General features: G+C 37.4%; 2 protein-coding genes across 2 annotated transcripts; both read right to left on the bottom strand.

Annotated features, from left to right (window-relative positions):
* Positions 1-16,775: 16,775 nt before the first annotated feature.
* Positions 16,776-20,714, bottom strand: LOC130989016 (vegetative incompatibility protein HET-E-1-like). The gene is made up of 7 exons (XM_057913012.1): positions 20,103-20,714; positions 18,866-19,946; positions 18,689-18,779; positions 18,435-18,592; positions 18,290-18,341; positions 18,017-18,190; positions 16,776-17,698 (listed from the first exon to the last, which is right to left on the bottom strand). Exons 2-7 carry the CDS (start codon positions 19,778-19,780, stop codon positions 17,157-17,159), a joined length of 1,932 nt encoding a protein of 643 aa, XP_057768995.1. The 5' UTR covers positions 19,781-19,946; positions 20,103-20,714; the 3' UTR covers positions 16,776-17,156.
* Positions 20,715-55,944: 35,230 nt separating this feature from the next.
* Positions 55,945-59,955, bottom strand: LOC130990727 (uncharacterized). The gene is made up of 2 exons (XM_057914956.1): positions 57,914-59,955; positions 55,945-57,757 (listed from the first exon to the last, which is right to left on the bottom strand). The coding sequence occupies exons 1-2, from the start codon at positions 59,953-59,955 to the stop codon at positions 55,945-55,947; spliced, it is 3,855 nt and encodes a 1,284-aa protein (XP_057770939.1).
* Between the last annotated feature and the right edge of the window lie 12,134 nt (positions 59,956-72,089).

The following is a 72,089-nucleotide window of genomic DNA, read 5'->3' as shown; positions in this document are numbered from 1 at the left end:
ATATTTGTTTATTAATTGCGCTTAGACGAGCATGCTAGTAGGTTTGCCGTTTTCTTAAGCATGTTTTTAGAATTCTGCGAGCATGATTTACATGTTGCGTTCTAGAGAAGCATGTTTAGGTTTATGTGCTTGAGCATGTACAAACCTTTTGAAAGAAAAAGACTAAGCTGTTTAATAATTTTTATAGTGATTAAAAATTATTTTAGACCTCCACATGCGGTCTCTAGACAAAGTGATTAGCAATATGAGTAAACGTCCACCCCACGTGGCTTACTTTATATTTGTTTTTCATAAGTTTGTCAGAAGAGGTTTCTATGAAAATATTTAAAACCATTAAAGTAGTGGGAGTTATGCAGTAAACGTCCACCCCACGTGGCTTACTTGTATAATTTTTCACAAGTACTTTGGAGAATGGTATTAAATAAGATAATCAAGGAAATTAAATTGAAAGCGGCATGGTCCGAGTGAGTATGCTAATTTCGAGAATTTAATTTTTAAGGTTAAAATGTGGTCATTGCTTAGATATCATATCAAGTACAATGTACAACTCCCAAAGGAGTCCCTTCTTGATGATGATATGGTCTAGTTAAGGTGCCAACTATTGATTTCTTTTGTGAAAAAGGTTAAGTTGACATGGATAGAAATTAAATGACTAGGTAAATAGTCTGGTTGAGGAGTTCGTGTGTAAACGTCCACCCCACGTGGCTTGCACATGGAATTCTTTGAGCCGTTGGAGGTTTCATTAATATTGTTTTATCAAAAGGTTACAATATTATTGTTACGAACTTTATGTTTTTCATGTTCTTACATGTTTATTTGTTTACTTTCAGATATGTCTATGTCTCCGATTATTAACATTCTAGCAAACAATCCTCTCACCGGTCCAAATTACACCGAATGGAAACGCCATATTATGTATATTCTTGACGCTGATGAGCACAGTTTTGTGCTTACCACTCCACGTCCCGCGGCCTTAACTGATGTGTCAACTGATGCAGAACGTGAGGCGCATAAAAGGTGGCACAAGTCGAATAATATGGCCAAGTGCTATATTATGATGACTATGTCGCAAAATTTGCAACTCCAGCATCAGGTCATGGATGACGCAGCGACCATCATGTTAAACCTCAGCGAGGTTTATGGGGAGTCCGAGAGGTCTGCTCGTTTTAACTTGATGAGAGAAATCTTATCTTGTAAAATGAGCGACGGTAGCTCGGTGCACGATCATGTCATGCATATGACAAATCTGTTTGACAGGCTTGATCTGCTAGGAGGGGGTATCGAAGGCGAAGCCAAGGTCGATATCATCCTCAATACTCTCCCCAAAACTTTTGAGCACTTCCGTCTCAATGTCGTTATGAGCAAGGCCAACTATACTCTCAATGAGTTATTGAATGCTCTAGTTTCGGCGGAGGGAGTCATGGGCACGCGCAATGGGAAAGAGGTCCTTGTTGCTGCCAAGGGATCTGCTTCTTCGTCGAAAGGCGGGAAAAAGAAGTGGAAAGGTCCAAAGGGCAAGCATGACCATGAGGCTAGTGGGAGCGGTAAAGCCAAAGTTGATGGCCCTAGCGGCGGCGTGAACAAGCCGACAGCCAAGGGAAAGTGCTTCAAGTGCGGCAAGGTTGGGCATTGGAAGAAAGATTGTCCAGTGCTCAAGGCAAAGGGACAAGGTACGTCATAAGTTTTAGTAACAGAAACATGTTTAGCTTCGTTTTCTACTCATTCGTGGGTAGTGGATACGGGGGCAACTGACCATGTTTGTTACACCTTGCAGGGGTTCAACCCAACAAGGGAGCTGGCAAGTGATGAGATCACCATCTCCATGGGCAATGCGTCGAAGGTCGCAGCTGTTGCTATTGGAGATTTATCTTTATGTTTTGGTGATGACATTTTAGTTTTGAGAGATATTTTATATGTGCCGGAGTTTCGGCGGAACATAATTTCTGTTTCAAAGTTGTTTTTGAATGGATATTCTGTTACTTTTGATGGGGGTGTCTCTATCATGAGAGATAACAAGATTATTTGTTCTGGAATTTTGAACAACTCTCTCTATACTATTACATGTCCAATGAATAACTCTGTCCATGTTGCATCTACATCACAAATTCTTCCAAATCCAAATAAGAGAAAATATTATTCTCATGAACAATATACACATACTTGGCACCTAAGATTAGGCCACATCAATCTAAATAGGATCCAAAGGCTCGTCTCAAATGGAATCTTGAAAGACTTTCAAGCTGTGCCATTTAGAACCTGCGAATCCTGTATAGAGGGAAAGATGACGGCAAGGCCTTTTAAGGCAAAGGGGAATAGGGCCTCGGATGTGTTAGAATTGATTCACTCTGACTTGTGTGGACCGATGTCCACTAGAGCTCGTGGAGGGTACGAGTACTTCGTCACTTTCATTGACGATTACTCAAGGTATGGGTATATTTACCTACTTCAACGCAAGTCTGAATGCTTTGAGAAATTCAAAGAATTCAAGGCGGAAGTGGAGAAGAATAGGGGTAAATCTATCAAGTCATTGCGGTCTGATCGCGGTGGCGAATACCTCGGGAACGAGTTCAAGCAATACTTGTCAGATTCTGGGATTACATCCCAATTGACTGCACCAGGTACTCCCCAACAGAATGGTGTAGCAGAGAGAAGAAACAGGACTCTTATGGAAATGGTACGATCTATGATGAGCTATGCATCATTGCCTATTTCGTTTTGGGGATATGCCTTGGAAACAGCGGTTTATTTGCTGAATCGGGTACCGTCCAAATCGGTTCCTAAAACTCCTATTGAGTTATGGTCAGGGCGTAAGCCCAGCTTGAATCATATAAAGATATGGGGTTGTCCTGCATACGTGCTAGACAAGGAAGCGAGGAAATTGGAGCCGAGATGCGAACTAATGCTGTTTATAGGATACCCTAAGGAAACGAAAGGTGGTTACTTTTATAATCCGAAGGATCAGAAAGTGGTTGTTAGCACCAACGCACGATTCTTGGAACACGATTATGAAAGTAATCACAAGCCAAGTGTGCAAGTAAATGCACCACAAGACCCTGCACAAACCATTGTCACAACTGTACCACCACCGCTTCGTCGTAGTGGGAGGGTTGTAGTTCAACCCGATCGATTTATGTTCTTGGGAGAATCTTCGGATCTTCTCCCTGTTGATGAACAAAAGGATATCGACCCTGACAACTTTAGACAAGCGATGAAAGATCAAGATGCAGATTCTTGGTACGAGGCCATGGTTTCTGAAATAGAATCCATGGGTGCTATGGATGTATACGAGAAGACCGAACTACCAGATGGCTTTTTAGCTATAGGTAGTAGGTGGGTATACAAGAGAAAGAGAGATTCGGATGGTGAAGTCGCAGCTTTTAAAGCTAGACTGGTGGCGAAAGGTTATACCCAGGAACAGGGTATAGATTATGATGAGACATTTTCGCCGGTTGCCATGCTCAAGTCTATCCGAATACTCCTTGCCATAGCAGCCCACATGAACCTTGAGATTTGGCAAATGGATGTCAAGACCGCTTTCTTAAACGGTTTCCTTGAAGAAGGAAGGGACATCTATATGCAGCAACCTGAAGGGTTTGTGAAGAAGGGCGAAGAGCATCTTGTGTGGAAGCTTAAGAAGTCCATTTATGGACTTAAGCAAGCTTCGAGGTCATGGAACAAACGTTTTGACGAGGTCATTAAATCCTATGGATTTACTCGTTGTGAGAACGAAAGTTGCGTGTACCGTTTAGATGCCAATGGTGACGTGGTTTTCCTTGCACTTTATGTAGATGATATCCTCCTCATTGGCAACAATGTTGAGCTATTATCGGACATAAAGAAGTGGTTATCCGAACAGTTTCAAATGAAAGACTTAGGAGATGCAGCGTACATCCTGGGGATCAAGGTCGTTCGTGATCGCCAGAAAAGGATGTTGAGCTTATCTCAAGCGTCTTACATTGATACTGTGATTGCTCGTTTTAGCATGCAAAATGCCAAGAAAGGCTTGCTACCTTTTAGACATGGCATTCCTCTGTCTAAGGACATGTGTCCTAAGACGCCTAGTGAGGTTGAGGAGATGAGGAAGATACCCTATGCTTCCGCCGTAGGTAGCCTCATGTATGCGATGCTATGCACGAGACCTGATATTTGCTATGTCGTTGGCATGGTTGCAAGATATCAGTCGAACCCTGGATCAGGACACTGGACTGCGGTAAAGCATATTCTCAAGTACCTGAAACGGACTCGAGATTATAGGCTAGTTTACCAGTCAGACAGTCTATTTCCTTTGGGTTACACCGATTCGGATTTCCAGGCTGACCGGGATGAGAAGAGATCTACCTCTGGTTATGTGTTTACCTTGGGAGGTGGAGCCGTATCGTGGCGGAGTGCAAAGCAGAAGTGCATTGCAGACTCCACCATGGAAGCCGAGTATGTAGCTGCTTCGGAAGCTGCTAAAGAGGCTGTATGGTTCCGGAACTACCTCTTGGATCTAGGAGTGGTCCCTAATTTGCCTAAGAGTATCATAATTTATTGTGATAACTCGGGTGCAGTGGCAAATTCTAAGGAACCCAGGAGCCACAAGGCGTCAAAGCACATAGAGAGAAAGTACCACATCATACGAGAAATCGTAAACAGAGGAGATGTGCTAGTAGAAAAGATTGACACATTGGAGAACCTAGCTGATCCTTTCACGAAAAGCTTACCGCAAAAGACCTATGAGAAGCATGCTCGAGGGATGGGATTGCGGTTGATGCCACCCACTTAGAGAAAAACTTTCAGTATAAGTGGGAGAGATGAAGTGAAGTTTTTGTAATAGCTAGTATTTAGACACATTGTATACTAAAAGTTTTGCTTTAGTATAAGTGGGAGATTGTTGGATTTGTATACTGAAAGCAAGAACTTTATGCTTGTATACAATGATTCCTGTTATTCACTATTCTTATCTCCTATCTGATTGTGTTCATGATTGCATATGTATGTTCTTTATCTCTGTATAAGTAGATTATATGGTGTGTTGTAGATCACAGAAGACCATATAATTGGAATAACCTTAAGAGATATAATATGATCACAGCCGAAATAACTCTAGGACAAGTTATTGGTTTAGGCTGCAGTATAGATGGAAGTAGTTTGTCTTGGCTACTTGTCTATACTGGTACGTCTTTACGTATTGATAGGACCACAGTTTGAGATGTATTCTTCTATCTGACTTAAGTGAAGAATCAAGATCTCGGTGACTTATAAATCTTAATACTAATAAGTATTCAGATATATATGTTAATTCGTATATCACTTTGACTTACTATGGGTGAAAGTTATATACTAACTCGAGTACTCTGTATCTTGGGTGATAGTGGTTAATATATGATATTTGATTATCTGTATTAGTACCCGTATCCGGTATAGGATAATGACATCCCCTTAAGGAGCTCAATAAGGTTTATTACGCTAAACCCTGCAGGTTGATTAAGTTCAGGCGTAATAATAAAGATTGAGTGGTACTGCTTAAGGAATTATTAAGAGATTAATTAATTTAAGCTGTCAGAGCTCTAATTAATTAATGGATGTCGGATATTTTAAATACGGAGATTTAATAAGTCTAAATACAAGCCCCGACTCATCACCGGCAATAAAGGGGTAAGTCAGTATCGGTTCTCTAGTGGAATGAACTGATATTTATAAATTAATTATGGTCTGGGCTGACCATGGATAAATTAATTTATTTGAGGCCCATCTTTATTCCTTGTATCTGGTCCCTGGGCTGGCCCAATGTCTCCAAGCCCTAGAAGACAGTAATTTTCGGCCCTCTCACTTTAAGTGGCGCCTCCTCCCTCTTTTCTGTATTATTAAATACAGCTGTCAGCTCTCAGGAAAACACACTGATAAAATTAGGGTTTTGAGAGCAGAGGGAGGCGCAGAACGTGATTTTGGCTTTCTGTCTTGGGAGTTCTCATAGCTCGTTGTCCATCCAACGTTGGGAATTGAGCGGGATACAGTCGAGAAGATCAGAGCTGGAGTCTGAATCATTCGACGCGATTATCAATCATCTGTGCATCCGATTCTCAAGTAAGTATTTCCTAACACCTATGTGCAGCTGTTAAATTCATAGGAGCATGTTAGGAATTAATCGTTGTATGATGAATTAATAATAATCCAAGAAACGATCATCGGGCAATCGAGTATTAATTCAACTTAATATTCCTTCAGGAAGTTGCCATGCAAAGTAGAATTCTAAAAGTAATAGAATCGTGTGAAATAAGGCAACTCTCCAGCTAGATGCGCGCTCTGGAAAAACTCTCCCACTCGCGCCGAATTCGCAGCTCTCGCCAGAGGAATGGATGTCACCCGGGAAACGGGTCGCGCCAGAGAAATGACGATTTCTCTGGTATCGCCAGAGGAATGGTATCACCAGCGGAATGATGATTTCTCTGCTATCGCCAGAGGATTCATGATTTCTCTGGCGCTTCGATTCCGCTGTAATGGAGATATCGGTTCCGCTTCTCTGTATTCCACAAATTTCTCTGGACTGGCCTTTTATTCCTCTGACACTTCCGCGCTCGCTTCGATTCCTCTGACTCCAAAGGAACGGTGATTTCTCTGGCATGTTGATTTCTCTGGCGATTTGTTCCTCTGCACTGATGACTTGATTCCTCTGACTCCAGTGCAATGGTGATTTCTCTGCTCTGGAGATGTCAGTTTCTCTGGAAAACGCTAGATTCATCCAAATTCATTCAAAACTGCATTTTTTCATCTCGAAAACCTAGATCTCCTGCAAAGCATAAAATACACCATAAACGCACCTAATTCCAGAAGATTATCTTAAAATATGCACATTCAAACCCTTAAAAATAGTGTAAATTAAGCATAAATCAACTCCCCCACACTTAGTCTTTTGCTTGTCCTCAAGCAAAATCTATATGAATCCTAGGAAGAGATTGATTTCAACAATGTTCATTTCCATTCAAACATTCACAAAGTCAATTCAAAACTTTACCATCAACACACATCTCTCGATCATGCAAGTAACTCAAAGTTTAAGAAGCAACAGAAGAGTAATGCAAGTAATTCGATCAGACCCAATTCTCCGCTAGAAGTGAATTCCCTAATGTGATCACCTTATAATCAATATCACCAATTTTTACACTTTGTGTGCTTTGAGATTTCGACAGTTGAGCCATAATTCATAAAATAAAACCATTTGGATGTAATCCAAAGTCTTTTCACGTGGTTTCCCATGCTCATAGTTAGACTAGAGGAGCAGAGACTCAGAGCTATCACATTTCAGAACAGGCCAGATGTTTCAGAGCTGGCAAAATTTTAGAGTTGGCAATTCGTCCAACATTTTCACAGATAAGATACGATCGTAGGCAATCACAATGACAACACTCCTTCTAGCATCTACCGGACAAATCACGTTTTACTAACTTACAAAAGTGTTGCAACAAAACTCATAATTCTTTGCACAAACAAGAAACATACATCAAAAGTAAAACAAGAATATCCTCCATTCATTCACAAGCCCAAAGTGCACATTGAAAACCATCTTCTCTTCCACAAATTCATAAAAATTAGCCAGATTCGAGACCAAAAACTAAGCATAGAAAAATCAATTTCGCCCAATTTTTGCAAAAATTAGAAAAATTAGAAGCTCCAAAACACCCCCCCACACTTAAAACATGCCATGTCCTCAGGGCGTAAAAGAAATAAGAAGAGTGTAGAAAACGTCCCTGATTATCGGCAATAAAAAGCTGAACCATCGTGAGAGGTGGTGAAAAGAGGGTTTGCGGTCTGTTGCAGAGAAAAGAGTGGCTGCGCTGGACAGGTGCAGCGTGGAAAAGTGCAGCGAGGAAAATGGCCGCGCTGGACAGGTGCAGCGAGGAAAATGGCCACGCTGGACATTGAAGACCTTCCGAAATCTGGCAGAGAAACACCTGCCCCAAACTAAACAAAGAAACAAAAAGAAACAAAACTACACTAAAAGAAAGAAAAACAAAACAAAGAAAAACAGTTGGGTTACCTCCCAACAAGTGCTTAATTTAACGTCTAGAGCTCGACGATACCTCAAAAACTCATGGAGGTCGGAAACAGCACTCTAACCATTGGAAAGTTTTTCTACTCTTGGGTGCCCTCTCCACTAAAACACTTCTCTTGGCTCGAACATCCTCCACAAGCATTGCCCCCTTCTCATTCTTGTTCCGAAAAATCCGGAATTTCACTTTCTTCTTCTTGGGGGTATGGGTTTTCAAAGACCCCTCATCATGCTCCAAAAACAAACACTTCTCAAAATTCAAAACTTCTTTTGGATTTGGAGTTTTTTTCTTGGCTTCATACTTGGGCAGCTCATTCTTCTCAACCTCTTCATCCTCCAAATTTGCTAGAAAACTATCAGCCAAATTAATCACTTCATTCTGGGGAACTTCCTTCGGTGGAGGTTTCTTAAAAATCACAGTTTCCCCATAGGCTCCCAATGTCATCGTCCCCCTTTGCATATCTAGCTTTGCTCCACATGTGGCAAGGAAAGGTCTCCCTAACAGCAAGGGCATCTTTGGATCCTCCGGAATATCCAATACTACAAAGTCGACTGGGAAGAAAACATTACTCACCTTCACAAGCACATCTTCCGCAACTCCTAGAGGTTTAGAGCAAGACTTGTCAATAAGCTGAATTGTCTTGTTAGTTGGCTTCAAATCCCCCAGCTGCAACTTCCTATATACTTTGAGAGGCATGACATTTATGCTTGCTCCGGTGTCACACATCACTTTCTCAAATAATGACTTTCCAATCTTCACAGGAATATTGAAGCTGCTCGGATCTTCCCTCTTTGGAGCCAACTGATACTCCTTCACTGCGAGCACCTCCTCAAATTCATTGAATGCACTCTACTTTTCCATGACAGCCTTCACAATTTGCACCTCATTTAGCTTGTTTCTCAAGATCTCCACGGAAGGAATATTCACAGCCAACTTCTTAAATGTCTCCAAAAATTTGGAGCTTTGCTCATCTAATCTTGGCCTTGAGAATTGAAGAGGGAAAGGTGCTGCGAGCTTGTACTCTGGCCTGGGAAACGTAGGAGTAGGAATAGGCTTCTTAACAGCAGAGGTATTCGACGATACCTTAGAAGTAGGCGGCGAATCGCACACAATCGTCTCCAGGTCATCCTCCTCCATAATCTCTACATTATTCTCCTTTCCATTCTTGCCGTCCCGCTGCTCTGTATGATCCCGCTGCTCTGCAGAGGAATGGTGATTCCTCTGCTCTGTATGATTCCGCTGCTCTTCATCCTCAGCTGAATTATCAACCACCCGTATGGAATGACATTGCTGATTTTTCTGAGGCTGTTGATGTTGGCTCTTCGGATTGAACTGAGTGTTGCTAGGAAATTGGCCTGGCGTGTGCTGCGCAGCTGCTTGGTTGGCCATCTGACCAACTTGAGTCTCCAACATCTGCACTTGCTTAGACAGTGCTGAAAAATTTTGCTCCATGTTGGAAATTTTGGTCCCTAGGTTTGCCGAGTTTGCCTCCATCCCGGTCACCTTCAGCAACACTTGCTTCATCATCTCCTCTAGTGAATCCTTCTTCGGCTCATTGATGACTCCTCCACTAGACACAGAAAATCCCGGTGGAGGTTGCAAAGCATTGTTGGGATTGCTATAGGCTAGATTTGGGTGTGGGCGCCCTCCTGGCTGATATTGCTGCTGAAACTGCTGCCCTCTGTTGTACATTCCTGGCTGTACCTTCTGAAAATTTCCATAGTTTTGGCCATTGACAAAATTTACGTCTTCTATGCATATGGAATCTCTCACAGCTTGCTCCTGATTTCCAATGGTTAAAGCATTGATCTTTGAATTCATCTCTGCCAACTGTGTAACCACTGCTGCCATAGGATCTAAGCTGGAAGCAGCTGACACCTTCTTCAATTGTACTCTTTCTACTGGCCATTGATAGCTTGTAGCAGCCATACTCTCTGATGTTCCAAGCCTCTGAACTGCCTTTCTGAAGCAGAGAACCTCCTGTCGCTGTGTCCAAATGCATTCTTGTACGCTCTCCACAAGCATTGTAGAACATGATAATGAGCGTGCCTTCATCAAATCCGTGGCTCGGACACTTTCTCAACTTCTCTTGATACCTCTCCCATGTATCTGCCAGCTTTTCTCCCTCAAATTGCTGGAACTGCACAATGTCCATCTTTAATTTCAGGGTCAGGCCAGGAGGGTGGAACTTGCGTAGGAAAGCTTGAGCTACATCTTCCCACGTAGTAGTTGCACTCAAATTCAATGTATGATACCACGACTTCGCTTTATCCCGCAGTGAGAAAGGAAAAAGACGAAGACGAATAATGTCATCGGGAACACCATTCATCTTCACCGTGCTACACAGCTCCAGAAAATGCGCCAGGTGCGCATTAGGGTCCTCTATCGCGTGCCCTCCATACTGGTTCTGTTGGACCATTGTGATCAAACCAGTCTTCAGCTCAAAATTATTGACATTGACTCGTGGAGGTTCCTGGTACATATACTGAGGAACGAACATCTTTGCAGTCGGAGGCTGATTCTGAGCTTCTTTAGCAGCTTGAGCGTCCAACAGCTGTTGCAGCTGCTCCTGTAGAGCACGAATCTGTTCATTAGTAGCCATCATATGCAGTGCCTGAAACAAAAAACGAGAATTAGAAAAATAAAAAATAAAAAGAAAAAGTAACCGCCTGAAGTACTACTAAGTCCTATCGGAAATATTAAAGCAATCTCTTATCAATCCCCGGCAACGGCGCCAAAAAGTTGATCACTAAATTATTAGCACAAAATACCGCAACTAACACGGTGCAGTTGTAGCAAAAATAATAAGTAACCGAATATCGTATCCACAGGGATTGACACAACGAAACGACTTTATCTATCTCCTAAACAAACTTAAGTAGTAGACAGGCAACAGAACGTAGAGATTGGTTGGCTTAAATTAAAATACAAAAAATAATAAATCAAAACACGTAGAAAAATCAAATATTAAAGACAACTGATCCTAGGGATGTACTTTTACTAATCAACTACATGCATTTAATCTATTGATTCAATTACCAATTTTAATCCAACCCTGATGAGAGATCACAGAACTATTCACAAGCTTCTCTAACGAACACCTATGAAAGTAGATTAATTTACCCCCCTTCACATTCAAGACTCCAAGGAATAAATTAACTCCCAAGCGTACACAAAGAATAGCTCCCTATAGTTTCACCTATCCCATTCAAGTGTCAAGGCTACTACTATAACATGCATTCCTGAATCGGCTGAACAATTATCGCATTCAAGTCTTCAAATCGAACAACTAGACATGTAAATTATTGGCCAAATAATTCACAAGAAATTAAGCACCAGGAATCATGAATCACAAGTTGGAGGGCAAATTGATATCAATAAATCATACACACATAATTAATCAGCTATGTACAAACCCTAGGTTCAGATGAAAGAATTAGCTGGACATCATAAAATAAAACGTAAACATAATAAAGAAGAAAGCGATTGGAAAAACTGAATTGAATAAAAACTAAATAAAAATGATTGTAGCGACTTGAATCTTCAATCTTGATCCAAGCCTTGAAAACTAGAAAGCTAAAAATAAAGATAAAACTATAAAACTGAAAATATAAGTCTGAGTGTCGGGGGCTCTCTCGAATAGGTCAAAGGATGACCTATTTATAAGCTTCAGATTTCCTTCGGATCACCATGGAAGTTGCCATGCAAAGTAGAATTCTAAAAGTAATAGAATCGTGTGAAATAAGGCAACTCTCCAGCTAGATGCACGCTCCGGAAAAACTCTCCCACTCGCGCTGAATTCGCAGCTCTCGCCAGAGGAATGGATGTCACCCGGGAAACGGGTCGCGCCAGAGAAATGACGATTTCTCTGGTATCGCCAGAGGAATGGTATCACCAGCGGAATGATGATTTCTCTGCTATCGCCAGAGGATTCATGATTTCTCTGGCGCTTCGATTCCGCTGTAATGGAGATATCGGTTCCGCTTCTCTGTATTCCGCGGATTTCTCTGGACTGGCCTTTTATTCCTCTGACACTTTCGCGCTCGCTTCGATTCCTCTGACTCCAGAGGAACGGTGATTTCTCTGACTCCAGAGAAATGGTGATTTCTCTGGCATGTTGATTTCTCTGGCGATTTGTTCCTCTGCACTGATGACTTGATTCCTCTGACTCCAGTGCAATGGTGATTTCTCTGCTTTGGAGATGTCGGTTTCTCTGGAAAACGCTAGGTTCATCCAAATTCATTCAAAACTGCATTTTTTCATCTCGAAAACCTAGATCTCCTGCAAAGCATAAAATACACCATAAACGCACCTAATTCCAGAAGATTATCTTAAAATATGCACATTCAAACCCTTAAAAATAGTGTAAATTAAGCATAAATCACTAACGTCTGCAATGATCTCTTCATCCACAGAGCTGTCAAAAAACTCCATAACAATAGTGTCCTCATTGCTAGCTTGATCATTCGAGCCCTCAATAATGGGCCGGTCGAAAACAGAATTCTGAACCGGTCTCATTAATGCCTCCTCCTCAGGCACATATAACGCTCTCTCTTCAGAGTCATGATCATCAATCTTGTGGAGATCCAGAACCGGGTTACTGTCAGGCATCTCACGGGCTTCATTCTGGAAATCATGCTGCTACACCTCCGTCGCTAAATGGCCAAAAGAATTCTTAGAAGAGTTCTGTTGTGCCCCTGTGGTCTGCACCATTTGGACAGTAGCCTTCTTGCCCTGCTCCACAATATGCCATTGTTTGTCATTCACCACTCTGAGGTGTTGGTTAGGAGCAGCCATCAGCTTTTCCTTAATAGTTACTGTCTCTACACGTCGATTTTTCCGACATGTTTCTTGAGAATGCCCAGTTATTTTGCAACGACCACAGTAAAGAGACAAATTTTCAAAGACAAATTCAACATAGAATGAGGTATCCTCACCCTCAATTAAAAGAGTATAAGAAAGATTTTGAGACATATCGATTTCCACAAGGATTCTAGCGAATTGTCCGAAGTCACGTCCTGCCGACGCTCCATCGATCTTTAAAGGGTGACCCAAAAATTTGCCAATTTCGGTAATAACCTGTGGATTCCAATATTCTATCGGCAGATAGTGTATGCGAACCCAAACGTCCGCCAAAGGGGAATTTTCTTTAAAAGGATCGAAATTTCGAGTCCACTCACGGATTCGGATGTGCCCTTTTGAGAGCTCCCAAACGGCCTTCCCTTTTGCTGTAGCCTTGTCTTTAGCCGTAGTAAATCGGAGCGTGAAGTAACCTTTACCCAGGGGAATTAGTTGCCAATCAGAGGCTATACACCATAATCTCTGAAGTTCCAACTTAAGTTCCATGGTTAATCTCGATTTGTCTCCTTTCTGAAGTAACAAGCGACCTGTCAAAGCAAATTCAAAGGCCTTAACCTCCTCAAGATATAGATCCTTTGGAATTTTGAGGGAGAACCGATCGCCCTCCTTACTAGGCTGCAGATCATGAAAAAAATGAGCGGCCACATCCGGTCTTTTCACCGGCCTCTTGACAGTAGCCATTGCATAAGAAACTCTAGCTTCATGCGTAGTGTTCGTTGAATCGAAATTAGTGAGTATCTGGGTAGGTTGCTTAGCTATCAGACTCAGCGAATGTCCAGTAGAGTGCAGTCCAACGACAACCGCGCCGGAATCAGTACCCGCCCCCATGGGGGCAGGCGCAAACCATGGAAGACATGATGAGACTCAGTTTGAACATCAAAATTGGAAGAAACCGGAGGAAGGTTGAGGCCCCCCTTGTCTTGACCGATTATCGGCGAACTGAAAGCCATCCACCCGCCGGCAACGAACCAAGGAACAGCTCCAATATGAACACACAAGAAAGCAAATTCAAGTTACCTTCACAGATTCGATCTATCCGCCCAAGAAAGCTGTTGATCTACCCATCGGTGGCCCGCGGCTGAGACATCTGCTGCGTCGGAGATCTGCTGCAGCTACTGCTACAGTAGCTGCGCAGCTGGGTTCTTTTTTCAATTTGCTACAGTCGTCCATATAAGTAGATCCAACAGCTAAAGAATCTCGAGAATACAACTCAACATCAATAGCTCCATCGACAGGCAACGAAGCTTGATACATTGCACCTGGAATAATCCATTGCCGCCTACTACCAGTATCAACATTAATGCTCTGATCATCCAAACCATCATTAACAAAAGAAGAAGATGGCAAAGGTGGAACTATATGTCGACTTCTAACAACAGTGGGAACATCTTGCTGTAAATCATCATCCAAGTCATCAAGACTATCCTGATCATCAGAAACCTCATCACCATCATCTAAGTAAAAATCAATATCGTCAATGTTTTCATACATATTATCATTGACAAAGCCATCTCCAACAACAGGTCCAGCCAACAAACGAGGTGAAACAGTCACAAACACTTTGGGAACCTCAGAAGTATCAATAACATATACTGCAAATCCAAATCATTCATAACATTCATTACAATGTTATCTCCATCAGGTGCCACAACAACAGAATTTAATAGATAACACACAGAGCTCGTATCAGCTGCAACTAGCAAATGAATATGACTAATCAAGCTCGAATACTTCAATCCATAAGGAGGAATTAAGTGGAACCTTCTTTGTCCTCCAAGATACTTGTCATTCACCAATTCACCACCATAATGTATAATAATCCCAGGTCGTCTCATTTGTATAATAAAAAATTGTAAATTAAAACATAAAATTCGGAAATTAGCAACTGAAACAGGGAATTCACAACCAAAGATACTAATGCACAACAGAATACATCAAAGTGTTGTCAATTCACAACCGAAGACACTAATTCACAACAGAATACATCAAAATATTGTAAATTAAAGATCTAAAACTATAATTCAGAACTGAAACACGAAATTCACAACTAAAATTAATATGGTTGTGAATTATAGGTTTATACCTATAATTCACAACCAGCACAACCAGCCCTAGTTTTCAGTTCATGTAAACGAATCTAAGGCACAAAGAAGTTGTGAATTTAAATAACTAGTCGTGAATTCAACGAATTAGTTGAGAATTGAAGAACATTCATAACAACTACAGAAACCAAAGCTCTAACCTTTAACCTAGAAACTCCACGGTGATAAAATCGACAGCAATGAACCTCACAACCACACCTTTAACCGCCGGCGAACCGCGACAAACTATCAAAAACAACAAAACAACAACAAATTAAAGATTGAAGATTATCGAGCAAAAATAATTGAATATTTAAAATCACGCACATCGATGACAAATTCAAGTGGCGCAACACCGGAGATGACAATTGGAGCGTCGCACGACGCCGAAAGACGATGAAGATTTGCAGTTGGAGGCTTGAAGATTTGAAAGATTGAAGGAGAAAAGAAGCAAAATTCACGCTTCAGCCTTCAAAATGCCACAATTCACAATTTATACAAGGGCATTTCCGACATTTCACGAAAAAACTGGCTAAATTTTTAAATTTTTATCCTATATGCTAAATTTTAAGTTTACTATATGAAATAGGCAAGATTCATATATTGACACTTATTTATTTAGCGAACCCTGAAGAAATATTACAGTCCCGATAATTCAAGTCTCAGGGATTTTATTTGTCATATCACTCCCTCGCCTCAACACTCTCCCACCTCAACGTTTCAGCCACATCCCATCTGCCACTTTATACGATGCCCTTTCTCCCCATCAACAGCAACAAAGCCATACTTCCAAGTACAAGCAATAATGCCTACTCCATGCTTTTACACAATACATGTATGCCAATCTATATTCCATTTTCACAATTTTTCAAACAATTCATAAGTTTTCTCTCGCAAGAAAGAACCCCAAGAATTTCATCAGCTGGGTTGATCCGAGCTTCCATCATCCATCAGACTAACAACAACAGGATCTTTCCTAAAAGGTTTCATCTTCAACTCATTTAGTATGCCAATTTCCTTAAAGCCTGAACCGAGCTAGGACAGAGAAACATACTCATAAATTCACCCCATCATTTACAAAAGCGCATACATGATACATATATATATATATATATATATATATATATATATATACATGATGGCAGATCATAAAGTTCATGTTTTTTTAAACGAGTTATTTCGATTTCAAGAAAACTGATTTTGTTGCAAAGAAGATAGAAGAAGTAGAATTTTTGAAGTTGATTCATTTTTGTTTCCATTCTTGCTTATTGAGTTGGGTGGTGCCTCTACGCTCTGTGTGGTGTGTATGTATCGGGGGAGCAGAGAGGCGGCGGCGAGGTTTTGTTGCTGTCGGCGACGGTGGCAGAATTTCTGCTGCTCGCCAGAGTTCAGAGAATAGTGTCAATTATAGGTAGTATCATTTGTATAACCGAATTATGTCAATTATACACAGTGTCATTTATAATGTTGTAGTGTCATTTGTATAATCGAATAGTATTAATTACAAGCAGTGTCATTTGTATAATTGAATAGTATCATTTACATGATTTAGATCAAGATGCGAATTTGAGTCAGGATGCGGATTAGGGTGCAACCAATTGCACCCAACACCACCTTAATGTTATTTTTGTGAATGTATTTAGAATAGTAGATACTTTTGGAGATTTTAAAGGGTTTCAACCAATTAATTACGCAATTTGGATTTTTCTTTTTCTGATTATTTTTTGGTTTTGGAGAGGGTAACTTGTATCGAATGCGAAAGTCACTGATGATATTAACGAGTAAGTAGATATCACAAATGAGGGATCACATAATAGTATGTAAATAATCAAAGAAATAAACTCCAATCATTTTTAGCAAATGATGTTTATCTACATTTAAAACTTGTGATGATAGGTGAAAAGAATGAATAGCAACAAAAACTGCACATCTTCTAGCTCCCTAAGTAACCTCACCCTAAAAGAATTCATTGCATCCACACCTTTATTTGTGTTTCCGCAGCTTGGCTGTATAGCCTCCGGCAGTTGTTCAAGTTTCGAATTAAAGAAAAAAATAGAGAACCAACAATGGTTACTTTCCTTTTATGGTGATTCGAACCCTCGACTTAGTGGTTGGAGATGAAGCATCTTACCAACTGATCATCTGCGTCTCGTTGCCAGCTCACTCAACTAGCCAGTTGACAACTCTAGATTCTAACCGGCAATCCGTAGTTATGGAACGTCCTGATCGTGCCGTCCCAGTTGGCAGTCACAAACGTGAGACCCCAAGGCGCAGACAAGATCTGGCCGTTGCCCTTTTGTTGACGTTGCTGCTGATAATGGAAATGATCGCCGCATGGCTGCCAGTCGCCTCCTGTCGATGGAAGCTTCTCCTCGGGCCACGTCGCAGAGCGCCTATCCATGGAGAACCAGTTTGCAAGGGAGAAACGCTCCGGCTCCCATACCCTAGGTGAGGGCTCGAGGTGGTCGTGTGCTAGCACACTAGTTGGAGACGCGCAAGCGAAACTATTCTCTTCCACGACCGGATCTGACCAGTTCAGCACGACAGATGCGCCTTCACAGACGAAACTCTCACAAGAACGCGTTGATTTTGCTTGTTTATATGCTTGGATGCACGACAGATCATCATAGTTCCAAATGTAGACACGAGAGTCCTCCCCAATCGACACTATGTACCTTCCGCTTGAGGTAAACGAGGCAGCCATCTGACTCCCCGACTTCGCCATACCTGTTATATGAATGGAAAGCCGCTCATTAGAAAACCTATAGGCGAATACAACAAACAGTAATCGCCATATACATGTTTGTGTATATATACGGGTGTAGTCCAAATAAAAACTTGTTATTGTGAGAAAAGATATAAAATAACTGCATTGAACCTATAAGTAATTCGCGATATTTGCTGAGTTTAAAGTTCAGTGCAGTTACTTTATAGGTTCATAGTTCTCACTATAAAAAGTTTGTATTTGAACCGCTCATATATATATACATAGATTCTAGTACGTAAAGGGAAACGATTCTCATAATTTTTGACGATCTTCAATACCTTTGTACTTGTGAACAACCTCGAGCCCATCAAGAATCCGAATCTTGGAGTCCTCCGACGTTATCATCACTCGTTGAGAGTCGTTATTGAGGAACTGAATCCCAGTAATTTTGTTACCAGATGATTTCTTTCTCCCATGGATGCTTATCTCCGCATTTAGGATGAGCTCGTCACCTGTAAATCAAAACAAACATGTTCAGATTCTCCAAGTAATAACACCTCGTGACCATATGAAGTTGTTAGCATGAAAGCACAAACGAGCTAGGTGTGCACCTGATGATTCATAGAAGCGGCAGTTACCAGAAAGAGAACCAACGACAAAACCCTGTAAACACGAAGCAATGGGCAAAAAGGTTAGTAAACATATATATGGTCTGTGAAATCCACCATTTTTGCAGCACTGGGATCGTGTCCTTACCCTTCCGTTTGGTTGGTAGCATACTGCTGTTACCAAGTCTTGCACATTAGCCCATTCCTCAACTCTTTTACTAGGAATGCCCCAAATTCGAACTTTTCCATCAATGCAGCCGCTGATAAAGTGGCTCTCATCCGCGGGATTAAACTGAACGCATGTTACTGGATCCGTACAGACAACAGGAACGATTAGTTTGAGCACAAAATGAGGCTTTGTTTGTTAATCAGAACACTGACAGTTAGAAGAAGAGTTATTACCATAGTTGCTGTGATGGAAAACTCCAAGACATTCATCTGAGTCGGCTCGCCATAACCGAATGGTTTTATCCATGGATGATGACAGAAGATGCTGCAACCAAAAATCTCATTCAGCTACCAACAGAGGAAAAGATTTTACAAAATAGCAACAGCAAAAGCAGCAAGATAACAACTCACATTAGACGTGGACCAAGCCAGGTCTAGCACATCGGCCCTGTGGCCCTTGAGTCGTTGCAAGGGTACTTCCTCAACATGGAACATCTTTTCCGGGATGATGATGGCTGCCTGCACTGATTTGTCATTCCGAGGAACCGGCTTCCCTTCCATATCGTGACCACCACCATAGCAGCACTCTTCAGCCTCGGACGAGGCGTCCACCATGGTTAAACGCCATATGCAAACCACTCCATCCGCACCGCCACTAGCCAGATACTGGCCATCGGGGCTAAACCTCATTGTCCAGATTAGCCCATCGTGAGCTTGAACCACTTGCCCGGCATAGACAGCACTGCACTCCACGCACCTCTTCCGGCTCTGCTCTACCCTCATGCGAGCCATCTTCCCTGCCTCCGCAACTAATTCTGATTTCTTGGATCCAACATTAGCATCGTCTCTCTTCATTCTCCGCGAGAAGCTTCTCCACCAGCTCATCACTTTCTTCTTCTTCTTACTAATGGTTAGGCCCTCTCTATCCATTTCACATTGCTCAATAGAAGCTAGCTTTTCATTCACATTCATCACCTCCTCCACATCAAGAAGCCTCATAGCATCCAAATCCAACCAACCCTCCGCAGAATAATCAACCGAACAGTTTGCTTCACTGTTCGATTTCCTTCTCTCAGACAGCAAACTATCATCATCCATGCCGGTACTCACCTCATCAGCTCTCTCAATCTCAACCGTTTCACCACGAATCGAGCACTCCAAAAACCCCGTTCTGCACAAGAAATCCTTCCTTCTTTCCCCAACACTAGAGGGCTCCCTCAACCAAATATCATAATCTGAATCCTCTCTCACAACAACAGACTCATCAAACACCAATTCATCAGTTGTATCAAAGAAAGCCTCTTCTTCCTCACCAAAGCTCAACATTTCTCACAACACAGTCAAAACCACACATTAAGCCAATGTGATTCTTCTCTCACACAACAATGCCATTCCCATTTATAAACAAAAGCAAAACTCCAACATTCACGGACCGAGTTTCACTCCCAAAACTAAGCTAAAACAAGACAATTAATCCACAGTATGCCAAAGCCTGTAACATAATATAAATATTTTATCAAAGATTGTAATACTAGGTAACATTAAATTAATTTTTTTTTATAAACCGTAGTATAATTTTGATATAGAATGTGGAAAACAATGGGAAACAGACAGACCAAAAGGGATAATCGAAATGCTTGAATTGTACCGTGAATTCCTTGCAAAGCACACAAATAATCCAAACAGCATCACCGCCCTCCCTTTGATTGTGGCCTCAAATGGCAATCAGAAACGCCCACCTCACCACCAACCTATACATACAATATACATTTAACCCAAGTGCTCTGTATTTTGACTTGGTATAAATGGTTTGAAGCTGAAGCAAAGGTGAAAAACAGCCCAATAAACAAAAAAACCAATCTTTACAATAAAAAAAGTGCAGACTGCTAGGGATTTAATAAAGGGGCCTTGAGATCTGTGAATTATGAAGATGGGTTTTTGGGGAATTTTGTGGCAGCGCACGAGCGGCGGAGCGCAGAAGAAACACTGCCGCCTATACACTGCTATATATATGTATTGTTTCCTCTGCCAATATGCTATGCTATGCTATGCTATGCTATATGAGAATGAGATAGTACTCTCTCTCTCTCCAAAGTCAATTTCCACACAAAGTCCAAAGCTTTCTCCACTTTAGCGACAAGCTGTTAAAAGTTGAAATTCAACTGGAGTTTGGAATTCTACCCAAAAAATTAAAAGGAAAGGAAATGTCAAAATTTTACTGTGTAATTAAATTGGGGGAAATCAGAAATTAAAAAAAGATGGAAACGTTTTGACTTTGGGCAATATACAATATTTTATGCACGCGATCTCGATTGCATTACTTTGTTGGTTAATTAATTTGTTTTTGGGGGAGAGAAAGAGATGATAATAATTGATAAGTAAAGCAATATGTTGGTAGTTATGGTGGAATTATTGGAGGGGGTGGGGGGTAATTTGGGGGTGGTTGGACAGAGCAAGTACAGGCTGTGTGTTTATATTTATGCAAACAAAAATTGGGCATTGGAATAAAAGTTTTTCAGGGGCTAATTGCCTTTGCCTATCTATTATCTCTTGGCTAGTGTAGCTGTGACCCTATCCCTAACCTAAAAATAATAAATCGAGATGGCGATCACTCACACACACATATTCATATTCAACCTTAATTACCTATACATGCCCCATTTTTAATTTAACCTATTTATTTTATTTTGTGCCTTCATTAAAATTTCTGATCACGTTTAATCCCATATGAAAATTTACATTTTATTAGATAGAACTAGTTGAAATGTTTTGCCAGAATTGATTGATCTGTTCCGCAGATCAATCATTTATGACGCTATATTCTGGGGAACAAATTAACTAGTTTTGATTTATGAAATACTCCTATGTAATTGATTTCTGACTTCGCTTAAGATTAAGAGGGTGTTTGGCTAAGCTTATAAGCTTAAGAGCTTAAGCTTATAAGCTTCTCTAAAGTGCTTCGTAAAATAAGTTCTCAAATAACTTATAAGCTCCAAAAATAAGCTCCAAGAGTTTGTAAGCTCCCAAAAAATAAGTTCTTCTATCCCAACTTATTTTTTATAATTTCATATGCAACAATCATTTTACAAATATTTTTCAACTACTCCCTCCGTCCCCAAAATAAGTTCCTCTTTGGGGACGGCATGAGTTTTAAGGAAAAATAGTAAAGTGTATTGATAGTAGAGAAAAATATGTTGAAAATGTAAAAAAGTGTTATAATTAGTACTGGGAGGGGTGAAAAAGTGAAAAGTAAGAATAAATAAAGTATTATTAGTGGTGGGATAGTTGTCCAAAAATGGAAAAAAAGAAAGAGGAACTTATTTGGGGGACGTCCCAAAAAGGAAAAAGATGAACTTATTTTAGGGACGGATGTAGTATAATTTATTATTTTCATTATATATCATTCAAGCTCATTTTTCTTCGATTTTCTCTCTCTAAAAATATTTTCTCTCTCTAACAAAAAATTATCTCTCTAACAAAAAATTCTCTCTCTAACTTATATGCTCAATTATCCAAACACTTTGATAACCTATAAGCTCTTAAAAATTACATCTTATAAGCTCTTGAAACATCTTATAAGCTCCAAGAGCTTATAAGCTCTTTAAAATAAGCTTAGCCAAACGCCCTCTAAGTGTAGTTGGAATTCTAATTTGGACCAAAGTCCAAATATATAAAAGTTTAGTTTTTATCAAGAAAATAAATTAAATTAAAAACAAGATATGTATAATTTGTGTACTTATAGGTAATTAACCCTAATATCAATTTACATTGTTATTATTCTCACCACTAGTTATAATATTCAATTGTTATTGTTCATGGGATTGGAATATAGTAGAATTTAAAATTTCAGATTTGTTATTTGGTATTAACATGAATGTTGACGTGTCTTGTGTATATGAATTATGAAGGGCCATGTGGAAAAGAGAGAGCAAAGGACATGAGTATTTAACTTTGAGGACGTACTAGAAAGCGAAGACAGAAAGACAAATCTTGCAAAAAAAAATTCTACTTGGTTTATTTCATATTGTGGACATTATTTTTTTTTTTTAGTGGAAACATGGATAGTCAAATGAATTGCTAGTAATTTTGAAATCAATAGACAATCTTAATTGATAATTATAGTGTAATAATCCATAAATGGCTATTGCTTTAACTAAGGCCGAATATTGACTGGCGTGTAATCCAAAGATTATAAAATGAATTTCAATATCCTTCCATTTTTGAACTTTGCTTGTGGAGAAGACGCATATTAAATATTTGCAATATTGCATCAGAATTTACCTAAGAAGGAAAAACATGTGGATCTACCTAAACATTTGTAATATCTAAAAGTTGAACCTTAGTTATTCTATTCGAAACTTTGGACCCGAAATACTAATTAAAAATGCACTGCAAATTCTAAAAACGTGTATAATTCATGAACTTTGAACATAAAACCATAAATTTGTGTGGCAAGTATATTAAAATGTGTCATTATCACAACGTTAAATGGCACAAAATGAATGCATTCTTGGTAAATACGAAGCATTTAAATTGATCTTTAATCATAGACTCATAGTACAAATGAATTACAAACATTTGCTCCAAAGACATGTAGGTGTTCATTTAACTACGTTATAATTACGCTATATGTAACTTTTAACTTGTGTATAATTGATAAAAGCAAAGATGAGATTTAATGATAATCACATTTTTTGTGATAACTCATATAAATATATCAACAAAAGATGGTCAGATCGTGAACAATTAAATATAACACATATTCATAATTGAAAATCGACTAATATGATTGTTTATTTATTATATCTAATTGTTCACTCTTGTCATTTCTTGTTCATAAATTTTATGTGTTTGTGCATGATTCTTAGTTCTCGTAAAATATAGTGGTTCACACCTAATCCTTCACACACACACACACGCACATGTGTGTGTGTGTTAATACTCACTTTCATAACCTTTATATATAGGCGTTGGATAGAGTGGGAATACGGTAGAAATGAGATTACTTATAGATCACATAAGACTAGATTGTTATATTTATTGTCCAGATCTAAGATCTAGGATAAAAATATATGTAACAACAGAGTTAATAAAATCTATGAATAAACCAATAAAAATCTACGAGTAAATTAATTATAATGCACGATTAGTTGTATTAAATTAATTAATGTGGTAAAATTTCGTTCCCTCCATAATTTGAACCCGATCAAATATCATTCATGTGTTTTATTACCTTGTTCGTTAATCCCAATTCACATGATTAATTTCAATCGTTAGGATTTAAATATTTGAAATTCCAGATTTAATATCATTTCTCATTTTAACGTTCATTCTCATTTGATTCACTCTCACTCTCCTAATGACTATTTTAAAAAGAGATAACCATTCTCAATATACATTGATCATGAAGATTTTAAGATGAATACATTAATTAATATGCCATATGAGATAGTGTGATATATTTAATTAAGTATAATTAGAGTTTAGGAAGTATATGTAATATACATTTGAATATACACAAGTTTTTGCCTAATACTAATACCGTCTAGCATCATTAGATGAAATTTACATCTATATTTTTCGTTTACAAATTACAACACATTATCTTATCTACATTAATATTCATATCTATTTGTGTGTTCCCTTTTAGCTTTACAGAAAATAAATTTAGAGAGAGAGCGAGGCATTTATGTCGATGGACTTTGTCCTTTTCGCATTAAGGTAGAGATGAACATCTAAGAAGAAGAGTTCACACGTGGGTAAATCAACCACAGTAATTTTATCGTCTCTATACTGTAAATGACTGTAATTAAATTGCAAGGGCCCCCACCCCAAAACACACACACACATACAAAGGAAAGAGAAAAACTATATCGCATTAATTACTGGATATCCTCAGTCATAAATTTGATATATACGTGTGTTTATAAGATTTTGCCCACATCTCAAGTACACCACCCATACTTTTTACTCATTAAAATTCAATTAATCATAATTTTATATATTTATAAGAAGAGTTTTAAATTAAAATTATAAATAAGTAACGATATTATATAATCATATCACCATATTATTAAAAAAGTAATTACACAACAACATCATAGCATTTCTATTATCTTCTTTTAAGTTGGGCAAGCTTAGATCCATCAATAATAAAGATGAAAACGTTCAAAATAAGAGAAAGTTTCACATAAAATTGTTTTGACCTAAAATATATAACAACGTCCAGAGTGTGTCCTAATTTTTTAAAAAAATTATTGGGTGGAAAGAAACGTGAACAAAACTTTATTGAATTTGAACTCCAATTATTCATCCTGCAATAATATACTCCCTCCGTCCCGCCCAAGATGCTACATATTCTTTTTCGGGCCGTCTCAACGAAGATGCTACATTTCTATATTTGGCAAAAATAAGAAATTTTAAACACTTAATTAACACTAATTAAGTATTTCTTTATTACCTTCTATATCCTACTTTATCACCTTATTACCTTCTCTTTCTTACTTTATCACTTTATTACTTTCTCTCTCTTACTTTATCACTTTATTATTACACACTTAAAACATTAATCTACAACTCCTTAAATCCCGTGCCGAAAAGCAAATGTAGCGTCTTGCCTGGGACGGAGGGAGTAATAACTAAACTATCTTTTTCCTTTATAACACATCACAATGAACAATACTCCCTCCGTCTCACAAATTTTGACACATATTTCTTTTTGGACCGTCCCACAAATTTTGACACATTTCTAAATAAAGTAATAATTGTTATCTTATTTATCCTACTTTATCACTTTTATTACATTTTCTCTCCTACTTTATCACTTTTATACTTTATTAACTATACACTTAAAACATTTATCTACAACTCCTTAATTCTCGTGCCGAAATTAAACGTGTCAAAATTCGTGGGACGGAGGAAGTATTAAATAAAGGAGAAACATAATATTAGGCAAATTAAAGCTCAAACGAGGAATCCCCTACCCGCACTTAGTTATCACCTCAGAATATGTTGGAGAATAAAAAACTACAACTTTTACGTATTACTTGTGCTTGATATGTTATTAAGAATTAGTTCTAAATATACTTTTTATTGATGTACAAAACTAAATGCCAATAATGATATGGAGAAAACATGCTTAACTCCCAGTCAAAAAAAATTAAAATTTAAAAGAACATATATTAAAATTAACTGTTGTATATTCCAATGGGTTAGGTTCGCCCCTGAATATATATATATATAGATGGAGAGGGCTAAAATAATACACTTCTTAAGATATAAAATAAGAATTATTTTCAACTCTTAGATCATCAAGATCTACGGTTGATTCATCATCCTGTTGGATGAATTCAAGGTTCTGAGTTCGAATCCTAAATGTAGCAAAAAAATTATTTTTCGCTATTCATACCTTTATACAGCGAATTCATACGTGTTCTACATAAAATTCATATATTTTTCTTAATTCTTATTTCTTATTTTAAGATGTGCTCTCGCGATAGCCCTTCCCTATATATATATATATATATATATATATATATATATATATATATATAGTATGTGTGTTTATAAGATTTTGCTCACATCTCAAATACACAATATTAGGTTCAAAACTTCGGATGAGATCCTCTATTCATAATTTATTGTACTTCACCGTGTCACACTATTAATTTTACTATTCCATCTGTCTCAACTTTTAGTATCCAATTTTTCTTTTTGGTTGTTCCACATTTTAGTATCCATTTATATTTTAAATAAAAGTAGGTGGGCCCTTACTCCACTTTAATTATTTTAACACTCACATAAAAGGTGAGACTCTTATTCCACTCACAACACACACAATTACTTTATTAAAACTCATGTCACTCTCAATTGGATACAAAAAATCGGGACGGAGGGAGTATTATATAATTAAAATATTATTTTCTTCATCCCTCAAATATCTTCCTTTTTTCGTTTTGGTTTGTCCCCAAAATATTTTACTAACAGTCATCCTTACAATATATCTTTTTATGGGAAACAACTTCACTATCCCACGAATTTTGACACATTTCTAAATAAAGTAATAATTGTTATCTTATTTATCCTACTTTATCACTTTTATTACCTTTTCTCTCATACTTTATCACTTTTATACTTTATTAACTATACACTTAAAATATTAATCTACAACTCCTTAATTCTCGTGCCGAAATCAAACGTGTCAAAATTCGTGGGACGGAGGAAGTATTAAATAAAGGAGAAACATAATATTAGGCAAATTAAAGCTCAAACGAGGAATCCCCTACCCGCACTTAGTTATCACCTCAGAATATGTTGGAGAATAAAAAACTACAACTTTTACGTATTACTTGTGCTTGATATGTTATTAAGAATTAGTTCTAAATATACTTTTTATTGATGTACAAAACTAAATGCCAATAATGATATGGAGAAAACATGCTTAACTCCCAGTCAAAAAAATTTAAAATTTAAAAGAACATATATTAAAATTAACTGTTGTATATTCCAATGGGTTAGGTTCGCCCCTAAATATATATATATATATATATATATATATATATATAGATGAAGAGGGCTAAAATAATACACTTCTTAAGATATAAAATAAGAATTATTTTCAACTCTTAGATCATCAAGATCTACGGTTGATTCATCATCATGTTGGATAAATTCAAGGTTCTGAGTTCGAATCCCAAATGTAGCAAAAAAAATTATTTTTCGCTATTCATACCTTTATACAGCGAATTCATACGTGTTCTACATAAAATTCATATATTTTTCTTAATTTTTATTTCTTATTTTAAGATGTGCTCTCGCGGTAGCCCTTCCCTATAATGTATTGAAACTAATTTGTAATATATAGAAAATATATAATCTATGAACATGTTGTTTGTTATTATTATTATTATGCTTGCCTTTTAATAAAAAATGTCTTAAATATACAGAATGTCCAAAAAAGTTTTGTGATATATTGAAACTATATAATCTATGAAAATATTGTTCGTTATTATTAGTATTATGCTCGTATTTTAATAAAAAAAAATACCCAAACTTAATTCCTGGCTCCGTCCCTGCCCTTACAACTAGCTTTTATGAAAATCCTTGTAATCCTCCTTATGAAGATGTTTGAGGGATGAATAGAGTATATAATAAATCTTAATTAATATTTATCTCGAAAAATTTAAATTTAGAAGGCTTATTTACCCTAATTTTAAAGTAATTAACTTTAATAAAATAAATAAATACTTAAAAAATTGATACCAATATTAGATTCGTAAACGTAAATAACTTTTTATCGCAATCGTAAACATAAATAACTTAAAACTATCCAAAAAAATAAAAAATTTGAGCCCCAACTATCAAAACTTAAAAATGAGACAAAGAGTTATATATTTGTCGAGACTCACAAAGCGTGATCCTTTTGAATCTCTTTTCCCATGCATATATATAGAGAGAGAGAGAGTGAAAAGATGGATCCTAGTAGTCTTGAAAACTGAAAAAGTGAATATCCTCAGACCTTGTTGCTACTAGTTGGAGCCCCTTTAATAACTCAAAGGGAAAACAAAGAAGGGTGCCTTTATTCTAGGAGCTTTTAACTTTTAGGCTTCATTATAGATAAATTTATTCATTAAAAAAAAAAAAAGATAACAAAAACTTATATCTTAAAATATCTTTTTTCTTTTCTAATATTTAACACACAAAAAAGATATTCATCATTTCTCTTTTCTTATTTGCACTTCAATGATGGATAATATTATCCACTCAACCATGGATGGATAATATTATACATCCTTGAAGTGAAAATAAGGAATGAAAAATGATAAACATCACTTTTGTGTCAAATGTTTGAAAAGAAATTAGACATTTTAAGGCATAAATTTTTGTTATCCATCTTTTTTCATAGATAAATTTATCCATCAAAGTAAATGCAGCTTTAAGGGTTATTTAAGTTTTTTTTTCTTTTTTATATATAATCGTATTTAATAAATCGTACAAAATATAATTATGCTATATATTAAGTTATTAATAGAGTAAATTACAATAACTTCACTCTCCTATCATAGATTAATAGCCTAAAAATTATATCCTTCTATCACAATTAATGTGTATACAACAAATAATCAAATTTAAGAACCATATCTTATACTACAATAATACTCTTTCCGTCCCATAAAAACCATACTATGCATAGGATGACATATAGGTTTTAAGAAATTCTAAAGTATGGTGCGAGTGGAGAAAATGTCCCACATTGATTGTGATGTTTAATGAGATAATTATTACTATAAATGGACTATGTATGTCTTTATGGGACGGAGGTAATATAAGATATTCTAATCAAACATATGAATTTTTATCCGACAAATAAACGTAGATTATGAAATAGAAGTAGCAAATAAAAAGAAAAGTGCAAAAGTAAACTAACCCTCAACCTCTCGAGTTTGATTCATGAGTTGGTTTAGCATTGTGATTTGTTGAGAACATCACGATTCCAGGCTTGCTTCATACCTCTTTACAGATTGTGACTTGTATTTATATGTACATGGTCATATATTAATATTTTATATATAGAGAGAGGCAGATTGAGAAATAAACACAAGCTTAGCTCTAATTAATAATGCAGTTACAACCCACTAATATTGTACTTACTTGGAGCAGCATATCTGTCTGCTCAATCCAGTCTCAATTAAACCAAAAAGGTGATTCTCACGCTTTATATGCCACATAATTTAATATTGTTTTAGCCAACTATACAAATCTGTATTAATACATTAAAACTAACTACATCAAAATGAAACTTGCATTTTCCTGTTTAATTACACTTTCCAGACATGGAGATCTACCTACAAAATGCAAATGAAAATAGTATTCAGTGAGCTATTAAGTACTCTCCCCATCTCATTGATAATGATTCATTTTTTTTTTGCGTGTTTCATTGATAATGGTCTGTTCCAAAAAAAGAAACCACTTATCTCACAAAAAATTGTGGGCTCCATCACTTTTATTCTTTAATCACTCTTCTTCTTAATAATTTTCGCCGAACAATAATAAATCATTATCAATGAGTTGGAGGAGTAATAAAATGGTGGATAATACAAGCTTGAGAAAAGGAAAAAAAATTGTGGATAATACACATCAAATTGGTCTAGAATAGAAGATCTTTCTATTCTAAAATACTGCTTTCAGTTCATCATGCAGACAAACTTACTAACACGTCTTCAACACTACGACTACGTACAACAAAGGTAGGTTTGTGCAAGGGAGGATTTCCAATAGGATCGACTGAATTTTTACAATGAAGATCATGTAAAAGGCTAGCTAGGTTCACTCGTCTAAGATCATGTAGAAGAGTAGATCTTCTGTAATAATGGAAGCACTACACTCGCATATTCTAAGTAAGAATGCATTCTTTACATTTAAGGTCGTGACTCGTGAGATTTGGTTTGATTTCTTTGAATGTAGATCTGTGGCGTGCATTTTCTTTTTTTATTATTTTCTTTTCTTTTGAGATGATTGAGGTTTTTTTTTCGTCATCGGAATTTCTCCAATTTTATCCCTTTTCTATTAGAGAATTAAGTTAGCTCAAATTATACTCCTCCGGCTCCAGTCCACAAAAAATTAGCCACAATATTCTTTTTGGTTCGTCCACGAACAATTTGCCACGTACTTCCATTTATAATAGTAGAATCCTTACAATTTCACTCACATATAAAGTGAGACCCCTACTCCACTCACATTTTATCAAAACTCGTGACGTTCACAATGTGACAATTTTTTTTGTGGACAAAGAGAGTAGCAATTATCAATGTCCTTAAGATATTCCAAAGTTAAATTCATATGGAGTAGTAAATAAATAGTAATTTATATACTCCCTCCGTCCCACTTCAATTGGCACACTTGCCTTTTTTGTTTGTCCCACTTCAATTGGCACTTTCCAAAAATAGCATGTGGTCCCTACCTTCTCTACACACATTAAACAAATGGCCCTCACCCACTTTACACACTCAACCCTTTATTCTTAATCTTCGTGCCCAAAGTAAAAGTGCCAATTGAAGTGGGACGGAGGGAGTATTATTTTATTTATTAATCTCAATAGCAAACACCATTGATTGTAGGGATGTTAATTCAGCCTGAAATCTGTGGACTGACCTGATTAACCCGCCAATCAGAAATGGTTAGGGCTTAAAATTTTCAACCCGATAAAAATTACAACCCGATTAACCCGTAACCTAATAGTCCGACACCCGATAGGGTCGGCCCGAAATTAACTAGAAACCCTATAGGGTTGACCTGAAAATAATGTGTTCGCTTCATTATATGAAAAATTTCTTATTATTTGATTTTCAACTTCATTATTTTTCTTATGAAAATTAGTATAATAAGATATTTTTTTCAAAAGTTTGTGAATTGTATTTTGATTCAATATTAGAAGTTATACTCATCATTTCGCTTCTTTGTATTTTTAATCCAAATACTTAACATAAAATATTTAGCTGTAAAAATTAAAAAATGATGCTTATTTTATAAAATTATTGCATTTTTATATCTCTAAGACATGCATATTAGTTGTTATGTAAGTCGATGTAGAAATGTTACTTATTTATGTATATATTTATTTATTACAAATATAATATTATCAAGAGAAATATATTAGTTATTTTTTTTAAAATAAATTTTTTAGCCCGACTAATCCGATGGGCTATAGGGTTAAGGTTGAAAATTTCTAACCCAATTTTTTTTCAACCCGATTAATCCGCACCCAGATAATTCATAACGTGATAGGACTAGTCCGAAATCAGATGAATTGACCCGATTGACATCCCTAATTGATTGTACTCCCTCCGTCCCTTGAAGCATGACACAGTTCTTTTCGGCACGAGAATTAATAAATTGGTATTTTATGTGTTAAGTGTGATAGGTGAAAAAGTGAAAAGGTGAATAAATGGTAAATTTTTTGCTATTTTTAAAAATATCTCAAGTTTTATGGGACAAATTAAAAAGGAATTAAACTGAGTCATGTTTCGTGGGACGAAGAGAGTATTAATTAAAAAGGACTATGAAAAAATCAAACAAATATGCAAAAAAGTACAACTGACTGTATTAACTAAAAGGGACTAGGAAAATATCAATGAAACGTGCAAAAAGTACAAATTATATGGACATAGAATAGAGGTTGTGGTTTAGGCTAATAAATACCAATGGAATAATAGTCAAATCGATTTATAATTAAGGTGTTTGTATGAGTGGCATGGATGGTGAGTTAGTATTTATTAGGAGTGATGGTCTTTCACTTTTGTGCAACTGTCTTTTGGCCGATTGGTATTCAATCCCAAACGCGTTCGTGTACATGTCGTTGTTGATGAGTGTTCATCACAACTGTTCCATGTCTTCAATCTTACACACATATCACAATCTAATATTATGCTTTTGGCCTATCAATTAATTTTGGATAGGGGTGCATATAGATACTGGACTATGATTTGGTAATATGTTTTCTAATTTTTAATATTTTGTGTTAGTGGAGTGAAACATTTTGGATAGTGGAAATCAAATATTGATCTTCAATTTAATTTTAATAACTTATAGCCAATATTGACGTGAAGAGATTTAAATGTCTGTACTTTAACTTCGTATAATTGTCTATCGAATATAAATATATGATACACATGATACAAATTTGTATTAGTCGTGGCACGCAAGACGCAACATCCTAATACACCTGGTACAAATGAGTACTATTAGTACTGGTCAAGTACCACTGACATGTGCTACTAGTTGGAACGAATGGTGCGGATCTTCTTGGTACAATATGCATGTACAGCTACAACTTTGTCTACGTACTAGAGGCAATTTTGTCCTAATTTCTAAATTGGTTACAGTTTATTAAAACTAAGTTGATGATTGTCACCTTTTAATTTCTTCTATCTATAATAATTATCTTATGTTTCGTCTCTAATATTTTTATAAGTATAGTTCGAATGGTATATTCTTGAAATGTAAATTTATTGGGCATCAAAACTAATACACTAAGGGCTCGCTTGGTGCGTGGTATGAGATAAGGTGTGATATGTTCGACTGAGATGTCTTTTACTATATGTCATATTAATAATTCTTTTTTGGTACAATACATTAAAATATCTGTAATTAATTAAAGGGTTAATTGCCGCTAAATTCAAAAGTTTTTTGAGAATTCGCGATATTCTCACCAACTTCAAAATCGGCGTATGAATACATGAATTGAGAATTTGTTCTTAATGTTCCCAAAATTAAAAAAATCCGGCGAGATGACATGGCAAATACTTATGACATGTCAATTTGATGCCAAATCAGCTATGACATGTCATTGTTTTAATTTTTTAATAATTCTATTTATTTATTTATAATTAATTTAAAAAAAAATAAAAATCACCTACCCTACCCCATCCCCAAACACCCCCCAAACCTACCCCTTCCCCAACCCCCGACCACCACCTCCCCAAACCCCCGACGCCACCCTGACCACCACCTCCCAAACTCCCCTGCAAACACCCCCCAAGCCTACCTCATTCCCCAAACCCCCTTCGCCTCCTCCATCTACCCCATCCTCAAACACAGCCGTCGACGCCCAAAATTGAAAGAAGGTGTCTGCGAGAGAGAGAGATGGAGAGAGAGAGAGAGAGAGAGATTTGAATCCCTTTTCTATAAATATGTGTAACTTGCAGTTTGAATCCCTCAAGCAAATGGAGAATCATATGCCATGAAGCCACGAATCTCTGAGGAACGTCGCTTGCGCAAGATTGAAGGAGATGAACAATATATGTCAATTTGGATTCGATCCAAAGGTTGTGCTACCTACGTGAGTGAGCGATTTGAATAGCCGCGATCACCACCATAAGTTCTGCTTCGAAAGCACGAGGTTACATTAAAATATCTGTAAAATATAATATGTTGTTTGGTATGATATATTAAGACTATATATAGATATAATTTTGATTTTTAAAGTATTCTTATAATTAAACTATTTAATAATGTCATTTTAGTTGATATTAGGATAATTTAGTCAATAATAAATTAATATGTTATGGTTAAGATTGGTATTACGTATAATGCCTCAGAGATGGTATGCATAATGATAATCATACAAATCTATATAATTTTATTGGGCTTTTGAATTTATAAAGAGTCGTGTCTTTCATACTACTTCTTACGAAATAAGATATTAGGGTGTCATAGTTATATTATACATCCTAATCACTCGTACCAAACGAGTCCTTATTGTGTTTGTGTATTAGTGATAGAGGAGATTCAAATGAGAACTCTTATTTAAAATGAGAACGAAGAATCATTCTCAGTCCTTCGATCGTGAAGATCTACGATCAACCTAAGTTTGAATCATTTAAGGGAGCATTTTTTTAAATGCATTAAATTTAAAAGTGAATGCAATAATTTTATATGAAAATATGCATTGTTTTCACGTTCTTGCGAAAAATATAATTCTTACGATAACCATACTCAATATAGTGAGAATTATCAAATGTGGTGAGAAATGATAATAAATCTCGAATATGATATATTCAAATCTTGTGGATGATATTTACAGAGGGGGTGAGAGCAAAAACTTCACATGTGTTCAAATTCTGGAGAGGTCAAAAATTTTACCACATTAACTGAATAAGGCTATTCGTGCATTATAATCAGCTTATTTGTAGATTTATATTGGCTTATTTGTTATTCTCGTTTCTTATTTGATATTTATGAATTATATTCTTTGCATTGTGTTGGAATTGTGCCTCGTGTGATATCTTTTGGATATGGATTCACATTGTTTTGTGATGTCACATTTGGTATAGTTTTCGTCAGTTTTGTGCATGAATGAGTGTTTTGGAGAAATATTATTGATGGTGTACGTCCGAAAGGAGAGAACAAAGAGAAATGAGCCCGAAAATTGAAGAAAAGTAGAAGAAACAAAGAAAGGACAGAAGAAGAGAAAAGATCGACGATCACCTAAAACATGAAGGAGTGAAGAACAATATCTGCATATTCCAAAACAATCGCCGAACTCGTTAGATGCATGCACAAGAATGACGATCTGAACGACGATCGCCAAAATTCTTAATGAGCTTAGTGCAATTTCGACGACTGACGGAGGTGTTTGCCGAAATTCTCACTTTTGATATCTTTTATAATTTTATCTATATTTTTCTATTTTTGCACTGGGTTTATCCCCTGGGCATATAAATATGTCCTTTTGTTGACCTATTTGGGGTTCTACATTTATATTTTCATATTTTTAGCCTTAGAATTTTATTGCTTTCGAGTTTATAGAGCTTGGATTAGAGTTCTACAAGATTGATGATTCAAGTTGTTCACACTTATTTCTTTCCAGATTTTTATTTAATTTAGTCTTTTCAATTGCTTTCTTTTCAATTGTGTTTTTCTTTTATTTTGCAATGTCTGACTAGTTTCTTTTCTGATTTTTGAGTTTGCTTGTAGTTGATTGAATTTATGCGATTGATTTATTGATACTATTTTGCCTTTTAGTTTTTGATTTACGATTCCTCATGCTTGATCTCTTGTGAATTATCTTATCAATAATTTGTATGTTTAGTCATTCAGTTTGAGACCTAGCGTAAATAACTGTTTAACCGATTCAGGAATGTGTGATATGATATTAACATTGAGACATAGCGAAGGTAGGTGGATCATAGAAAGCTATCCTTATGTGCTTTTGGGAGTTAGTAGGTTTTCTTGAGACATAATGGAGACAGAAAATTTATTAATCAACTATCACAAACAGTTCTAGCGAGAGTGTGTGATTATTTATGTGATCTTTCATCGGAACTGAATTAAACTGATAATTTGGATTAATAGGTTGATTGTGTAGATTTAATTAAATGTAATTGCATTCCCTAGTACCAGTCTTTTATTTCTTGGATTTTTATCTGATTTCATTTATATACATTACTTGAGTATAGTTTTAGTTCATCATCATAATTATGTTATTTACCTGGATATTGAATAAGTACTTATTAGGATTATTCATAGTGTTTTCGATTATTCAGCCCCTGTGGATGCTTTACTCTGCTTGCTATCAATTACATTATTGCAACTTTTATTACTAGTAAATTAGTGATCATGATCGCCGAATTCGCACAAGAACGGCAATCGGATTGGCAATCGTCGAAATCCTTAACGAGTATAGTGCAATTACGGAAACCGACGGAGGTGATCATCGAAATTCCCATTTTTGATCTGCTTTCATATTTTATCTGTATTGTTCAAATTTTTACACTATGTTTATCCCCTAGAACTATAAATAGGTCCCTTTGTTTAGGGTTACACGTGCATATTTCCATATTTTTAGCCTTAGAATTTTATTGCTTTCTAGTTTATTGAGTTTGGATCAAAATTCTACAAGATAAAGATTCAAGTTGTTCACACTAATTTCTTTTCGGGTTTTATTTAATTTAGTCTTTTTAATTGGTTTATTTTTCAATTATGTTTTTGTTTTATTTTGCTATGTTTGACTAGTTTATGTTTATTAATTTACTTGGATATTGAATTAGTACTTGTTAGAATTATTCACAGTGTTTTTGATTCTTCAGCCTGTTATCAATTATATTGAATTAATTGTAGTTTTTATAATGAATATTATTAAAATAATGAAATTAACAACACAAATGGTGAAATACACAAATTGTGGGACAAAGTACTCCCCCCCGTCCCATGAAGTATGACACACTTATTTTCGGCACGGAAATTAAGAAATTGGTATTTTGTGTGTTAAGTGTGGTAGGTGAAAAAGTGAAAATGTGAATAAAGGATAAATTTTTTGTCATTTTTAGAAACGTGTCATGCTTCGTGGGACAAACTAAAAAGGAAACTATGTCATGCTTCATGGGACGGAGGGAGTATCCAAAAGATTAGTTACCGAGGGGCATACCTTGAGAATCCTCCCTGATTTGTCTTCTAATTTATGAAACCGATAGGTGAATGAGAAGAATATGTGATTCACGATTTGTTTAAATAAAATTAGGCGATGAAGTCCAAACGTGGACATACTTTTCAGGTTTGATTCGGAAAAAGATCCTACTTTTTGTCTTCCAAACAACTTTTTACTCAATCATTCATAAACCAAACAAGATTCTTTGAAAAGGTGTTCATAATATACGTATATGCAAACAAAGATTCAACATAAAAGTAATCATAACATATATACACAATTATTTTGGCTAGCTATGATCACGAGACTAATTAATTATCTTCTACTAGATGGGGTTACGTGCTCAAAAGAGCTTTACTTCTTAAGAGAGATAATTTCATAAAAAAGTGAAAAAGATGTTAGGTAATAAAATTGTTCATGACTAGAGTCCCACCATGTATAAAATGAGAGGTTTAGATTGAATTAAGTGAGTCATGAGTAATTTTTTTTATTTTGCAAATAAGAATATTTGTAATAGTAACCCACTGGCCACCGGGTCCTCACTTAAGTGAAGTGACCCGGGTTCGATCCCTCTTGGGAGCGAATTGGAGATTGAAGATATAAGGTGGATTTGGTGAATGGAGAGATAAGGTGGTTCTTGGAGTGGATGAGGAACTAATTACTAATATCTAACATGACTTTGCCCGATCAAAAAAAAAATAAATATTGGAGTGGATGGGGAACTAATTACTAATATCTAACATGACTTTGCCCGATCAAAAAAAAAAAAAATAGTAAAGTATAAGGGTAAATGATGGACTTAGACTTATATTCTAAAAATGAAAGTATTGAACTTTTGGCGAATGATAAAAGTGTTAAATTTTTAGTTGACGGAGTAATTTTTTTTTGAAAAAATTATAAATTATAAGAATTCATCGAGAATCATTCCGTTAACGAATTTGGTAAACTAGTATATAAGTCAAACTTTCTTAAAGTTGATGATTTTTAAAGTAAAAACACAAGTAAATGAAAATTTTAAAAACACTACAAATTAAAGAGACGAAATCTTGCATTCTTAGTATCTATATCTTTTTATTATTTTTAGAGTTAATACTTTGATTTGCATTCTAGCAACCAAATCGTGCTACCAAAAAGTTATGACATTGAATAATTTAGAGACCCCACTCACATGCGCAATCCCTTTTTGAACCGATGTCACCTGACCCTCCTTCGTCTGTATGTTTTGACTTGGAATGCACATTCCCCCAAATTCCAACTACTACAAAATGTGTTTATACAAATGGTTACTTACACTTCAATACACAAATTTTGAACTTATTTTATTTTTTTTCACAAATTTTAAAGGTTGTATAAAAATTAATAAACAACTTATATAGCAATTTTATCATGATTTTGAGTGACAAAGATTAAAATTGACATAGCATGTTTAATGATACCAATTAAATGAATTGTCAACGTCTTAGGAAAAAAAATTAAATGAGATGATTAAATTACATACTCCCTCCGTCCCCAAAATAAGTTCATCTTTGGGGACGGCACGGATTTTAAGAAAAAATGGTAAAGTGTATTGATAGTGGAGAAAAATATGTTATAATTAGTATTGAGAGTGGTGAAAAGGTGAAAAAGTGTTATAATTAGTATTGAGAGTGGTGAAAAAGTGAAAAGTAAGAATAAATAAAGTATTATTAGTGGTGGGGTAGTTGTCCAAAAATAGAAAGAAAAAAAGAGAAACTTATTTGGGGGACGTCCCAAAAAGGAAAAAGAGAAACTTATTTCAGGAACGGAGGGAGTATTGTTTTTTTTCTGGGACATTTAATCGAATAGGTGGCGGGCGTCCCACACCTTCAAGCGTTCCCCTTGATGAATAATTGAACAAATTTCAGAAAAAGTTTAAACAATTAGTCACATTCTTCTTCTTGGTAAAAGTTAACTATTACTTCATTTTGACCCATCCTTATAAGCTTATATCTACTATACACAAATAAATAATTAGTTTTAGCTAGGCTCTACGACATATATTAACTTAAAACCAATCTAGGTATCTTGACTTACCACGGATTAAAGGTTAATCTAATAATCTAGGTATCTTGGGCAGTGATAATTTAATATTGAGGAATGTTAGTATGTTATTCTCTTTGTCCCATTAATAATGTCCCGCTATTTTTGGGTACGTAGATTAAGAAGAGTGTTGTTAGTGTAAAAAGTGAATTAATGGAAGATATTTAAGGACTATTTTGAGTGAGTTGGTGTATAAAGTGAGGTAGACTCACTATTAATAAAAATTTAAATAATTAATTTTTTTTTCTAAAAATAGCATGAGACATTACTAGTGGGACGCTCAAATATAATAATTGGACATAAAAATTATAATATATGTTTTTTAAAAAAATTCTAATATCGAACAATATATTATTTGGAGATCTATAATAAATTTTCTTTCACCAAATTCTATAAGAATAGAATTTCATAAAATAAATAATTCATGTGTATATAATATTTTAAAGGGATAATTGCATGTAATATCACCACCTTTGATGCAGCCCAAGGTTCGTTTGTGCAAGACCCGGTGCATGTTCCTGTTGGTCCGGTTACAAGAGCACGAGCCAAGAAGTTCAAGGAGAGCTTGATGAGCTTAGTTCAAGAAGTGTGGGCTCAAGAGTTGATGAAGAGACCCATTGGAGATGGTGGAGTCGGCCCAAGTTTAATTAATATCATCAAGTGCGAGTGGGCCGAAGCTTGAAGATTTTATTTATTTTGAAGACTTCATTTATTTATTTCAGTTTTGTTATTTTTCGCAGCCCATTAGTTTAAAGGGCTTTGTTATTTTCGAATTAATAAGGGCCTTGTTTGGCAGCCTTGTGAATTTCGAAATTAAGGCTTCTTTTGCTTGTTAGTCAAGTTAGGTTTAGTCTTTACTTTGCCTATATATAAGGCTTTGTGTTGGACGAAATTTTCAGCCGACTTTTATCAATAAACTTGTGAGTTTTTATTTCTCTCTTGAGAATTCCGAATTCCTCTTGATTATTCCAAGACGAATTCAATTATCGACGTAACGGCGAGTCAACCAACCCTCGTCGGGTGTCATTCAGCGTCCCCGAGTTGCTGCGTCAACTGCACGTTGGGGTTTAGGGATCCGTTCGCCTAAATCATTCCGTGGGTTAGATTCAGAGGTTTTGGGATTCCATCTTCTGTTCGTTTTTTCAAGTCTTCCGTTTGCGTGGTGTTCGATTGGTCGACAAGGATCATATCAACCTTTAATCAAAATCCATTTTGCCCATGACCTTTGGATTTTCCAAAATTTATCATAACCTTTCAGTATTGTTCAATTTGCCCATACCAAACTTTTTTGACTTATTCAGATTTTCCCCAAATTTGCACAAAATTATACAACAACCCCCATCTTCTTTGATCTTTGAATAAATAGGAAAAGGACCCCCAACATGAATTAATTCAAGCAAAACACCCTTAAAAGTTTTCTACAATAAAAGAACAATAATAAAAAAAGCCCAACATGCTTCCGTATCACTTCAAAATTAATCTAAACATAAACAAACTTCATACCTTTAGTCGAATGGTATTCTTCAGGAGTCAGTACTTGTTGCGTTTTACGGACCGTCTGCCCTCTCGGCTCCGTCCAACCACGCACTCGCAAGAGATGGTTGCAACCTTCTTCCTTCACTAAGTTCCGACGTAAAATATTTTGTTGGAAAATGAAAGAAAATTCTTACTAAACCGGAAAGTTGAGCAAAATAAAAGCGTTTATAGAGGAATTATAAAATACTTAATTTATTTCATAAAATCTCCTTTAGGGAGGAGACAAACTTGTTTTAGCTACTCATTAGTAGCTGATACTTGTATACATAAAAAAAAAGAAAAATTAAAAACTTCGAAAATAAATTACAAATGATAGATTTCTAGAGAGAGAAAGTGTGTGTTGTGTGAAGTTGTGATGATTTTCGGATGCCTTCTTCTCTCCAGAGCTTCAGTTTTTATAGAGGTAGAATCCCCACTATAAGTCTTGGTGGTTGGCCTCGGATTCTTCTCCATCGAGGCCAGCTCATGGATTGTGACTGCCACCTTCTTTTGTCGGCCATGATTGCCGACACTAGTTAGTGCCTTCACATGGAGCTGAACCTTCCTTTTATTATTTTGTGATAATTGTTGGTAGGGGCCAGCTGCTTTTCCTTCCACTCAACCTTATTTTCTGTCTTTTGGTGAGTGGAGCTTTTGTAGGATTACTCACTTTCGCCTTTTCTGCCTGTGGGTAATTAGTCTGCATCCACCCACTTTTGTCATTTTTCTTTTAGTGGGTGGTCCTCCTGTCTCGAGTCACATGACTCCATTTTCTTTGTCGGGCATCTTACTTTATTGGTGCCCCAGGTGCTCGTCCTCGTGGAGTCCTGTGCTCCTCATACTCGTCGGACCGGAACTTCTTTTTATCGGGTTTCGGAAGAAAATCCTTGGAAAACTCTGGTTCTTTCTGCGTGGGACATTCCATGCAGACATGCTCATTCCAATGGCCCAAGTGAGCCATATTACAGAATTTGCGACGAACTTCTTTGCTCCCTGCGATCTTGTTTTGCCAAAGTGTTAGCCTTTTTTCTTCAAAGGCTTTTTCGGCATACTTGGTAGTAGTTCCTGTCATGGTGTTTAACAGGAATGATCCCAGATTCGAATTCTGAGAGAACTTGAATCTAGACTTAACTTTGTCCATCTCAGTGAGACAGACCCATATTCCCCATGCTCGCCTTGTGGAAATATGTTCTTCTATAAATGTGGCGACAATAGAGGGCTGATGGTCGGGAGCCTTGATTCGGTTCAAGCCTTGATTGTCGGGCCGTCGAAGCTTTATAAAATGGAAAGCCTCATGGTTGCCCTTTCCTGCCGGTTCTGGTGCTGCACTGAAGAAATACAGTTCCAAAACATCCCCTCGTTTGAGGGACTCGTTGTTTGCCCAATCATCGTAGACTGTTTCTTGGATCCACCTTGGTAGACCCTTGATTTCGTTGAACGCCGAGGAGATAGTATAAACTGAGGCCAGTGCCCCAAATTCATACAATTCCTTGACATCTTGTGGATTGGCTCCGGTAGTCATCCACACTCGAGGATATTTTCCCCCGACATCAATCCGACTGTTTCCCGGATTAACGCCCTTTCTTGTATTTAGTTTCTCCCATCTGGACTGGTAAACCTGCCAAATTGGAGATACTTCAAGAAGATTAGTATCAACCTTAGATTTGCCCGTCATTGGCCTAAGGTTAATCTCTCCCTCTTTAACCCCAGAGGTTGAGGGTTGACATGTTGGTTCGGGCGGTAAAGCCTTAGCAACATCTTATTCTTGAGGATCCAGTTTTGACACCTTAGCCTCAGAACTTGTGCTAGGGGTACTTGAATCCCCTACTACCGGTAATCCAGCCGGTACGGTAATGCCTGCTTCGATCAGGGGAGCCCTGATCCCGCGCAAGAGCGGCTTGTGGATTGCCTCATGAAGATTTATCATCTTCTTAAGACATTCTTGTATGCGGTCAGACACTTTGGCTTCATCAGCAGACTGTATCCTTCCAGCTTGTTTGACATGGAGTACACACTCTTTCTATTCCTGTTGTAGCATCTCCATGTTTTCTTGGAGCTGCCTCTAGTTCAAAATAATGGCGTCAACCTCAGTTGGCTCCATCCTTTGTTAGAAAATCTGCAAGAATATTATCATCAGATTTCAGAATGACAATATCAAAATCATAATATTGGCATTCAGCTTGCCATCAAAGTAATCTAGCCTTTTCAGGTTTAGATTCAATTTTCTTAGTTAAGAAAGCCTTAACGTTAGTGTTATCGACTTTCAAAATGAATTTCTTTGCAAGTAAAAATAGCGGCCATTTTTTGAACGCCTTTTTGACTGCATAGAACTCCTTCTCGTTGATGTGCCATCGCACAACCTCACTGTCAGAAAAGAGACCGCTACAGTATCTGCATGGCTCCTCTCCATGAGGGGTGATCTTAGTGAGCACTGCTGCCCACCAAAAATCACTCGCGTCGGTGTATGAGACTAGTTCATTCTCGTCTTGTGGTATTGAAAGCTTTGGGAGATTTTTGCAAATCTCTTTTAGCTTTTTCATACCCTCGCGATGCTCCTCCTTCCATATGAATGGAACATCTTTTTTCAGTAGTGGACTAAAGATTTTCCTATACTCTGTAAGGTTTTTAATGAACATCCCTGCAAAGTTAACAACTCCAAGAAAACTTTGGAGCTGCTTCTTTTTCTTGAGATTCTCTGAAAATTTTTGGACCTTATCCACAATATGATCTTGTAGAATTATTCCAGACTCATCGATCTCGATTCCCAGAAACTCCATCTTCTGGGTGGCCACGACTGCATTCTTTTCAGACAGCACCAATCCTTCTTGTTGACAAACATCCGCAAAGATTTCAAGATGCCTGACATGTTCACTAATGTTTTTTAATGCAATAAGAATGTCATCAATATAAACAAACATGAATGAAGAATAATCCTTAAAGAGATTATCCATCTTCCTTTGGAATATCTGAGGTGCGTTGGCTAGCCCCATTGGCATGACATTCCAGACATAGTGTCCTTGTGGAGTTGAGAATGCTGTAAACTTCTTACTCCCCTCATCCATTCGAATCTGGTAAAATCCAGATTTGCAGTCAAACTTTGAGAACACCTTTACGCTTCTGATGCAGTTGATAAGGTGTTCTCTAGTCGGGATAAAATATCCATCGAACTCAAGAATGTCATTAATTCCTTTGTAATTAATGACCAATCTTGGCTTTCCTCGTTTGATCTCCCCATGATTCCTCACCAGAAATCCAGGACTGCTGTAAGGCGAGTTCCCTGGTTCGATCAACTTCAAATCATGGTCAGGGCTAATTGCCTTGGCCACCTCCTTGCATATTTCTGGGATTTCAATAAAATCTTTTCCCAAAAATAGATTCGTGTGGTGGGAATTTGATAGGGAATATAAAACTTGATACATAATCGAATATGGCCTATTTCCTCCCGTTAAAAGATCATTTCTCTTGTAGTCCTGATATAGTGTCAGGGCTCGGCTGAAAGCTGCATCTTGAAGATTATAAGCGATCTGTGGGTACAACTCGGCTATAATCTGCTTAGCATAAAGATTGCCTGAGAAGGCTCCCAGTACTGAATCTCTTGAATTTGTGACTCTCTTATCACAAATCGCAATGTCGATTGGTGTATCTGTTCCTGGATAAAGAGCAGACTTGACCACCAGCTGAATTGCTCCGATATGAATCCATTTCATCGTATTAGCGACTTCTGGCTTCATTTTAGAGAGATCCCTCCGCACGTCTTTGGCTGGAATTAACTGGATCTCTACTTGGTTGTTTGTCAATTCTATTGGAAGTGACAGCTCCCGGCTGGTTGTGCCGAAGAAGACATGATGATTTCTTTTGAATGGACTCAAGCTTTGTAGAACTTGATCCAATCTTCCTCTTGAAAATCCTTGGAATGTTTGTATATCCACGGTTTTATTCTTGATTTTTTTCCACGAGTTTATCCACCACCTTTTTCTGCGGAATCAGAGAATGGCTAGTATATCCATTCTGATCGTCCTTCTATAGGTGGGTAACAACCTCGTCTTCTTTAGTCTGACTCGTCTCTGGATGATCCATCCGGCATGTTTGAATCTTCAGAACTAAAGACTTATTTCTGCTCATATATACTCTCATCAGAGGATATGTCCTCGAATTGATACAGGGGTATCAGTTCTTGGTTGTAGAGGGCGTCTTTGATATCTGGTGTGGATTCGAATTTTCGTATTCCTCTTTTCTCGTTGTCAGGGTAATTGGTAGAAATATGCCCTTTTGCACCGCACGTCCAACAGTTACAATCTTTAAAACTTTCATTTGTTTTAGCTTGGGTACGCCTGAAAGTTTTCCTCGCCGGGGTTCTCTTTTGAGATGAAAATCGGTTCCTCAATGGTCCGCTCCGTTGACCTGATTTGTAGGAACGAGCCTTCTGTCTGGTCCACATAGTTCTTGGTTTCCAAGAACTCCGCCTTGTTCTTAGTCTTCTTTCATAGGGTTGATACCTATGTTTCTTCTTTCTCCTTTGTTGATACAGCAACTCAACCCCAATCTCTGTTGGAAGGTCAAGATTGTTGCACATCAATGGAGATTCTTTATTGAGCCTCCTTAATTTCTTGAGATTTCTCTGGTCCGCCACCTTCTGGCACCATTCGGACAGCTTCTTGTGAACATATGACATCCTTATTGATGCACTATCAAGTGGATATTCTCTTGGTGATACGTACTCGTTGATGAGCATTTCCCTCCATGGACTCGGAAACTTTGTGAAAAAGAGGTCCCTGGCTGTCTGATCATCAACTAACCCCATATGGACATATAGGGCATATAGGCGCAAAAATTCGTCAAGAGCTTTTGGCTCCAGCACTACCAATCTCAGATTGTAAAGTGTTTGTTGATATTTTTTGCGCTTCTTCTCTGCTTTTGCTTCGAAGGAACCTATTCCAAGAAAATGGATTTTAATCTGGTGGGCGGCATTTTCAAGGATCTCCAGAGTTGATTCTTTAGTGAACAACTCATTCTTTGCCTCCGTTGATGCCTTATCCTACAATTGTTTTGCCATTCCAGCAAAACTTACCTCGAAGATTTTCATAAATTCATTTCTATCATATTCTATCGTGGCAATTACGACCTTCATAGCTGAAGCCCAGTCATCAATGAGAACTTTCCAATCTTTGAAGCTGGCTTCATCGAGGTTAAGAATCAATCCATATGGGTGGATTGGTTCAAGTGTGGCCTTCCCTACATGAGTGTCCTGCATCTTGGGCCGGCGTCTTCTGGTTCGTTGATACTGACACGATTCTTCACGATCTGCACCTTTCCTGGATGATTCCTCTTGTGGGTGTTCTTCTTTGGGCACCTCACCTCCATGGTTCATCTTTAGATCAATCATATTTAGATTAGCAAATGATTCTGCTAACTCTTGTAGATCCTCTAATCCGATTCGTCTAGGGTTATTCATGGATTTTCCCTTTCATGATTCGGATTATGTCCTTCGCCTGCATCAAGTGGTAGTGGATACGTTGGACTTTGGACCATGTATTCCGAATTCTTCTGGAACATGGTTTCTGCCTTTCGATATCCTCCACCCTTTTCTGAATATCACGCAAGAGTTTTAAGATTTTCTCTTGTTTGAGTGATATTTGGCTCATCTCCATCGGTAGATTATATAGCTTGATGTCATAATATTCCACCGTTCTTTGGATCTCCCATAAGTTGACATTTTCGGAAGAGTTGGGCTCGATCTTTTGATAAGCTGGATAGGCTGTTCCAGCTTGTCCTTTTGCTCCATTAGCCGTGGGACTGATGAGATCCATCTCTTGTTCGTTCAATCGCCGTTCTGATCCAGACGATCCCTATTAGGTGTTCATAGTAGGATTGAATACCCGTGATGATATCACGAATAATCTCAACATCTTCTCCTCGCCGAATATTTGTTACTAGGGCTCGATTGTTCCAGTTGAGCTCGTCTATCTAACGATTAGTTTCTCTCTCCAGATTTTGGAGAGAATTCCTGTACATAATACATCTCGGACACTCGTCCGGATGCATAAATTTTTAATGGAGTCTCCTCCCACATAGGTTAAGTATAAAATAAATTAAATATAATATAATTCCTCAATAAAAACCCGCTCTGATACCATTTTTGACGAGAGCGTGGGGTCAATTTGATTCATGATTAAAAGAAAATATTTTAGATGGGTATTTCATAAGATTTTGAATACACTGTCCTTTTCTATACAAAAAGCCTCAAAAGTGGGGTTTTTTTGTAATTATTTCTGAAATGGGGTGGTTTCCAAATTTTCAAGAAATTGGGTAGTGGGGAGATTGAACAACTATCAAAGGTTGTGATAAAAATTGGATTTTTCAAATCTTGTGGGCAAAATGGATTTGGGCTATAGGTTGTGATATTATACGCAATTATCCCTATTTTAAAATGCAATAAGAAATATGTATATTGTATTAAATAAAAGAGAGGAGTGTGAAAAGTATTTTTATCTTAAAACTTATAACTTGTATAATGTTTTCATTTAAATTTATTTTTTATATACTCCCCCCGTTCACAAATATAGTACTCCATTTGTCCCACTAAAAGTGGTCTGTATTCCATTTCGGGATGTCCCATTATAAGTGGCTTGTTTCCATAAATGAAAAAAATTTAACTCTTAAAAAGTGTAAGCCCTACCACTTTTAACCAATTTACACATTCTCGTGTTAAAAAGTTTTCAGCCACTTATAGTGGGATAGAGGGAGTATCTTTTTGCCATTTTGGGACGTCCACAAAAATTACTCTCTTTCCATTTTTAAAACTTTCTATCATATGAACAGTCCATTTCTCTACTCACAATACAATTAATTATGATTATTAACATACTTTTTTAGATGGGACCCATTTTCCATACACAATACATTCAACTATTTTTGTTAAAATATGTGTTGTCCCTTTCTAATTTTTGTGCACGGAGGGAGTATTATATATCAAATTAAAGTTCTTGTTATGATCTTTATCAACAAGAGCTTTAATTTGATATGTATATTGAATATTTTATCATTAACTAAAAAAACATATTTTTTAGTAAAAAAATAAAGACGATGATGAGAATAAAAAATAAAATAAATAAAGAAAATTCTATCATTGAGGGGAAATGCCCATATTTGGATTTGAGATTTTCATACTCCCATTCACCTCACAAACTTTGTGTTAGGATCATGGAACAACAAGACTGAGATGCTCGTTGTCTGACGCTTGACCTATGAAGACGGTCAACTGCTTTAGGGACCAGCATTGTGAAAGCAGCTACTATCTCATTTTCCCTTAAGTCTGAAATACGCACCCTCCATTTTCATAATGTAAAAAAAGGATAAATGGCGAAGATAAGGGATAAATGCATTTTCTCGAAGAAAATCATATTACTTGAGGAGGTTAGCAATTGAAAGTAGCAAGAGCAAGAGCTGCATACCAAGAAGTTGTTCATGAAGATAGAGAAAATACCAAAATCTCAGAGGAAACAACTAGGAGCGGTGAAGCAAATCAATAGGAATGCCGCAAGGAGTTCAATTAGAATAGGTTTAGAACGGAAGTCTTTGCAAACTTTTTATTTTTCTTATTTAACTAATGTATTTTCAAAGATAAATGAAAATACATTTCTTTTGCTCAACACATATTGATGACAATTGCTCTTTGTCTAGTCTCTGTCTCCTATTTTTACTGACTAACTGACGAGCCCGTTTTTCATACTCTTTTTATGCGTCACTTAGGTCTAGATCGAATCTTCTTTCGCGTATTTTGTGTCTGGAAGGACACATTTTGAGCAATAGGACAGGTGGACATGATATTGAGCAAAACAGCCTGCATTCCGTAAAAGAGGCAATAAGTTGAGATCATTCATGGGCATAACACTTGTGCACCTTTTCCCCAGACCAAGAACCATGTGAGATTCAGTTGTGTTCAAGGGTAAAGCGGCGAGCCAAACTTCGAGCAAAAATTGAGCAGAGACATGACATAGACTTTGAGCAAAAAACTGGAGTTCAAGGGCAAAACGTGCACCCCCCATTAGCAGAAGGAAAGAGGAAGGCGGATATCCATTTAGCTTTTATAGGAAAATCCGACATGTTTACTTGCCAAAGTATGGTATGCATATTAGATTGGGCTAAGCATACAAGGAAACAAATCTCAGTAATATTGGTTGCGCCCAGAAACCCTAGCCGTTGCTCCCAAAAATACTAGTTGCTGCGCCCAGAAACCCTAATTTGCATGGGTCTGGCTCAAGGCTCACTAAAACCTCTATATAAAGATGCACAGCCTCTACAACCAAAACACATCTTGACACATCTTTTACATCTTGAATCTTGGGGAAGAGCTGGAAATTCACAATGTAGTCGTTGGAGTGTTTTGGGTAGCCATGTCTTAGTTTAGTTTGTATTTATCTTATTTTTGTTTGCTCTGCCTAAAGTTAGTTTTGGGCAGAGACCTCCTTCCGTTTTGACCTTCAATGTTAAATCAAAGTATGTTATTCTCTTTGCCTTTATTTACTTTATTATGTCTAGTTAAGTTTTCCTGTCTGATTTGGGCTAAATCGAGTTAAGTATGAACATGTGAAATTGTGAGGTCATATATGGGGTTATTGTGCATGTGTGTTTTCGAAGCATTAGGCCTGCATTAAAATAACTTAACCAAACTCGGAATATTATTAGGCTGATAATGTTCTAGACAAAGTTAAGTTACAAAAGTACGCGGGCAAAAGTGTGGAGATCTCTCACTCCGTATAGTGTGACTGATACGGGCGGTGGTACTATGCCTCTAGGCATGCCTGTGACCATTCTGGTCTGGTATTCGATAATGCGTTCTAGGCATACCCGCACAATTCAACTAAAATATATTCAATTAAACTCAATATTTTTATTATATTTATAAATATTATAATTTAATTGTTATCAATTTTATATAAATATAAAAATATAAAAATATTTTTCGTGCATTGCACAGAGTGAAAATGATAATTGATGTAAAGGCTCATATAATTGATTAGGCCGCTTATTACATATCATACACACATATGGGGGCGGAGCCCGTCTTTGGCACGCACTCTGATTAGTGTTTGACCGTTTTCTTTACTATAATTATATATAATTATATTTAGATTGTATTTTATATCCCCATTTTGCATATGTATAAATATTATAATTTTGCTAGTCTAAATTTGTTTCCAAGTACATATTGTAATTCCGTTCATTCATTAATAAAATTCTACTTCACCCTATATTCACTATGAAAAATGATAAATTTAAAAGAATAGAATTTGAATCCACAACCAAAAATTCATTCAGCTAAATAATGAATTTATTATAGATATTCATAAATTATGAACTAAAATTGTTTCTAATTTATATTTTAAAATGAATTAATTTATTTAATTTTTTCAATCTTATATATATGAGCCGGTCTCCCGTGAGATCGGTCTCATGGATGAGACCAGTTTCACCAGAACACTATAAATAAAAGCTAGCCCATGTTTTACAAATAAAATGCGCTAGCCTTGTGGTATCTTCCTTTGCTTACAATCTCTCATGTGCGGGGGTTCGATTCCCAGGAACAATGCCTTTTCATATTATTTTTGATTCTAAGGTGCAATGTATAAATAAAAACTATATGGTCTTTTACAAATAAGACCCGATAGCCTAATGGTACGCTTCTTCGCCTATCATCTTTAATGTCGCTGGTTTGATTCCCAAGAAAATTAATATATTTTTGCTTTTTTTTTCTTATAACATTATGATATCTACATTTTTTCATATCAATGGTTACTTTTTTTTACGATAATAATTACTTGACCAAATAAACTAAAAGTACAAGTTCTCGATGGTTAAAATAACACTTTTCTTACATTATGATAACTATTGAAAATATTATATTTCTTCATATCAATGGTTATTTTTTCTTACGATAATAATCATTGACCAAATAAATAAAAAGTAGAAATTCTAGTGAGTAAAAAATAATAATTATCGCGAAAAAGTAACATATTACTAATATTATCTTTCTTCATGTCAATTATTATTTTTTATTATAACAGAATTATTTTAAATTATTTATATTTTTCAACCAGCCTGTGACCCGTGACCCGTGACCCGCACCCAGTCCGCCCCAACCTACGCTCTACCCTGCCCCAATTGCGCCTTAGCCCCGCCTCACTCCGTCTCTCGGGTGAAACCGTCTCACCCAAGTTTTTGCGTATACATATATATATATATATATGGTTGACTGGCATTCTGATTTCTTGGTTGAGATCTCAGGACTTGTTTGTGGTGATGTCCTATTAATTGACAACTAATTGCATAAATAATCATAAGAGGTTATCCTCGAGATACGGTCCTAAAAGATCCCTAGCAAATATGACATTATGATTAGGGATTCAGGAGGTTAGACTAAATTGAAATTTCCATACCATGTGATCATATATTTGTCCGACCTAATTCGCGATCTTCTACTAATACAAATCTCCACTTGTAAGGTTTACTAATTATATAATCCCTATTCTTGTAGTTGATTACCATTTAGTACCAAATCATTTGGAGATTGCCTAGCGTCAATTAGTTTAATTATGCAACTAATTGGTGTTAAACAATGTGTTAGATCAGATGTGTATAATGAAGCTTTATGCTTGTATACAATAATTTTCAAGTTCACTATCTTATCTCATTTCTGAATTGTTAATAATTGCATATGTATGTCCGATTATCGTTATATAAGTAGATTATATGGTGTGTTCTAAATCACATAAGATCATATAATTGGTATAATTTTATGAGATATAAAATTGTTCACAGCTGAAACGAATCTCAGACGAGTTATTGGCTTAGGCTGCAATATAAATGAAAATAGTTAGTTTTGATTATTTGTCTATACTAGTGCGTGTAAGCGCATTGATAGGATTACAATGATTTTGCATTATTCTATCCGACTCATGTGAAGAATCAAGATCATGGTGACTTAACGCGACCTAAATCCTATGAAGATTTCAGGTGCTTATGTAAATCTTTGTATCACTTTAATTTACATGAGTACTCTACATCTTGGGTGATAGCAATTTATATATGACATTTGATAATCTGTATTAGGTAACTGTATCCCCTATAGAATGATAACATCCCCTTAAGGAGCTCGAAAGGTTTATTACGCTAAACTCTGCATATTGATTAAGATCATGTGTAATAATAAAGTTGAATTGTGCTATTTAAGAATTAATAAGAAATTAATTAATATAAGTTGTCTGAAGCTTTTATTAATTAATAAATTTTGGATATCTTAAATACAAAGGTTCGATAAGTCTAATACAAGCCCCGACTCATCATTAGTAATAAATGGGTAAGTCAATATTGATTCTTTAGTGGAATGAATTAATATTTACGAATTAACTAGCATTTGCATTTCTATATTTATATAAAATTGATACCAACTCAATTATCATATTTATAAATATGATAAAAAATTAATTTTAACTAAATATATTTGAGTTGAATATTGAAAAACTAAGAAACTGAAGAAGAATTCACAATAATAAAAATTGATATTATGAAAAGGCAAAAAAAGTTTAAAAATAAAAATAAAATAAAAATAAACAAGAATTAAAAAATAGATTTATTCTGGAAGTAAAAGAGAGATTTTTTAAATTTTAATCTGCAAATAAATATAAATTTTACATTTTAAATCAAATATTTACATAAGAAATATCTTATTAAAGCTCTTATTATGATCTTTAATTTGATATGCATATTAAATATTTTATAATTAGTTGAATTTTACAATTTTAGAAAGAAATAAACCAAAAGAATAAGAAAAGAAAAAATATAGTTTAGAAATAAATCTTCAATTTTATTATAACTACAAAATTATCATTCAATTTTGAATTGATTTGAAATTAATTTCAAAGTGACAGTTGTCTTTTATAATATACTAGACTCAAAACAGAAAAAATAAAATCAAGGAAAATATACCAAATAAATAAAGACTGATTTTAGGGAATGTAATTTCGTTAATCAAATCTGCACAATTAACATGTTAATCCTGGTGAAGACAAAATAGACACTTAAATAAAATTAATTAAATATCGCCGGAAAAATGAATTCGGACCGGAGAAATCGCTGGTGAGCTGATGAACACTAAAAGACTTGAAGAACAATTTAGAAAAAATGCAGAGGAATTCTTCTATTCAAGATAGCGTGATCCTTACAAATGAAGCAAGTCGACTATTTATAAGAGAAAACAACAAGAGGTAAAATAGTAAAACAAATATCCTCACGTACTCTGCATGTCCTTCATCACACTTCTTGTTAGAGTTCTTTTAAGTCTAATAATTTAATTAATTCATTTTATAAATTAATATTTTTTTAGTTTTATCTTCTTCATTAATTATCAAATAAGAGAATTAATATAATATCATATTATTTCTATCACTTGTATTTTAAGGGAATTTAGTTTTGACTTTGTCAAAATTAAATTTGATTTTGATTTCATCAAATTCAAACAATTCCAATTAATCAAATTGGAGTGCCAAAAATTGATCAAGGACATATCAACAAATATGGATTAAGTCAAGGAGTGAAGTATCAAATCAAGACTTGGAAGAGAAGTGAAGATTGGCTTCCAATAGTGTAGAGAAGCGAGAAGAATAGGTCTTCCTTGGATTTAGGGGATGTTGGTTAATATGCTTAACAATCCCTAAACTTGGGGAGCAAGAGCTAAACCCTAGCACGTTCGAAACCCTAATGTATCAGCCACGTTTTCTTGCACATCAAGTTTATATTCACATCTACAAATTGGGGTAAAGCTCATTGCATTCGGTACCAGTCTAAGCTACAAGATATACAAGTGCAGGAGCTCAGAAGCTAATGTTCAAACATCATTCATAACATCTAGTTCACAGCACACCTTGAGTGCGAGACTTGTGTGTCTAACAAACCTTGAGTGGGAGACTCGTTTGTTAGGTGTAGTCGGTAGGTTTGATTGTTTGAGTTTGTAGATTAGTTTCATTCAAAGTCTAGTTGTTGCTAGCATTAGTTGATAGGATTAGAAAAGATTTCTTTTCGTTTCAACTCCATTCAATAAGAAGGATTCTATTGAATGATTTTTGTATCTTTATTGTAAAAGAGATTTTTATAGTGAACACACAACTCTGCTAGCAGTCAAATAAAGTAGTGAACCAATGATTTCTCTATATTTAGTTGAAGATACAGATTTTCCTTCATTTTCTAGATCCACTTTCCAGTTGGTGTTCATTGGAATCTTCACTGACTTCATGTGTTGAATCCCAAACTTGTTGATCAGTTCCTTGGCATACTTCGACTGATTTATCAAGATTCCTTCTTTAGTCTGCTTCACTTGTAACCCCAGAAAGAAATTCATCTCTCCCATCATTGACATCTGTAATTTTTTTGTCATAATATCAGCAAACTTTTTACACATCCGTTCGGATTTGGATCCGAAGATGATGTCATCAACATAAATTTGAACAAGTAGGAGTTCCTCTTCTTCTTTCAGTGTGAAAAGAGTTCTGTCCACTGACCCCTTCTTGAATACTTGTTCAATCAGATACTCAGAGAGAGTATCATACCATGCTCTTGGTGTTTGCTTCAAACCATAGAGCGCTTTCTTCAGCTTGTACACCTTATCTGGTCCAGCAACTTCAAATCTTGGAGGTTGTTCCACATAAACTTCATCAGTGAGCACTCCGTTGAGAAATGCACACTTCACATCCATTTGGTGTACTTTGAATCTTTTATGAGCGGCGTAGGCTTAGAAAAGTCCTACTGCTTCCAGTCTTGCAACAGGGGAAAGGTTTCATCGTAGTCAATTCCTTCTTCTTGACTATATCCTTTGACCACTAGCCTGGCTTTGTTTCTCACCACATTTCCCCCTTCGTCCTTTTTATTCTTGAAAATCCATTTCAATCCAATCACATTTGCATCATCTGGGCGATCCACAAGTTCCCAAACTGAATTCCTGTTGAATTTATTCAGTTCTTCTTGCATAGAGATAACCCATTGAGTAGACTTCAGTGCTTCTTCAATGTCTTTTGGCTCGGAGTCTGATAAGAAACAACTAAAATTTTCATCTTCATTGATGCAGTTCTGGTTGATGTCGTAGACGAGGTTGCACATTGATCTTCGAGTATTCACACCGACTGATGGTTCTCCAATGATGTTGTCCTTTGAGTGTAGCTTAAACCATCTTCTATACTTCTTGATTTCTTCTGGTGAGGGTGGAGGTTCTTTAGTCAGGATAGATCGCAGTCCTTCATTTGCTTCTCGAGCGGGGGAGTGTTGAACAGGTGGTGTGGTAGGTTCTGCAAGTTCTTTAGTTACAGCCTTTCCTATTTCTTCTGTCGTTGGAGTTCCCCCTTGACTGATGCCTTTAGTAGCATCTTCAGTTGGACCTTCAGTCCTTTGACTGATCTTCTGATACCAGAGTTTTTCAGTATCTTCATCTCTTCCTGGTCCCCACACCAACACTTCTGTAGGTTTGGTGCTTTTCATTTCAGTATTGGAAATCCCAAAGTTTTCAGCATTTTCTTCAGCTTCCTGTTTCCTGAAATCATCAATAGACTCATCAAAAATAACATGAGGTGTTTCTTCCACACATATGGTTTGAGAGTTAAACACTCGATATGCATTGCTGGATCTTTTAGTTCCAGAATATCCAAGAAAAATTCCTGGATCAGCCTTGCTATCAAATGTGTTTAACTTTCTCTTATCATTGTTATGAATGAAACACTTAGAACCGAAAATATGAAGGTATGAAATTGTTGGCTTCCTGTTCTTCCATAACTCGTATAGAGTTTTCCCATGTCTTTGTGTGAGGAAGGAGCGATTCTGAGTGTAGTAAGCATTGTTGACGGATTCAGCCCAAAATTTAAGTGGTAGTTTTGATTCAACTAGCATTGTCCTTACTGCTTCCTTCAAAGATCTATTTCTTTTTTCAGCAACTTCATTTTGCTGTGGAGTTCTTGCTGCAGAGGTTTGATGACTGATCCCTCGTTCTTCGCAGTAGTTCTGAATAACTGAATTGAGGAATTCAGTCCTTCTATCTGATCTGATGCTGATGATATTGATCTCCTTTTCAACACTCGGCCTTTTCATCAGTTTTGGTAGTTTCTTCAGTGTCTCATTTTTCTTGTATAGAAAAATAATCCAAGTGTATCGAGAATAGTCATCTATAACTACTAAGGTGTATTTTCTACCGTTATAACTTCTGGGAGACACAGGACCAAAAAGATCCATGTGAAGCAGTTGAAGAATTCTTTCAGAGGAGTGTCCTGTTTTTTACTTGAACGAAGTCCTGATTTGCTTTCCTCTTTGACATGCTTCACATTCTTGCTGTTTCTGAAACACAATAGAAGGAAAACCTTCTACCAGTTGATGTTTAACAAGTTTGTTGATCATTTTGAAGTTGAGGTGGTTGAGCCTTATATGCCATAACCAGTTGAGCTCTGAGCTGCTTTTGCTGATGAGGCACGTTTCAGGTGGGCTACATTCCCATTATACAATGTAGAGATTTCCTTGCCTGATTTCTCTCAGCACCACCTTCTGGTTGTTTCTTACAGTGAACTCATCCTTCATGATCTTCACTGCGAATCCGTTGTCACAAAATCTACTCACAGACAACAAGTTATGTTTAAGACCAGAAACATAGCTAACACTACTGATACTGGCATTACCCATGCTGAGTACACCATAGCCTTTTGTTTCGCCTAGTGAGTTGTCTCTGAATGCAATTTTTGATCCAGCTTTCTCAACGTATTTTATGAGATATTCTTTATAGCCCGTCATGTGCTTCGAGCAACCGCTGTCTAGGTACCATGTTTTGATTGAAGTTTTAACTTTTTTTTTGAGAAAGAAGACGTGTTATATATCAAGAGACATCAAACGAAACACACTCCCTGAGCCAAGCAGGAAACCCCGATGTCCAACAAAAAGAAGACGGACATTCACGAGCCAATTGAGCGAGTCAATGAGCAGCCATATTAGCTTCTCTATACACATGATTCACACTAATCAAACTATTCTCCCTTGCAACCTGCAAAATTTCACAAAGGTCATCGGGAAGAAATTGCTTCTCTTCTCCTTCGTTCGCCATCACCCTCGCTGCAAGAATTGAATCCGTGTAAATCTCAAAGGGTGTTATATCCTGCTCCACACAAACAATAATTCCTTGGACAACTGCCATCAATTCCCCCATCATGACCGAAGACATCACCCTCAACTTCTTCATAGCAGCAACAACAATTTTTCCATCAGCATTTCGGACAATCACTCCAGCTCCATAAACATTACAATGGCTATCAAAAAGCGCATCAACATCAACTCGAAACCGACCTCTCTGCGGTTTTTCCCATTTCTTTTTCCCAATCTTAACTCCCACGAATCTATCAACAATATAGGAAGGTTGAGCATCTTTGAAAGCCTCCAGCAACGCCACACAAGAATGCTCTGTTGGCTTCTCAGTTTTCTCTCCATTGCCATGTCTGGTTTTACAAATAAAGGTCCAAAAACTCCAAAGCATGACACACCATAATTCGTAGTCATCTTTTTCCAACTCTCCCCAGATTGCCTCCGCGACATCAAGCAAAGTCAGCCCTTTCGCTCGGCAAAGAGTATTCCAGAATCGAGAGTATTTCCAGCTTTCCCGCACCATCGGGCAGAAAATCAAAGCATGCTCAGTGGATCCCCATCTATCCACACAAATGCAGCAAATGCCATCAGAAGGCACATGGTGTGCTCGAAGATTTGCTTCTGTAGGTATTAAGTTCGAGAAGGCTCTCCAAATAAAAACCTTAACCTTCGGTGGTAAGGAGTTGCTCCAAATAAGTCTACTCCATATGTTCTTATCTTCCCCACTTGAGTAAGGGTGAGGGGAATAATAATCCATATCAAGCAAATATGCCGACTTGACAGAAAACCTCCCATGATGGTCAAACTTCCAGCTGATCCGATCATCTTCTCCATGTTCCAGAATTGGGGTTCGCAAGACACCTTCAATCTCATTCGGCTGTAAGTGTTTTTCCAGCATTTCCACCTTCCAGTCATTCTCATCATTAATGAAATCAGCAACCATCATTCCATTCAAGCTATCTTCATCTCTGCCTTTGATTCTAGCACCATGAAGGTCCTTCACCCAAATATCATTCATCACACTAATATTCATGCCATTCCCGACCTTCCAGATACAACCTGCGTCCACAACAGACCGGCTCCACGCAAGCGACCGCCAGATAAAGGAAGAGTTGGAAGGAACCTTAGCCTGCATGATTGTTCGATTACTGAAATATCTAGCCTTAAAAACCCTCGCGATAAGCGAAGAAGGATTATTAATCATACGCCAGATTTGTTTTGCCAACAACGCCTTGTTGAAGTTTTTAAGGTTTCTAAACTCCATTCCGCCTTTGTCTTTCGGTCGGCAGAGTCTTTCCCATCGAGCCCAATGCATCCTTCTTTTATCCTCCTTATCACCCCACCAGAAACCCGCACAAAGCCTATGAATTCCGTCACAAATTGCATCAGGTATTCGAAAACATTGCATCGCATATGTCGGAACCGCTTGAACAACGGCTTTAATCAGAACCTCCTTTCCCCCAGCTGAGAAATCCCGTTGGCTCCATCCGGCAAGCTTCTTCTCTACACGGTCAAGCAAGTAGCCAAATTGGAGGCGTTTATTCCTTAGAGAAAACGAAGGCAACCCAAGGTAGCGTTGGATACCCTCTCCTGATTTCACAGCCAATACATCCATAACCTCTCTCTCAAAGCCAGCTGAGGTGTTCGGGCTGAAAGATAGAGATGATTTTTGAAGATTGATAAGTTGACCTGATGCCCTTTGATAGCTATAAAAGATCTTCTTAACCGTTTCAGCCTCCCCACGAACTGCTCAAAAAAACAACAGACTATCGTCCGCAAAGAAAAGGTGAGTAATGTTAAGTTGCCTTGGGATGATCGGAACTCCGCTAATCATGTTTCTCCTCTCATAGTGCTTGAGTAGTGAGGAAAAGCCTTGAGCACAGATCACGAAGAGGAAAGGTGAGAGCGGATCACCCTGCCTCAAACCTCTCGATGGTTTGAAAACCCCATAAACAGTACGGTTCAGCAGGAAAGAAAATGAAACAGTTCGTACACACCTCATGATAAGTGTGCAAAGTCTGTCCGGAAATCCCAGCTTCCTCAGAATCGCTTCAAGGTAGTCCCATTCAATTCTGTCGTACGCCTTACTCATGTTGAGCTTGAGCGCAGCATACCCCTTCCTACCTTTCTTTCTGCTTCGTATCCAATGTTGACACTCGAAGCTAATCAAAATATTATCCGTTATAAGTCTCCCTTTAATAAAAGCACTTTGAGCTTCATCAATCACCCTTCCCAAAATAGGCCGCATGCGATTCACCAACACCTTAGACACAATCTTGTACGTAGTGTTGCACATACTCAATGGTCGGAAGTCAGCCACCTTCTCCGGTTTGTCAATCTTCGGGATAAGGCAAATAAGTGTATGGTTCCATTCCTCCACATCATCTCGCCCATTAAGAACAGCCATGACACTTTGAGTCACATGGTCGCCCACCGCCGGCCAAAAACGTTGGAAGAAACGGGCATTAAATCCATCCGGTCCCGATGCTTTTGTAGGATGCATATCAAAAACGGCCCGTCTAATTTCGTCCCTCTCATAAGGCTTCTCGAGTGCAGCCACTTCATCGCAAGTGAGTCTTTCCTCAATCTTGCTAACAACTTCAAAAATATCCTCCATATTGGGCCTGCTTGAACTGAAAAGTTTCTGGAAGTAATCTGTGATGATCAACGCCTTATCTTTCTCTTCTTCCTTGACCTGCCCATGCTCATCATGCAGCCTCTCAATGGCGTTTTTCTTCCTCCTCTTCGATGCTTGGGAATGGAAGGCACCCGAGTTTCTGTCCCCATAAGCAAGCCAATTAACCCGTGCACGTTGTTTCCAATGGCATGTTTGAGCTTCCACCAACTTTTCAATTTGATTTGAGATCTCCAAAATCTGCTGGGGTGTGGACTTTCCTCCCAGATTTCGCATGAGCAACTGCCTCTCTTTACGCAATTTCACAACTTTCTTATCCATCTTCTGAAATCTCTCCTTCGCCCATTGTTCCAAGAATTCTTTACATCTGTTAAGTCTGCCAGGAAGGTCTGAAATATAATGGTTAGAGGACCATTCACAAACAAAATCTGGGGTAAATTTTTTATCAAAGAACCATTTATCCTCGAAATGAAAACGCCCTTTGCCAAAGTTGGTGATATTACGATCTGTGGACTCAAGACGGCAAAGAATTGGGCGATGGTCGGACCTAAAAAAGTCCAAGGCTTGATAAGCGGAATTGGTATAAGTTGTATTCCATGTTGCATTTCCAAGAAACCTATCAAGTCGTTCAAAAATAGGTTCATCCTTCCGCTTGTTCGTCCACGTATAGCCACAGTCAGGTTTGGCAATTTCATGGAGGCGACAGTAGTAGATGGTGCTACGGAACGCTTCCATTAGAGAGTATGGTCGTGTCTTACCACCAATTTTATCAGAGTCACGCAGGATTTCGTTGAAATCCCCCCCAACAAGCCATGGCAAATCTTCCATCGGCATCAAATCGCTCAATCTTTTAAGAAGCTCCCAAGAAAACTTTCTCTGGCTGCTCTTGGGGTGGCCATAGAACCCCGTGAATCGCCAACTTTTTCCTCCCGTGGTCACATAGCAGTCAATATGCCCCGGAGAATATGACACGATTCGAACGTCAGTTTGTTCCTTCCACAGAAGCGCCAATCCACCCTTGCAGCCCACCGCATCCACCACAAAGATGCCCTCATATCCAAGTTGTGTTCTCCATAATCTGCATTTGGAGGTCACGAGCTTTGTTTCGCAGACAAAAACAATGCTCGGGGAATAACCGGCAAGCAATCGCCGAAACTCATGGAATGCACAAGAGCTTCCCAACCCTCGTGCATTCCAAGCAAGGCAACTCATAATTCTCGGCGGGGCTGCTCGGCAGCCTCCGCCGTTAAGTTCAAATCGGTTTTCTGTTCAACAAGTCCCTCTAAAGATGATATCTTGCAAATCTTGCTCTCCGGCTCATCCCGCCCAACACTTTCACCCCTTCTCTTCCCCAACAACCCCTCCTGAACTCCACCTCTCCCCCTCTCTCTCCCACTCCTTCCCTCGTCAGTCACCCTTGCAAGCCTCTTCCACCCTCTCCCAGCTGGATTTTTCTCAAGTAGCTTAGGAGAAGGTTTCATTTTGTTTTTCTGACCCTCATGTCCTTGCCTGCTCTTCCCCTCCTGCCCCGACACCATCTTTTTCTGCCTCTGTCCCCTTAAGCTTTCCTTTCCAAACCCTTCTTCCTCTTCCTCTCGCCCCTCCTCTCTCCCTCTCCCAGACCCTCCCATCTCCACCTCTTTCCCACCCTTATCCCTTGCCTTCCCCTCCCTATCATCCCTCGTCCCTCCTCCGCATATCACCGTCCCTGCTCCCTCTTTCCCTGATTCTCCACCCTCTAAACACATGTCAACACTCATGTTCTCCTCCCCAATCTCGTCAGACTTGTCTGGGTTTCTCTGTTCCACAGCTGCATCACTTGTACCTTGTTCCCCTGCCCCCACACCAAATAAAATTATGGCTTGCGTCTCTTGTGGTTCTGGAACAGCTCTTGGGGGGGGGCTCGGTCCTCTAATGTTTTCTTTTGCTGCCAGTCTCACAAATTGATTCTTACTGCTTGTTTCTGTTTGGTGTGTCGTGCGTCGATAGTCAACACCCCGTCCCGCCTTCATCCACATGCCAAAACATGGGGACGCTTTCATCTCTTCACTTCCCTTACAATCTTTCAGGTAATGGCCTATTTTTCCACATGCATAGCAAAGTAGTTCTGGTAGTTTCTCATATAGCACAATAATCATAGTCTCCTCCTTCTCCCCTTCCGCAGTAATGGGGATTCCCCTGATAAGCGGTTCATCCAGAGCTCTTGTAACCCTAACTCGCGCATATCTCCCCAAGCAAAGCCCTCGGACACCCTCATCAACCTCCTGAACTTCCCCTACTTGTTCTCCAATTCGTCGTATAATTTGAGTTTCCATACACGCAATGGGTAGATTATGTAGTTGTATCCGTATAGTAATCTCATTAAATTCAGTCATTGACGCCGTTTGCATAGATTCCACATGTTTGAATAACATCAGATCATTATACCAATGCCATGGTCCATCCTTCATGATTCTCTCCCTATCAGAATCGAGATCAAGGGATAAAGCGAATAAATTGATCCCCACAATCTCAACTTCACACACTCCTCGGATCTGTAATATATCCGATAGTTTCCCTTTTAATGTCTCTCTATTGGGTTGCCTTTTCCCAAAAATCTTACCAATGATGATTTTATTTGCCCTAGTTCTTCCACGAGCCTTCTCTGTCGTTGAAAGGATAATTGTCCTGGCTTTCCCCCCATCTGACAGTTTCAACGATTCAACTCTTTTTGCAATCTCCTCTGGATCCATCACAAACACAAGAACAGAAAGAGAACAAGCTTCTCTCCCAAGAAAAAGGAGGAAAATCCGAGCTTTTCCAAAGAAAAGCAGAGCTTCACTCTAAAGAACCCAAGTCGCCAAGGGTTTCGCAGAGGATTTTATGGGAGTTTGAAGTTTTAACTTCTTTCTTCTTCTTATGTTTCCTAGTTTTGTCCTGCAAGGAAGAGTTATTTTAGGTACCCAATCAATGTTTGGGTCCTTCATCATTAGTCATTGTTCCTTTTGGAACCCAAATCTACTTCAAAACTGGTCGTCGTGCTGGTCCTCTATGGTTGACTGGTCGTCTGATTGAAGCTGTTGATACTTCAGTTAGCACATGTGCCTTCGTTGGTTGAGCTTTCTTCTTTGGAGCCTCTTTCTTGTAGTAGTTTTGTCTGTTGTGAGTTGGAGGTCTCCTTTGCTCCATTGTGTATCTTCCTTGAGATACAGAAGTCATTCTTGACTGATGGTGTCTTGCCTGATATTGAGGAGCATAGAACTAATGTTGTCTAGTCACACGATGTAGTGTGTGAAGTTGAGCTCGTCTGGACTTGTCATTGTCTTGTCTCCATGGCTGCTGCTCTTTCCTGAACTGAACTGGTTTCAGTTGCTGATAGCTCTTGTTGGTCTTCCCCCTTAACTGATGAGGAGGACTCCGTTTCTTTGCTCCATGGGGTTGCTGTTTCTTCAGTCTGGATGTTCATGCGCCATACTTCGACTGGAATCTGCTTTCCAGTCTTTTCAGGAGGGCAAACTGATTTGGTGCCTCCTTTGCTCGTTTGTAGTTTCGTGGAGGAGGAACATTCTGATTCACCATCATATTTCTCTTTATGATTTCTTCTTTGTCATAATCCTTTGGTTCTTCTGTAGAATTATTATCAGATGCTTCAGCTGCATCCTGGATTATGACCTTCTTTCCTTTATCAGCTCGAATCACCTTGCCTCCTATACTTTCCACAAGTGATCTTGATGGAAAATTATCCATTAGAGGAGACTACTTCATACAGTCCTTGACTGTTTGCTCCAATTTGTAATTGAGCCTCTTAATTTCATGAGAGGCCTTCTCACGTTCTTCTGTTGATTTCTTGAGTTGGACTTTCAGTTGGTGATTCTCCAGGATCTGTTCATCGAGACAGATTTCATCTGGATAGTAGATGATTGTTTCTTTCTTGAACTGGTCTCGACTGATCTCTTCTTCCATTTTCTGATTCTGTTGCATGATGTTCTCAAACATCGCTCTTAACTGTCGATGATCAGTCATGAGCTGATCATGTTGGATTTGTATACTGAAAGCAAGAACGTTTTATGCTTGTATACAATGTTTCCTAAGTTCACTATCTAATCTCCTATCTGATTGTGTTCATGATTGCATATGTATGTTCTTTATCTCTATATAAGTAGATTATATGGTGTGTTGTAGATCACAGAAGACCATATAATTGGAATAACCTTAAGAGATATAATATGATCACAGCCGAAATAACTCTAGGACAAGTTATTGGTTTAGGCTGCAGTATAGATGGAAGTAGTTTGTCTTGGCTACTTGTCTATGCTGGTACGTCATTACGTATTGATAGGACCACAGTTGAGATGTATTCTTCTATCTGACTTAAGTGAAGAATCAAGATCTCGGTGACTTATAAGATCTTAATACTAATAAGTATTCAGATATATATGTTAATTCGTATATCACTTTGACTTACTATGGGTGAAAGTTATATACTAACTCGAGTACTCTGTATCTTGGGTGATAGCGGTTAATATATGATATTTGATTATCTGTATTAGTACCCGTATCCGGTATAGGATAATGACATCCCCTTAAGGAGCTCAATAAGGTTTATTGCGCTAAACCCTGCATGTTGATTAAGTTCAGGCGTAATAATAAAGTTTGAGTGGTACTGCTTAAGGATTTATAAAGAGATTAATTAATTTAAGCTGTCAGAGCTCTAATTAATTAATGGATGTCGGATATTTTAAATACGGAGATTTAATAAGTCTAAATACAAGCCCCCCGACTCATCACCGGCAATAAAGGGGTAAGTCAGTATCGGTTCTCTAGTGGAATGAACTGATATTTATAAATTAATTATGGTCTGGGCTGACCATAGATAAATTAATTTATTTGAGGCCCATCTTTATTCCTTGTATCTGGTCCCTGGACTGGCCCAAAGTCTCCTAGCCCTAGAAGGAGAGAAGGAACGCCTATTACAGATTCCAAGCGTCCCACACGTATTTAATTCTATTAAATACAGCTGTCAGCTCTCAGGAAAACAGACTGATAAAAATTAGGGTTTTGAGAGCTGTGGGAGGCGCAGGAAAACGTGTGTAGCATTCTCTCTTGGGACTTTCATAGATCGTTGTCCACCCAACGGTGAAAGCTGAGCGGGATACAGTCGAGAAGATCAGAGCTGGAGTCAGATTTTCGCAGGAAACCAAGTTCTGGCAGTCTCCGTAAAACGGCCATAACTTCCTCCACAGAACTCCGATTCAGACGAATCAGGCGGCCACGGAAAGCTCTTTCGAAGACGAAGAAGTCATATTTCTGCACAAAATACGATTGGAGGTCGTTTGAGGGGTCAGACGGAGCGTTGAAGTTGGCTGACCTGTTCAGCGACAGATTGACGAATTCTTTTGAATTCTTCAGGTATTTCTGAACTCCAACGTGCAGCTGTTAAATTCATAGGAGCATGTTAGGATTAATCATTGTATGATAAATTGATAATAATCCAAGAAACGATCATCGGGCAAAGCGGAACGTTAATTCAGTTTAATATTCCTTCAATTGGTATCAGAGCCCAGGATTAATTTCTTGGCTCTATTATTAATTTATGTACGATTAATAATGTGCGTTTGTTTTAACCGCTGTTGTTCTTTGTGGTTCGTTGATTCGTGGGATACGTCGTTTTGACGTTGTAATTGTTTTTCACCACGAGAAAATCCGTGGTTAGATTAGGATTTCAAATTGTATCTGAGCTGGTGGAGTTGAAGGCGGATGATCCAGATGCATATTCAGAAGATCCATCATCTTCAGCTACCACAACCTTCTTCTTTGCATCCAGCGATCCCTCTTAGCTCTTAGCTCTTTGCGCTCTTCTTGCATTAGTTCAGGCATTCTGATTTGTAGTGCCCTTTCTTTTTGCATCCAAAGCATTCCACATCCTTGAGATCTGTTGCGAAGGATTTCTTTTCTCCGCTTCTGTCTGTGGAGTATCTGGACTTGTGTTCTCTTTCTCTTCCCTTGAAGTGTTTCTTATGAAACTTTCTGTACTTGCTGAATTTGGATTCCATCTTGTTGAATTATTCAGTCAACAAAGCATATTGACTGAAGAAATCCTCTGGCTTCAGTTCAATCATTTCCTTCGACTGTTTCTTGCTTTTTTTTTTGCTGAAGCCTTCAAAGCTACTCCTTTTGATGTCGATGGAGCTTCTTCGTCTGATCCTCCGACTTTTTTGATTTCTCGATTTCTCTGAATATCAAATTCATTTGCCACGAGATCCGAGAAGAGCTTGTTGGTTGGAAGCACGTTTAATCCGGATTTATTTTGATAGGCGATTGCGTAGATTTGTCATTCGCCTCGCGGAAGTGCTCGTACAATTTTCAGGTTGATTTCTCGTTGTGTGTACTTGTCCTTTGAGATGGACTGAACCTCGTTCAGTATTTGGTTAAATCTATGCTTCATCTCTTCAACTGATTCGTTCTTGAGCATGAGGAAGGAGTCGAACTTTTGACAAGCTATTGATAGCTTATTCTTCTTTATCTCTTCCGATTCGATGCACATTGCTTCAAGAATGTCCCACATCTCCTTTGCAGTCCTCTTCTTGATGATCTTGGTAACATATTTGTCCGGGACTGTTCCGGAGATGATGCTCTTAGCAAGATTATCCAATTCATCTTACTTTCTTTCTTCGGTGGTGAAGTCAGCCTTGTCTTTGATTAAATCTATGCTTCATCTCTGTAATGATGATTGGCCCTCTGGTGATGACTTCCCACATTCGACAGTGTTGGGCAACGAGATAGCTCTCCAGCCAAAATCTCCAAATATCATATTTTTCAATACTGAACATCGGGAGTGAGGAAGCTCTCCTGTGGTTAGTTTCTATAGTTCAAGAAAAGAAAGATAAACAAAAAAAGAACGCAAGAAGCACTTTTAAAAAAGAAAAAGATTTTAAGACCTTCTTTTTGAAAAAGGATCTAATCTAGTAGAACCGGGTCAAAGCAAATTGTTCTTGCGAACAACCCGCTCTGATACCAATTGTTAGGTCCCGGAAGGTTTATAATAAGTGTATGGAAGGGGGGGGGAAATACACCTATATGCTATTTTTCAAACAACAGGCACAACCTTTTTTGTTAAAGAAATAGTTAAGGAAAACTTTGATTCCAAAGGCTGAAGACTGATACTGAATCTCTCTTCAGTAAAGAGATATCAGTTAAGTCCAAGACTTTAACTGATAAGAGCAAGACTTCAAACTTAGATATAAAACAGAGGAGTGTTATGAATCTAACTGACTATCCGAAGATTTATCAATTAGACTTATAACACTGGCAGCGGAAAACTTTTTCTTTTGAAATAGCTTTTGTGATTAACACGTTGTCAGGTTTATGTTTCACTTTGCAGTTAATCAGTTTCAGTTAAAGACGATTGAGCACAGATAAGAAAGTAAAACCGAAAACGATAAATGACAAGGGGATTTTTATGTGGTTCAGAATCCAATTCCTACATCCACGGTCAGTAGATAGCATTGACAAACACTCTGGGCATATGCTTACGGGTGCACAACAAACCTTGAACTAAAACCACACGTTTCAGCACCAACACACTGGGTTGGATTTCTCATACACACTTAGCGCGCACTGGGCACTAAGATCTCTCTGGAGTCAGAAAACAGGTCTGAACTCCACACAACTTCAAACACTCTTTTCGCTCAGTTGAAAGGAGGTTCGAAAGCTTCTAACTAGATCACAGAGAATAGGCTCTCTGTAATCAGTAACTTAGGTTTTGGATAAACAATATTTGCCTAAAGTTCTAAGAGAATATATGTAATCAACAATGGATTGATTTTGGCTTTGTGATTCTCTTATTCGATTCAAACTTTGGAAGGCTTTGATTGGTTGAGTTGCAATTTCGGCAGCGTTTCAGCTTGTGTATTTGAATCGGTGAAGATTGAAGTGATCATCGAGCTCTATTTATAGAAGAGGTCTTGAATAGATCCGTTGGTGGAGATGGTCTTCAAGAATTCATCCGTTGGAGAGTAATTCGAATTTTGCCGAGGCTTCAATCCTTGAGGTTCCTTGTTTGGTGAGAAACGACTACTCAGGTACAGGAGGTAAGGCGCTGATTTATGCCTAATTGTTCTCATTTTGGGGGTTTGATTGTGCTAAATTTGAGTTAAATATTCTAGAATTTGGTGCGTTTATGAGTCTGTTTGATGTGTTGCAGGAAATTTTGATAAAATAGGAGAAAAAAATCATAGTTTAGAGATTTTGGATCAGAAATGCTTGTTTAGGCGCAAAGTGGTGCACAGTTCTGGAAATTCCGTGCCAGAGTTGAGCTGACAATTCCCCGCAAGAATAGACCAAGCTCGACAGAGCAGACTACACCTCCAGAGCAGACTACATCTCCAGAGAAGACTACGCCTCCAGAGCAGACTACATCTCCAGAGCAGACTACACCTGCAGAGCAGATTACTTCTCAAGAGCTGCCGACGTATCCAGAGCTGACTTTATCCAGAGCTGACACTCCCTAGCCAGAGCCGGCAATCACGTGTCCAGAGCTGGCAATCACGCGCAAGGCAGCCAGCATTGCTCCAGAGCTGGCAAACACTCGCCAGCGCTGCTGTTACTTGCCGAGCACTCTTTCCAACCTGAACTTTCCTTTGCTGTCATGACTCTATCTCTTAGGCCCAGTTTGGCTGGGCCGTTCTTGATGGTTTTTAGGGTTGATGAAAGGTGGTCTATATAAAGGGTTTGATCACTATTTTTATAGCAACAAAAACTGCAACTAAATAGTGTAATTGTAGCACAGAAACAGCAAGTCGAGTATAGTATCCACAGGGACTATTATGTAATACCCGGACTTTTGATGACGTGTTTAATTGCTTGAGTTTGAGTAATTAGGGTTTAGATCTCTTGTTTTATTTACTTTGTAAAGAGATGATGAGTTATATGAAGTTTTCTAGTTATTTTTTAAAGATGTTGAGATGTTCTTTTGATGATGTGGGATTTTATATCCGTAATTGAGTTTGAGTATTTGAATAATTCGAGATAATTATTTGAATGAGAACGGTGAACTCGGAAGTGAAATCTGAGTCCGTTAAGACGTTTTTGAAATTTTTGACTTTTTGACGATGAATAGTAAAAATACCGCTATTTCGTCTTTTTGTCGACTTTCAAAATCTTACATGCATGTCGTCGAGAAATATTCTTAATTTTTCGATACGAGTCCAATAATGAAAGTTTTTTTTTTTTTTTGACGACGAGTGAATAGTAAACCGGGATTTCTCGATAAACGAACCGAGCTCGTTTATCAGAATTTCGAGAACGAGCTTGCGTTTTCTATATTTATATAGAATTACGAGTGTTATGAAAGTGAGTAGGAGTTAAGATGGCGAGTAACGAAGAGTATGGGTAGTTAGTCGTTAAAACGAGACGAAACGAGATATTTAACGACTAACGGGTTAATATCCTAAATATCTAACCTACCCTACGCCTAACCACCCCCCAACCGCCCACTATTCCTCTATCTCACTTAACTCACGCAGCCCACATACACAACTCACGCATCTCACACACACAACACCTAAAACACACACTAGTTCACGCATAACACCATTTTTGCTTGGTTTGGAGCTTTCAAGCTCCGTTTTGAGCGAGGAGACGAGCGCCGATCATCTTTTCGATCACGTATCTAAGTAGGTAAGATCTCTACCTACGTTTTGATGGTTTTCTTTTCGATTTTCATCGACGTCGAAAAACGTCGATTCTCGACATTATTTTGAAACGACGTCGGATCGTCGTGAAATTTTAGTATGTTGTTCTTGGGTAGATGTTGAGCATGTTTAATGAAGAGAGTAAGAACGGAACGAACCGTAGCTATGAAACTCATGAGGGCAGCCCCATTTTTCGTCCGTTAGCTCGTCTTTCGATTTTTATTTGATCGTTTTGACTTGATATTTGTGCTTAGGGGTATGCTAGGATCGTTATATATTAAATTCATATTTTTCCAAGCACGAAAATTGTATAAGTTTTTAAAGTATGATTATTTAAATTCGTGAAGTTTGGGACGTTGCATGATGAATATTATTGCGTATATGTGTTCTACGATATCACATGAGCATGCTAGATTAATTTGGGAATTTTCGAGGAATGTTAGAAACGAGAAGCATGAGGACCGAATGGTTTGATGCCCGGATGTGAATATTTGATTTTTATTTGAATGATTTGAGTTTATATATGTGTTTATATTTATTAAATATTGCACGTATAATTTACTTAGATTAATTTGAACACCGAGGTTCAAATTTGATGAAGGCCGCGAGTCATAAGGCCAGAGACGAGCGATGCTCGATTTTAAGTTGAGATATGTGGAGTATGTGAAGTCATGTAAGTGAACTAGCAGTGCATATGAGTTAATGCTATGTTAGTAAGACTATATGAATTATTTGAGTATTTATGAGATGAGCATGATTAGTAAGTTATTGAGGTTTTTTGAATTGCATGAGAAATGCATATAAAATGTCTAAGTATGAGAAATTAGCATGGATTAGATATATTGTGTTTCAATGAGAAATAAATTAGAGAAGCATGTTAATTAATTAAAGTTGGAATTTAGTATTTAATTACAAAGTCCGAGATTTAATCGAGAATTATGAGCATGATAAATTGTTAAGATATGATTTATTATTTGAGTTTGTTGTTGATTATATGTCTAAATGGAGTGAGTGTGAGAGTTATGATTAACGCACATAAATGTTGGTATCTGACACTCGAACAATTGGTTTCGAGTATAAATGATAGTTTACTGATAAAGAGTTTTGATGATTTTGAATTGTTGGTTTGCGTTGAAGAGATGTCAAGATGTTAAGTTTTGAGTTGAGAGACGAGTTCACGTAGTGAGATTCACGCGTTGAAATCTCGTGGCTGACATTATGTATGAGTAGGTCATGCCGAAATTTTTAGTGAAATTAGGATTTGGGCATAGTCAAAAGAGAGATGAACATTAGAGATACTAATGTTTCATAAAAGAGATTAGATTATTAATCGAGTTTTCTTTAATAACTTCTCACTGATTCTTCATAACGATGAAGGTCCTTTTGGGAAGTAACGACTTGAGGGAGAGAGTGACGTTACTCATTGATACAGAGACACAACGAGGTGGGCTTTCTTAAACACGTATATAGAGATCCCCTGCATGCAGGCCTCTTATACGAAATGAAATGAATGACATGATATAATTGTTAAGTTTCGATTTTATGAAAATGATCAAATGATGAATGGTTCTTTATGAAACGAAATGAAATGAAGGGAATTATTATATGAAGGATGTTATATTGAAGTTATTGCATTGCCAAATATTTGATGTTATAACAGATATGATACATACTTGATGAGAAAAGTCTGCGCAGACAACTTTGAGGAAATGAAAATGAGTTTAGCTAATACAGGGCCTTTCTACAAATTCCTTGTATTATGCATATGAAATGGCAATGACAATATTTATAGCTTTATAAGCATGAGATGAGATGAGATGTTTGGCATGTGTTCACTGAGTGCTTTTTGTACTCAGCCCTGCATATGTTTTTCAAAAATGTGCAGGTTGAGCTGATGTGGTGATGGTGCTGCAATGAGCGGAGTCTCCAGGGTTGTTAATAAACGAAGTTAACCTGTCTAGAATATGTCTTCATACATATGTCTAGCTACTTTCCGCTGCAAAATGTTATGATGTTATAGTATGTTATGTCATACTATGAGTCTTAAGAGAATGGTTTCATATGATGTACAACTTGATTAATAATATTAATTAAGCTTTATGTTGTCTTTCATAGACTGTTTAAATGAGTATTAATGAGAAATTATGACGAGTTTTCTTATGTTGAGTAAGTTTTACGGTTCCAAATGATGCCCCTTTCTTCCCCTTATTCTTTAACCCCATCCCTAGTTGTAGATCACTCGACTTAACTATCCTTAGTTAGGGCGGGCTGCGACAGAGTGGTATCAGAGTGAAGGAAAGCTCTGAATTAGAAGTCTTGAGTGTAGTCTAGAATGAGTCACTAGACTAATAGTTATTAACAACCGTGAGCTCAGCGCACCATCACACCAGGCTCAACGAGGTATGTAAAATTTCAAAGTTTATTTGACGTTGAATTTTGAAGGGCATGATGTTGAGGTTATATGATGAGTTATGATGTTACACTTTGAAGATGCATAGTTTGAGTTTGAGGATGACAACATGATTAATAATGAGTTATTATGTTGTAAGAGTATGATGTTGATGTTACATGATGAATCATGAGAGCGTTTGTATCATATGATGTTATATGATTGAGGATGCATAATTATGAGTTATGATGTGATGTATTTGAGATGTTTTGTGATGATAATTGTTTGAGCAGTTGTGATAAGTCACGATGATTTAGATGAAGGAATCTAATGTCATTGTTAAGAGAGATTTTCTACTAAGTAGAAGGATGAAATGAGAACTTAGAGCTAAAACTTGAGAGAATTAGCAATTGCTTTAAGTACTTGTTGGTTTGAGTTGTGAGTTTGAGTTATGAGCTTGAGTATAATAGCATGATTAATGATGAGTTATTAGCATACTGCAATGAGATATTGTACGATATGTTTGAGATGTTTTGTGAAGCTAGTTTTGCTCACGCAACCTGAATGGTACTTGAGAAGGTATCATGAGCCATAGTCTTTGGAGATGGCTTTGAGAGAGAATTGTTTGAGTTATCTTACTGAGTCGCGATGATTTAGATTAAGGGATCTAATATCATTGTTTAGAGAGGTTACCTACTATGTAAAGATGGGACGGGATGAGAATTTAGATGTTTTGAGCTTGAGTTTTAAGATAACAGTACTACTTAGTGGGAGTTTTGCTAAGTTATGTTTTGTTTATTTCTGTTGCTGGAGCCAAGTAAAGTTAGTTCCTAGAGTCACCTTTAAGTTATCCTTATAGGTTGGCCAAGACTGTTGGCACTGCACGAAAGTGGACTGCTGTGAGATCGAACTCAAGGAAGATCGAATACGAGGACGAGGCGTGCAGTATGTGGTACAGAGATACCCTAGCAGATTTTCAAACACATGTTCAAAGACTATGAAAGGATGAAAGCCTTATGGTTGTTACTAGATTGGATGGCATCGTGCACCTTGTCCCCGTGCTACCAATCGAGTGGTAGGATTGAGCAAGGAAGAAAGCCTCTCAATATGATGGGACAGGTTGTCTTGAGCGCTGGACCCACAGGAGATGGGATTTGTTACAGATACCTAGATTTTTCTATGCGGATCTACTGACCGGATGCCTGTTTTCTACCAGGGACTCCATAAAAGTGTAGTAGATATCAAGTCGATTCTTGAGTATCAGTTACCAAAGATGATAAAATGAT

The sequence above is a fragment of the Salvia miltiorrhiza genome, chromosome 6 (genome assembly GCF_028751815.1).
Source record: "Salvia miltiorrhiza cultivar Shanhuang (shh) chromosome 6, IMPLAD_Smil_shh, whole genome shotgun sequence".
In the NCBI taxonomy this organism is placed as follows: domain Eukaryota; kingdom Viridiplantae; phylum Streptophyta; class Magnoliopsida; order Lamiales; family Lamiaceae; genus Salvia; species Salvia miltiorrhiza.
Note: the sequence above shows the minus strand (reverse complement) of the source record. Positions and strands in the feature narration are given on the sequence as shown.

What these genes read in the sequence shown, in the direction of transcription:
- LOC130989016 (XM_057913012.1), bottom strand. Translation starts at nt 19,780, where the DNA reads ATGTTGAGCTTTGGTGAGGAAGAAGAGGCTTTCTTTGATACAACTGAT. An exon ending in TTTCCATCACAGCAACTATG is followed by an intron (nt 18,593 to 18,688) that starts GTAATAACTCTT and finishes GTACGGATCCAG; the next exon opens with TAACATGCGTTCAGTTTAAT. An exon ending in GCTACCAACCAAACGGAAGG is followed by an intron (nt 18,342 to 18,434) that starts GTAAGGACACGA and finishes TCGTGTTTACAG; the next exon opens with GGTTTTGTCGTTGGTTCTCT.
- LOC130990727 (XM_057914956.1), bottom strand. Translation starts at nt 59,955, where the DNA reads ATGAGTTGCCTTGCTTGGAATGCACGAGGGTTGGGAAGCTCTTGTGCA. An exon ending in GGAGTTCCGATCATCCCAAG is followed by an intron (nt 57,758 to 57,913) that starts GCAACTTAACAT and finishes TCTATCTTTCAG; the next exon opens with CCCGAACACCTCAGCTGGCT.